The sequence below is a fragment of the Topomyia yanbarensis genome, chromosome 3 (assembly GCF_030247195.1).
Source record: "Topomyia yanbarensis strain Yona2022 chromosome 3, ASM3024719v1, whole genome shotgun sequence".
Classification (NCBI taxonomy): domain Eukaryota; kingdom Metazoa; phylum Arthropoda; class Insecta; order Diptera; family Culicidae; genus Topomyia; species Topomyia yanbarensis.
In genome coordinates, this window is record NC_080672.1 from 58861666 (window position 1) to 58933754 (window position 72089).

Here is a 72089-nt window from a genome sequence, read left to right on the forward strand (position 1 = left end):
TCACCGTAAAGTATTCAATTATTACGGAGTAAAATAAATAAACAAAATAACAAAGAATAGCATAGTGAATGGCATCGTGGCAGTATGCAAAAGTTTTTGAAAATAAAAAATCGTAAGACTGTGTAGTAAAGTGTTTGTACTAACGCCACAATCCTCTTGGAATCTCAAGAGTATTCCTAATACAGTGAAGACCCGATTTTATCTACACCCGATTTTATCAGTCCCCGATTTTATCAGTCCCCGATTTTATCTACCCCCGATTTTATCAGCTTTCTGACCCGATTTTATCAGCTTCATATGAAAATTGATAGTTGGTAGTTTGATGGGCTCTAGCAGACGAACCAAGTTGAATTAGAGTAAATCCTTTCTTGAGCAATTTTTTTATCTTTGAGGTCCGAAATATGCAAAAAAAATTAATTTTGCAATAATTTTGCACCTCTCAGACTGTCAGAAGTTTAAGCTAAACAATCAGGAATGGTTATGAGGCTATATCTATGGACTAAAGAAGAATATTTTAAGAGCTTCAGTTTCCTTAAAAGAAAGAAAAATATATATCGCGATTCTATCAATGTCCCCGTTTATCAGCCTAAAATTCACCAAGGGGCTGATAAAAACGGGTCTTCACTGTATCCCTAATAAACTAAAACGTTGCACAAATTATAACCCACGACGTTCGATTGATTTCCTGAACACGTCGCACAGTGGCGGGTCTTCAAACAAAAGTCGGACAAAACCTCAAATGTTACTTAATTTGGTTGAAAATCACAATTTAAGCTAATTTTGAGATGCTGAGTCCATTTTTGATGTCAAAAGTCGTAAAATATAAAATGCATTTTTCCATAAAGTGTCATTGAACCTTTCTTATAACTATGATCCCGTTTTCATGATAGATTTCCCGTTACTGTTCACCAATGTCAGCAATATCATAAAAAATGAAGAACACTACTTTAAATCCATTGTATAGCGTGTTGGTTTACTGTAGATTGTCTAACTATTTTACACAAAACACCATGCGCCTCCATATCAGCAACAAAGCTTCAAAATCTCCTTAAATCTTTTTGCGCACCTAGGCGCAGAACGAGACCATGGTATTCGAAAAGTAGAGGTTATTTACCATAGAATGTATATTATGTGACCGTTCCGAAATGATTCCGAAATTTGTACAGAATACATTAGTGAAAAAAGTATTTTTGATCTGACCACCTCAAACCTATTTAAACTAAAAAGTCATAGTTCCAAGCAAATTTACCAAATGTATTTTATTCACTAACCAAGCTCTTTCGTTCCTCTACACAATGAAACTAGTAGTGCTAAAATCGGACCAAAATCAAAAAAGCAACATGCATTTGAAGTGAACAGAGCAATGGTGGTTTCGGAGATGAAAATCAATGTTGCAAATATTCTTCGCCGAACTAGTTCATTCGTTCATCATCGATGCGATATTCGTCGTGTCATTCACCCATGCCTCGAATAACGCTGCGCCGTTCGTCACACGGAAGCACAGAATCAGCGAAAATGAATAATACAAACACACAAAAAATCCGAATGTGATGTTTGCTGTTCGCTGCTTGTTCGCATCGTTGTTTGTTGAGTTTAGCCATTCATGCAACGTTCATCTTCACGCATCGTTCGGATCGGCACACGAATGGCTTAGGTGATAATCGCCACTAGCCATTCTTCGCTAAGGATTCTTCGTTCTTCATTCCTCCTGCATTTCGACCAAGAAAAACAAATTTCTTGTTCATTGATGGAAGGGTCAGAGCTTCATGACTGAAGTGGTGCAGAAATGCTTGCTATGTTCGGAATAGGATGACTTTTGCTATAAACAACAATTAGTAGTACATAATGATTATTTGCTGATGTTTTTTATCAGATTTGAAACGGGAAGCTGCGTAAGCAAAGCAAAACAAATCAATTATATTTGTAAATCTGCGGGCGAAAACCGAATCAACACAATTACGAATCTACGTAGTAGACTATTGGTACTTCAAATAACTTTTTTTCTAATGATGAAATCAACACTGGGTGATAGTTTCCTTGAATCTACGTTTAATGATTTTCTTAGGACCATTTGGCACAAATAGCAACCGTAAGACGAAATACTCTTATATAATATAAATTCTATATCTATAGAAGTATAATCAAGTCAAGTTTTTGACAAATCGATGCATTCCGATTTCAACCAAACTTAGCAAATATTAAACTTTTTGCCAAAACTGAACCGGTTAGTCTTATACCCTAGTATCAATTGAGGTTTTATCGTACTTTTATAGCCACTCATAACATTTAAATTGCACTTGTAGCGTGCTATAAAACTTCAAATGTTGCTTGTAAACATAAGTTTTTGTACCATGAAAGACATTCTTTAGCTTAAATAGCAGCTAATATGGTTTTAATTTCAGCAAAATCTAGCATGTTTTCAATAAAGTTGTACAACAAAGCATTACAGAAAAAATCCTGAATATGTATATCTCATTAAAATTTGGATATATTCTATTAAGGGGCTACACCACTGTAGAGCACGCCAAACATGTCATGAAAATCGACACAAAATAATTAAAAAAGCTAAGCAATAAAAAAAATCCTACGTACTTCGCTGGAGAAATCAATTTTGAATATACTGTGAAAATTTCCAAACGTTCAAAAATCATTTGTTCGAGTTACATTTGCGGCCCGCTCAAAAAAGTGGCTTCGAGAAAAACGCGGTTAAAGTTTTCAGTACACACGATATATATATATATATATATATATATATATATATATATATATATATATATATATATATATATATATATATATATATATATATATATATATATATATATATATATATATATATATATATATATATATATATATATATATATATATATATATATATATATATATATATATATATATATATATATATATATATATATATATATATATATATATATATATATATATATATATATATATATATATATATATATATATATATATATATATATATATATATATATATATATATATATATATATATATAAGAAACATTGCGGTAGAATTGAAAATCTGAATATTTATGTATTGTTTTCGTCTTCCATGTTTTGGGATATGATTTTTAACATTCTAAAGCAATTTTTGACTAATAAATTGAAAATCGACTTTTTTTTTATTCTACAGTGCTGTGACACTTTAAAACCGTTTTTAGATAAATTTAGTACAGTAGGATACCGTTTTTGGCAACAATATATTTTTTTTTCAGTTGCCAAAACTGGAACCGTGCCAAAAATGGAACCATACCTTAAAAGCTTTTATTTTCAATTTGTGACTTCATAAATGTTACAAGAACAATAATTATATAAGAATATCAAATGGAATGAAATAATACAGAAAAATCAGCAATTTAATTTTATTCGCTATGCCCGCCTCCATAAAATATAGTAAATATGACTCCTATGTTTGGAAATAAAGTCAAAAGTGATATCCATTATCACAACAAAATGTGTATTGATAATGTTTTTAAAGATTTACTATGAACAAAAACAATGTTGCCAAAAATGGAACCCATTTGTTGCCAAAAACGGAACTTTTTTGTTGCCAAAAATGGAGCATGCCAAAAACGGAACGTGCCTAAAAACGGAATCTTACTGTAATTATTATTTAACATAAATGTAATCTCTGGACATATTAAAAATATTTTAGAGCGCATGAGATGTTTAAGGACACCAACCACTAAACTATTTTCATTTGAAAGTTATAAGAACTTCGTCATCTTCAAATAAAGTGCCTGAAAGTGAAAACTGTTTTTTCCATAAAGAATATATGACTTTTTAGGAAAAAATAGCCTGAAAATGCCAAAACAATTTTTTTACATGTTGCAATATTCATTCAAAATCAAAAAAGTGTTCATAATTTTTTCACGGAACAAACTAGAGTCTAGGGAATCAATATGTCAAGACATATCAATCCTCTAGGCCAGATTTTTAAAGGCGAAAGTTTTCATCGAAAACTTCAAAATTTCTTTTGTGAAGAAGCGCCTAAATAATATGAGAAATGGACGTTTAAAATATCAATATTTTCCAATATCGCTCAAGTGTTCTACAAGTCATGACATACTATGAAGTTGAACGGATTTAAGCTTTGCTTGCCATAATCAGTGCTACTGGAATATTAAACAGAAATATTTTTAATGAAAAAGTGTTCATAATAGTTTCATAAATAAATTCAAAATGTCTAGCGTGAAGATGCGTTCCGCGAAATGCTTTTTTTTTGTTTGAATCGACTAATTTTGATCAGAAATGTGTTGATTATCTTGAAGCTTGAGTTACTAAATTTGATCAAGTTGTTTACCACCACAAAATTATAAATTTTATCATTGACGTAATTGCAAACATGACACAATTTAACAAACCGTAATTCACGAAATGACTAAACATTAAACATCACCGTGTTCCATTTAATTTTACATGAAACATATTTTCCATGCGTAATGACATAAAATTACACTTACTGTCATTCAGAACAAACGCCATATGTGGAGTAAAATTATATGATTTACGAAATTCAATGTCATGTAAAATTAAAATCAAACGTAAAACTAAGTCATTTTTGATGCTCGTATATGTCAGGATCAGGAGACGTAAATTTGTACGATTTTTTCTAAGTGTGTGTATAATCATCTGAAGAAATATCATTTGCATCCTAATCCCGCCCAGTAGAAATTTCAGAATAAATTTTGGGAGATATTTAGAGACTCCGATTTGTTCCACATAATTTGCTTCGCTATATTCCACTTCCTTTAAATCTATTTCTTTGTGATGTAGAACTCAAAAGAATTTATAACCTCTTCTGGTGTGAATTTGTTTGGAGTTTCAACTATAACGCTTATCGTACGCATAGTTCCGACATGGCTATCTTCGAATTTTTTTGAAGTTAAATGCAGTTCACACACTGGAACTATACGGCCAACAAGTTCTTTGACAATCACATGACAGAAAATTTTCCATATACCTTGCGGGTTTGAAGCGAAAGTTTGAAAAGAAGAATGTTGGCCTAACAACACGAAGGGTCTCAACACTTCTTAACTTGTAAAGCAGATTGTGACTCCAGTTCCCGATCAGAATAATGTACCACCAAGAGTCAAGAAATTTCTGTAACTGCTCCAAAACCATCGACAATTAAGCCGCCCCTTACATTGGCAACAATAAATTCCATAACTAATTTAACAATCATATTCTGTCGCTGCAAAACACTTCAATTTGAGGTCTGTGTTTTCATGCATGTTTTATGATATTACTTAAGAAAGGACAAACCTTCCCTCCCCCAGGTGAGAATTTTTGAAACACCCACTCCCCCCATATGTCCTTACGTAATTAGTGTATGACCCCTAATTAATAAATTTGCGTTAAATGATGTATTTTTTATCAAACTGTGGTACCTACTGTTAATGTTAACCACGTCACAAAAAATCTCACCTTAAACATCAATCTATCTTTATAGCACTAGTTAACAAAGTTAGCAGTCATGGTTGAATTCGTGAGATGTGCACATGCAATGTAATCATTATAGCTAATCCCTAGACCATTTCAACCATTTTATATTTTTTGTTGGTATCTAAGGATCTCGACAATATGGAGTAAAATAATTACAGCACGTTTTTATGCCAAGTCTTTCCCGATGGGGGAACAAGAAGTAATATTTGTATTGTCCATATTACACCCACAACACACTGTTCCTTATACCGCTAATTTATTTTTAAACAACCGTGCTGATTAAGCGATTTCGTCGTGATACTAGCAAAACATGCGCAATAGGTTAAATTATTGTGATATAACACCATGTGCAGATTAAAATCAAAACTTCACCCAAATAATTTTGTTTTGCTTATGCCGAGTTTTATCACCAAACATGGGTTCAATCTCCTTTGAATACTTGACACACAAGGCTTCTATTAAGATTGTACTATATTTAACAAATATTGCCTTGATTCGGCTGTTAATTTAACCCATAGTTTTGTACTGAAGAACCAGTAGCGCATTGGCTTGTTCCGAACAGTACAACGCATCAGAATAAAAATATATTTCTTCGCGAGCCATCATTCTGCGAAGATAAAATTGAAGTCATCTTCGCCAATAGTTGTAAGCGATCATCGCTATGGTGAGGAATGGTTGCTGATTCGTTTATTCGTCATTCACTTCATAGCTTCCTCGTGCAGTTCATTCGGTCGTTCGATGAGTAGCAAGGCAAGAACGTATGGATAAGGCATTCGGATAAACACGGATTGGCAGTCGGCTTCATTCGTGGATGAATATCAACAGCAAGTTGAATATAACAGCGAAGAACAATGTGGGACGAATGCAGGTGATTCATATTCACCATGCTTCGTCGCGATGAAGATTCTGAAGCAACATTGATGAAAATCATTAAAAAGTCCGGACTTTGCTACGTTTAAACTCATGTTAAAAATCGTGTTCTTATCCAATGATCATAAAATTTTGAATATATATCATTCAATACATGAGAAATTTAGGAAAAATATAAAATATCAATATTTCAAAAATAAATTTTTGAGGTTTTGGCCAGCCTCCAGCCACTGTGCGTCGTTAAGCCCTTCAACATTTATTAGCGGTGTACATAGCGACCCGCAATATAAAGATATTCAAATACCCTTTCCTATAGAGTAATACCAATTTAATAAAGGATATTAATCACAACACCTATCTGTAAAGAAGTTTTATGTTAATTTCTATCGTTAAATCTTCTTTAGAATACGGGCAGAACATGTTATGAATCGAGCTCCTGAACCAACCATTCACGCAAAGAAATCAATTCTGGCGTGTTTATGGGAATGTGTTTTTCCACTGTTGACGTACTTGAGCTAGCACCTTGATCCAAGCTCACCCTCTCGTTCTTTCCCTCGACCATTCGGCGACCGCGACGGTTGCCGTTGGTTAAAGCCCGCAGTTCTGAACGCTGCCGCCCGGTACGGTCAAAACTCTCATGACTATGGATGCGCTGTTATTGGACCGTCTCACGTAAACCAACCAACCAAAGTCTTCCATATTTACTGATTCAAGTTTCATCAGAGTGAGGAAATTATGGCGTGTTAATCTTTACCACATGAGATAAGGAAATATATATATTATTTATTTTTCGCTCACATCAACATCAACACAAATTCCACTTCGTCATTCTTCTTACTGTGATAGGAATCCTATCAGGCTGGCAACCGCACTGGACTCCACCGTGCAATTTCCGCAGACCCACGTTTCTCTCCCGTCGGCTGGTTACAGTCTTCCTATTGTTAGTACTATGAGAATCTAGAAAAAAATATATAGAACATATTCAAATTAGACAGATATATTGCCTTATCGTTTATCATTTACTTTATTGAATTATGTAGGGGAGTGTTTCCGATTGTGGGTCGGGTTTTATTTCTTTGTCCATAAAATGCCTGAAAGAAGAAGTAAAGCCTAAGAAAGTATATTGATTCAGTGTGAACCCCAAAAACGTTACGATCAATTGTCTGAGCAGATTCTCACAAAAAAATAAAAATGGCAGTTGTCTCCCAACTGGGAACACTTTCGTAACATTTGAAAAACATTAACTCTCTTTTAGAGTGTATAGATTGACAGATCGAGTAATATCAAACAAGTACAGTTTAATGTGTTAATTTTTCATCGGTAAACAGAACTTGTGAACTTGCTGAAAGAGTGCTTTAGTTGTGAGCGGAAGTAGTGTTTAATTTTTGAATATATGAATACCAGATACTGATGAGACGAAGCGGAAATGCCTATTTCTTGACTTACTAAATATCCAAGCTTCCTGTATCGTACCGTGAACATTTTTCATTGTCTGATAAGTATAAGTTAATGTTTAACGCGTAAATTTATTTTCAATTTAAAAATGTATTAATGTTAGTCGTCAGAAATCATTCTCTACAAAATTCGCACCCCAATTTATTTGTGACTCGTTCTAAATAATACTACTCATCGTACTCTACTCTCCGAGAATACCCCCATACTCATTTCAGTTACGCATTCTTCTCTTCCAGTTCTTTTATCTGAGTCAATGTATACTTCAATCAACAGCGTTTTAACACCGTTTAGCTCAATTTAGGTTGATCAAATTTTACTGTTTATTTTCTTCTTTCTTTCTTCTTCGTATCGCAAAATATTTTCTTCTTTGTACTTGAGGCGATACTTGGTTCGCTTCAAATAGCTCAAAACGAATGATAAGAGAAGCAAATCTGTAACGCATATATTTCAAATTTTTCATCATTTTATTTTATTTTATTTTTTTTTTGGCAAACCACATTGACGGCTCTAACCGTGATGGGCAGGAAATTTTTACTTTTACTGAGATGTTTCCGAAGATTTTTCAAAACACAATTTCGTCATATATACTCCAAGATTTAATGTAACATTGCAAATCATAGCTTCTATAAAATGACAAAGAAATTGATTAAATCCATGCAGCATAATAAAAGATATAAACGCTCCAAAGCTTACGCGATTTTGGCAATTTTTCATCTTTCTGAAAATCCGTGATCTTGTTTTCAGTTCATGAAAAGGGAAATAAGTGAGACATCAATAACTATTATGGAATAACTTCATTGTGGGCTGTCTCGAGTTGGTGATTATATAACCACAACAGGTTCAATGCAAGCGACTAACCTGCCGTGTCTAACATTCTACCTAATAGGGAGTATGAAACGTTGTTCTTGAAACTAAGGAGAATTTATAGCTATCTTATACATTCACGGATGAAGTCACAATCCACAATATAATTTTCGTAAGATTAGGGGAGGGGGGGGGGGTCATTTAGTTTTTATGGCAGTATGGTTTGACGGAGATTATTGGATTAAAATTTTTAACTAAGGGGGACAGCCTATCTTAAAACTAGAAATAACTAGAGGGCGTGATTGTATTTTGTAAAGGTTCGGAGAGATTAATTACACGTTGCTACAAAATAAAAATAATCGAATGTACTTTTAAGTGATATAGTGAAGGTTGTAGACCTGGTCAAATACAACACAAAGCCACGTTTTATCAACTTAATATATCCTCAAAATCTTGATTTATAGCTAAAAAACGATTTTTCGGAACTTTCGGCGCTAAAAATATTATTACGTGGTCATTTTTCTATAGATTTTAAGTTTTTTGAGTGTTTTGAAAAGAAGAAGAAATGACCTTTCCAACGATATGCTATGTTATGAAAATTACCATAATTTTGCTATTTTTTCATAAAAATTGCTCAACATTTTTATTAAAAAGCGTCTTTGTTTTAATAAAAATTTAAAAATAACATTTAATTCGGTAACCAACGACCTATTTATGATCAAAATCGGTTGAAAATGGCAGAGTTATTAATTTTTTTTACAAATTAGAAACTTGCTCGCATGAACTTGAAGGGGACGGTATCATTTAAAATTTTCAAAAAAAACTATTTTTTTGCTCGATTACGTATACGTTCAAAAGTAGATGAACTTAACTTTGAACGTGAAATTGGATAAAATAGAGAAAGATATATTTATAGCTTCTGCGCGCAGGTTTCTAATTTAGAAAAAAAATTAATAACTCTGCCATTTTTCAACCGATTTTGATCAAAAATAGATCATTGGATACGGAATTAAATGTTATTTTTAAATTTTTATTGAAACAAAGACGCTTTTTAATAAAAATGTTGAGCAATTTTCATATTTTCAATTAAAAAATAGTAAAATAATGGCAATTTTCCTAGTGTTGTCCCAAAACCGTGCAGTAAGGGACGGTGGGGAATTGTGAACCATGAGGAGTTTTGAACATCGTCAATTTCCGCTGAGCTATAAATGAAAAAATGTGGTAAGTACTTTTAAATGTTTCCACTGTCGTAACGTCCCTTTCTCATTAGCAAGTGTTTCATTAACTCATGTTCTTTGTGTTCGGGTAGCTAGCGATTAAATACGCCAAACAAGAAGTTTTTTTACTCAATTGTATTTGTCCCGTTATGTAGCTGATTTCAAAATAAAGTAGTGCAAAACATTCCTTGGGCAGTTGGCTTTCATTTTATGCGAAGAACAGGATTCTAGCACAATTTTAATCTCCCCGTGCCGCGACCCCGACCACCTGATGCCTTGGCGCGAATCATTTTGTCACCTACGCATTGCGAATCAGATCACTTTTCCATCTCATCTTTAGTTTAGAAATATCTTGAAATTTATCTTCTATAGCTCTAATAAAAATAAACCACAAAAATATTCCATTTGTTCTACTTTTTGCGATGGTTCATAACTCCCCACCAAATTGAAAAATGCCGAATCCACGCATTTCACGCATTCTGTCATATCTCCAAAAAGATAACGATTATTTTAAATTTCTTCAGCCTGTGGATGTATTAAGGTGTCCTTTACAAATACCATGTCAAATTTCGAAAATCGACCAATGTTTATGGCAGTTACGCCCCGAAAACAAAACTATGTTCACAACTCCCCACCGTCCCCTACTATTAACAGAAGAACATAACATATCGTTGAAAAGGTAATTTCTTCTTTTTTCCCAAAACACTCAAAAAGTTTAAAATCGGTTAAAAATTAATAACACAAAAAAAATTTAGATCCGAAAGTTTAGAAAAATCGTTTTCTTTTTGGTTTAAATCAAAATTTTGAGGGTATACAACATTTTTCATACATTGTTTTGTGTTGTATTTGATGAGATCTACAACTTATACTAGGTCTCTTGAAAAGTCCAAAATTACTGTAGCACCGTGTTATAGAGTTATTTTTATGTGGTCAGTATGCGGATCGGAAAGACTTCGAGTTGCGCGTGTGATGTTTGGGATGTAAGTCCCGTATTTGTAAACTCATTCGATAGAGATGCTTGGTGTCGGCTTGGAGTTGCATCAAACCTTCGTGGGTGTATCGTACAGGCAGAAGAGAGCACTTCTGAGAATGACAAGAAAAATAAAACGGGCAGTTAAATCTCTATATTGATGGTTTTTAGGCAAGTGTATACGAGGAACATATAGGGGCTTGCCATAACATCACGAACCGGGACGATGAGTGGTCTTCCTTGGGCACGCAGGGTATCCATTAGCCGAGACTTAGCGGAACTGTACAAGGTGCACGCCCAGATAACGTGGTCAATGTCGTGGTAGCCTTCGCCACAAGCGCAGATACCACTATCTACGTGCTCAATACGCCGGAGATGTACATCCAGCGTGTAATGGTTTGCCATGAGTCGGGACATCACACGAATGAAGTCACGTCCCATATCCATCCCCTTGAACCAAGGTTTCGTCGATACCTTATGGACTTTCGAATTTATTTATTTATTTAATTATAAATATCAACAGACACAGTGTGGTCCTAATGATAATTTCATAATCTATCTTAACCTCAACAGCATGATAGCCATCATTGCCGGCCGCCCCCATCTTCATCGTTCACGGGGAAGGATAATGGATAAGGTAGACAGGAGGTGTTGATGCTCCACCTACTTAACGGAAGGACGACGATTCATCAGACTCTTCCATAGGTGTCGCGGAGTTGGTAGTTTGGAAGAGTATCAGGTCTAGGATTCGCTCCAAGCAAGCGATGCGACCTGTAAAGCATATTTCATTAGGTAGTTGTTGAGTTAGTCTTCGAGTGCACGATCACTCGAAAAAGAGAAGATCTTGCTTAGTTTTTGGTTTTTTTAAACTCTAGGCAGCCGGCTACCGAGAGTATACTATGTTCCCTAAACAAAAGCAATTTGAACTCCACACAGCCGACCGTGGGAGTATTGCCTACAAAAGCTAATCTTATCTGCGCAATGGGCCGGATCAATATTCATTGCAACAGTATTTGGACAGAATTCGCTACTTCTTCTCAACGATATATTTATTGGCTTGAAAACTACCGTGTGATAACACATTATACAGGCAAAAATAGTGCGAGATGTTATAAATCAAGGAAAGTATTTCTTATTTTCCATATCGGATTATTTGTGGAATACAAGAATAAGAGCGATAATAACGAACACTGAGGGGAAATATAAAGGACTGATAACTTGATGCACGGGTTTGTTAGCAATAACGGAGTTTTAAATTAGGTTCATAAAAACAGACGCGGCGAATTTTCAATACGTATTGACCCGTGATCATGGATACTAGTCAAATTAGTCGTATTGGGGCTAATTTCCGATCAACTATTCATTTTTACGGCAATGTTTTCTTGGCTAGATCTGTTCGCACCCTCTCATTTTGCTACTATCGGCAGAAGGCTGATAGCACCCAGTCGTCGCCGGTCAAAGGACCAAATGTCATCAATAGACTTAGACTCGCGTGGAGGCATAAGATAGGAAACTTGTGAGAATTTTATTATCCCACCGTTTGACAACCTGTAATCTGCTACGTGGAATGTGAAGATCAAGCTCGGATGATACTCTGTTGAAGGTCCGCTGCAAACCAATGGTGGCACCGTTAACTCCATAGTTAATCCGGCGAAGAGGTAATCGGAGGAATAAATTATTGCGAAGGGCGCGAGGGTGATCGTTCATATTTATTGCAGTGAGAAGCTCGGGGCAGTCAATTCGATCTTCCAAAATAACCGAAATCGTCATAGCGCGGAATAGATCCCGCTGCACTTTCGATGTATTGAGTCCAATAAGCAAACCCCGGCTTTCGTAACTTGGCAGCTGGTGAGGGTTGCTCCAAGGCAGTCGACGAAGGGCAAACCAAACTAATCTGCGCTGTACTGTCTTAATTCGATGGACACCGTTGAGATAATGAGGGTTCCACACAACTGAACAATATTCCAGTGTTGATCGAACGAGTGAGCAGTACAGAGATTTCAAGCAGTAAATATCTGAAAAGTGCTTAGATATTCTCATTATGAACCCCAAACAGCGTGATGCCTTTGCGACAATATAGCTGATATGCTGTTTAAACGTCAGTTGTTCATCGAGAAAAACTCCGAGATCTTTGACACAATTCGCTCTGTCAATCGTGGATTCAGCTAGACAGTATTCGAATCGAATTGGCGTTTTTTTCCTCGAGAACGAAATGACCGTACATTTCTTGGGGTTTAAGGACATTCGGTTGATCTCGCACCATTTCGCAAAGGTTACCAGTGGGCTTTGAAGGAAAGCTGCATCATCAGTATTCCGGATTCTATGGTATAACTTGAGGTCGTCGGCGAAAGATAACCGTGGTCCTTCTAAACAAAAGTTGACGTCGTTGAAATACAGAAGAAAAATCAATGGACCGAGATGGCTGCCTTGCGGAATACCAGATGAAGCGAAGAACTCTTCGGATACACAATCACCTATCTTGACTGCTAGACGACGATCACTGAGATACGATTGCATCCAACGGAGAATGTTAGTACCAAAGCCAAGTCTATCCAACTTTTCCACTGCAACAGCGTGATTAATCTTGTCAAAAGCAGCTGAAAGGTCCGTGTAGATTACGTCAGTTTGAAGGCCGTCCGACATGGCATCTGTCACATATGTTGTGAACGACAGAAGATTCGTAGATGTTGAACGTTTCGGCATAAATCCATGCTGTCTCGGAGATATACTGTTTGCAGTGGCTGGAGATGGGTTCCAACACAGCCATTTCAAACAGCTTAGGAACTGCGATTAGCGTTGTAATACCACGGTAGTTGTCGATTTCCTTTTTATCACCTTTTTTATGAACTGGAAACATGAAAGAGGATTTCCAGAGGTCGGAAAATACTCCTGTTGTTAGCGACAATTGAAACAGATGACGAAGATGTTCAATTAGACCGATAGAGCATTTTTTTAAGAATAATAGTTGGTATATCATCTGGGCCTGCCGAGGTTAAAGCTTTGATTTTACCAATCGCCAGTTGCACCATATTATTATCGATATCGATAAGGTTCAAAGACTGGTACGATTGAGGTACATTAAGTGCCGCCCATGAAACCTGGGTCGGTGACATTTTTCAGAGAATAGTTCGCTAGTGAACTAAAGCTCGTACGCCCTCCATAGCCCATCGTTGAAGGCAACCCGGATTCTTTTCTTAGCCCGTTTATATGCTTCCAGAATGTTTTCGGTTCGGACTTCAACTTACGTTGAACTTTTCGCAAGTAATCGGCATGGCAACACTTCGATGTCTTTTTATAGACTTGGTTAACATGCACGTAATGTTGTCGCAGCACGTAGCCCCCATATTTGGAATACTTCTTCAGAGTGGCTCTTTTAGTCGCTTTTAATCGTCTCAACTCGATAATTTGCCACGCTAGGTACTTTGATTGAAGGCCGTTTCTTTTGGGTATGTAGCGATCGGTTCTAGGTCATTTAGCCGAAAGCTGTTTGGCCGAACGCCGTTTGGCCGAAATACATTTGGCCAAAAGGGCCATCCGGCCGAAAGCTGTTTGGCCGAATGCTATTTGGCCGAAAGGGTCGTTTGGCCGAATGATATTTGGCCGAAACGGTCACTTGGCCATATTTGGCCGAAAGGGTCATTTGGCCGAATGGGTCATCTGGCCAAATGGGTCATCTGGCCGAATGGATCATCTGGCCGAATGGGTCATTTGGCCGAATACCATTTGGCCGAATGCTCTTTCGTCGAATGTCATTTAGCAATATAATTTTTGGCCCTATACCGTTGACTAACCGATCATTGGTTGTGTGGAATTGAGATAAGTAACTAAAGTTGTGATAGTGAAATTTCAGTCATATTTACGGTATTGAGTCGTAGAGAAAAAGTTTGAAATATTTAACGGAATTTTTCAAATACAAAGATTAATTTCAAATTCAATATAAATTCATTTTTATTAACTCATATTTAATACAATATAAATCAATCCTTAAGCAGATTTGAGGCGATGGCTTTTATATAGTCTTCGATAGTATACTTTCCATAATTATTTACTACCTTTAGAAGTCTGGCATCCCTGCGCTGATATTCCTTCTTTTTACTAGTTCCCCCTCCTGCCAAATATACATCTACTCGAGCTGCTGAATAGCTTTGCTCTAGTTGTATTTCTGCCATCATTCTGATAGGATTTACATGTTTTTCTCCTACTATCTTTGACCATCGGCTATGCCAACCTTCGATTTGGTTGGTTGTCCTGGGCAACCCAACTTTTACATTTTCGAAGATGGAGGATACAGCGGTTTGCAGCGTTCGGATTTATTGCTCGCTTTTACTCGGCCAAGTACGTAAACTTCTTGAAAATAATCAATCACCGGATGCATAGCCTCCGGAATGCGGCTAGATACTATCTCCAAACCTCGGGGTGTATCACGAGCAGGAAGGAAAGCTAGTGCTTGAATGGATTTATATGCTAGATAGAACTCGCTGTTAGGTGACCCAAATAGTGGTACCAATTTTTGTTCTTGTACACATTTCCATAAATTTTGTGATAAGTGAAAGAAGCATCCTGCTTGTTTGGCATCTGGGAATACATGGTGAAACGCATTAATGATCGCTTTTTCGAAATCGGTTAGAATGAGTACAGGAGCTAGATCCGTTTCAAGAGTGTTCGTTGTGCTCAACATTTCTTCGAGCACCCGTCGATATAAAATTTCCGTTTTTGTGGTCATTAAAGCGTAAAACATTGGAACCGTGTTGACATGATCCGGACCAATACTGGCGTGAACAGTGAACAGCTGCCGAAACAATCCAGGCACAGTATCAAATGTGCCATCTGCAACCCAGTAGCGTGCAAGACATAATCTCCGGATATCTTCATCTGACCCGAAAAGAAAAGCTTCAGTTTCAATTTTGCCTCTATCGAATTGTGCACCCGCTAGAGTAAGCTTATATTTGTCTGGAACAGTGAAATTGGTCAACGTGTCAGGTGCAAGCTCGCTAGCTACCGGCCGAGATCGCTTTATAATTTTCATTTGCGCGTTTTGCGAGAGTCGGTGCTGCACCTCCGGCGTAAAATTGTCTCCAATTTTCCTTGCAATCCTGGCAGGAGGCCCCCTATCTTCCGCTGCTACTCGTTTCATCGTGATTCGCAACCTCAGCTCTTCGATTAAAGTTGGGTCAGGCTCATGGGGATGACTAATTTGGCCTTGAGTTACAACAATGTGACCTTCACCTTGCTTGGTTATTATTCTTGCTGAGCAGTTTTTGGTGGGATTTGAAGTGTGATTTCTTCGCTTACATTCCCAATAGTGCAGATCTTCAACCTAGAGTTGTAAATTTTTTTTAGTGTTCGGAATTGCATGAGAAATTAAACAACTCAAACTTACACGTTTGTTCCGAACATACAAGTATCCATTAACCAACCAAACGTCTCCACCCCGGGAGCTCTTTAATAGTTCACAAGCACGATTTTCGTCCTCCATCGTCTAGAAATGATCTTCCGTTCGCTATTCATAGCGAACAAATAATTTTTACCTCTTTGCAAATATTGTTTCGTTACTCCATGGCAACCTTAAATGGTTGCTAATGAAAACGGTTGCGTTGATGAAACGCACGTTCCGTAGTGACATTAGGTAACGTGGTATTTTTTCACAAAACAAGCAATATATGAAGATTTAATCATAGCAATCTTTGACAATATATTTCAAGCACTTACAACACGTTTGTTTATTATTAGCACAGTAATGAAATTGTCTACTGTTGTTCTACGAAAACCTGTGTTAACATTCATTAAAGAATCATGAAAAACCAATTAGAAAAAAATGTCACGTATTTACAGAAACGCTGCAAACTCAAACGATATCCCTTTTACAGTTCAAGATGTGATTGGACCGGTATATTTATGGCCACCATACATACGACATTTTTTTGGGTTAATGGATTCAGGAATAGTAAAATCTGGATTGCCTTCTTTGTAAGAACTAAGGGTACATTTTCTACAAAAAAAATCACGGGAGATACATGAATTGGCAATGTACTATACAAATGACGATGTTCAGAAAAAAATATTTCTCGTACTGCGTGCTGCTGAAAAAATATGTATATTTAACCGGTCAGTTACGCTGTGTAAGACAATAAAATATAGGTTTGCATCTATCTGGTGTGTTTATTATCGACTAGAAAAGGAAAACATTGCAGTAAGTTCATGTAGCAAGAACAGCTCATGTTAAAAAGAAGGAAGATAACACGATTTTTTAGATGAACTTCACAAATAATACAAGACAAATAATTCAAGTACGATGTCAATTAGTGTGATTTTTCCCACTAGAATTATGAGGTCAAACAATCTCGTTGTCACTCGATCATGTTTTATTCAACTAAACACTCGTATGGGCTAAATGGCGTTCGGCCGAATTGTATTCGGACAAAAGGTACAATTGACCCGTTCGGCCAAATGGCATTCGGTCAATTAACCCGTTCGGCCATTTGGCATTCGGCCAAATGACCTCTTCGGCCAATTAACCTCTTCGGCCAAGTGGTCTTCGGCCAACCAGCATTCGGCCAAATGACCGGACACCGTAGCGATCGATAGCATAGGACAAAACATTAGAAAAGGTCTGAACTGAAGCGTTGGCATCAACATTGTCGAGAATTTCGTTCCAGTGGATATTTGACAGGAAGTCAATAATGCTATTATAGTCGGCTCTTCTTAAGTTATAGTTGACGGTGTCAGAAATATTGCAGTCATACTTCACACGAAACGCTTCAAGCGCAATAAGTAGGGGAGGGTGGTGTCTAACAGTCTTCACCAGGGGGAACGGTGCAGCGGTAATTTTTGGCGCGTAGTCCGATTTGCTCGAAAAGAGAGATCGAGGATTCTCGTTCACCACATTAATTGTTTGGCGCAGCAGATTTAGACTATAGCAGTCGAGCAAACTGGTGATACCAGTATGGAAAGATGACAGTTCGGGATCTGCGAACATAAATCCGTCAGAAGCAGAGTGCCTTTTTAATCCGGAGAAGTTATAATTACCAACAATAACGATCTCGTCAACCGGGTTTGCTTGAGCGGAGATCCGTTCCAATGACCCAGTGTGTGCATCAATCAAGGTCAAATCGCGAGTGCGGTCCGGTGGAAAATAAACAACACAGAGAAAAGGTGCGTACCCACCCAATTTGATTCGCACCCAGACCTGCTCGACACAGACACCCAAAAAATCCTAAATCATTAGCGCTTTCAATCGACGATGGACAGCCATAAGTACCCCGCCGCCGTCAGACGCATCCGTCAGACGAACGCCGTTGCGAAGTCCTGGGAAGAAGTTCCTCCAACACTATCCACCTCCAGGGCCGGCGGAAAGCGTGGGTAGTATGGGTAGCACTACCCACTCGAAAATAACCGAGTGGGTAATTACCCACTCGAAATTTTGAAACATTTCAAAAAATTTAGATGTGCAACGCATGTATCTCGCATTATACACATTTGAAAACATCGATGTACCACAATTCCATTTGCATAAACGAACGTAATTTAATGTGAATGTAATGTAAGCGTGTGCATTACGAAAAGGGAAGAAATCCTTAGTAATGGACCCCTCACCCTATGCTTACTACCCACTCGGGCGTAAAGTGTTTCGCCGCCCCTGTCCACCTCTCCGTATTTAGCTATGCGTTGTTTGATAGCGGCGGATCTAAAACGCGGTGCCAGGTCAACTTCCCTCGAAAAAGTATTAACAAGACCACCAGCAGATCACCTGATTCGCGTACAATATGCTTTCCCAAATTCTTTATCGCCGCCTATCACTATTATCAAATTAACAGGGCGATGAGAGATCAAAGCAGTTATGCAAAAGCTGACGCTAGGTCCAACGGACAACCCATCCGCCGGTATTCGCCTACAAACCCACACTGTACGAGAATAGACTGTACATGATGATCAGTTGCAGTCAGCGACTGATTATGACTTATACGATAGGAGTGCTTGTTTTCCTCTTTCTCACACCCTATACATATGTCAGATCACGCTGCCATAAAGATAGGCAGGCAAATATACCACTCTCCTACGGGGTCCGGCTAGTGGCCCGAACCGAAGTGCCGGATGAGAGTAGCTCGCCATATGCCAGCAACCGACTGCCGGCCAATCGGGAAAAAGGACTTGTTGGGAACTCTCGCTTTTTTGCGCCTTACACCCCGCTTGAACTGATTGTACGGAACGGCTTGTTTGCGGAAGGTTATCGGCCATGCGGTTCGATTCTAACCTTTAATATTTGAGAACGAACTCGAATCGTCGATGTTTGCGTTCATTCCGTATATAAGTAGTTTGTCCGGCGTCCCATTTTGGCCCGTGAACAAACAGAATCATTATCAGCAGTGTTATATCACTATCGCGCGAGAAAGACCGAGAAAATGTAAAGTCAAGAAAGGAATAAAGTGACTGCCGATAAGAAATGTCAACTCGAGCGCGTACTGCTATAATAATAATTAAACAGCGGTTGGTGAAAACGGAACGCGGCGGCAAGAGGCAGGGCAATATTCGCTTTTTCGCTTCCTTATCTTATAAAGGTTCAACATTTGACAAGCCTCTGCTTGACGGTTCCAATTGAGATGCGGACTTGAGTAAAAGTTTGAGGCGGATGGGCTTCAAACGTACCGTAGTGGGTCATAGTAGGCTGTTATTGGTTTGTTGTTTTAATATAGTGTACAACCGTAATAATTTTGGTGTATGTAAAACGTAGTTCATTTCGTACAAATTTTCCTAAGAGAATACGTTTTACCTTACCATACCACGGCTTTAGATTGGCTTTTCCCTTTCCTTTAGCGTTGATGCATTGTTATTAGTACGCAAGCCGTTAACCAAGTCGATTCCAATCAAATGTGAAGGCACTCCACTCCACTCCTCTTATTGGAGATACTGAATCGATCTCTTTATCTCCTGTTTTTTCTCCTCTGTAATAAGACCATTTGTTGTCTGATGCTTACAAGATAGCAATCGACGGTTGTTTGCTTTTGTGCCGATGTGTGTTCCTGCTTTACTCAAAGAAATAAAACAGAGTATAATTTATTTCCTTTCTTATCGGGATACCCCCTTCTTTTAAGTCCGATGATGATGGATGATTTATTGTAAGGCGTTATCTCGTGATAACGAGGCTTGGATTGGACGGAGTATGACAACGAAATTTGGCAGCCTGTGGGTACTCCCGATCACACTGTGAGTTACAGCTGTACACAAGATTATAGGAGAATCAATTAGCATAGCCAAATAGGCGCCATGAAGCATGGACGTCCAAACATGTAGTCCGTCGTGTATGACAAAGATCAGTCGGTTTGACGCACGAGTCACAAAAACAATACATACTGCAAAACAAAGTAGCCTGCGATTGGTTGAACATCTTACACGAATTTCGTGTTCTTGAGATCAGCCATTTATTTAAAATTGAAAGTCAAACTTTAAACATCGAAAACAATCGAAAGCAATAATGAGATTCTTGTGAACTGACTTCAAGCGGTGTCATAATTTTACACTACTCAAGCACGTACCTATAATAATTTCAAATAAACAACGACAGTGAACCGGAGAACTAATGAAGCTCAATTAGTCCCGGCACCATTACCAGTGGCAATTGATCGATCATATTATATGTAGATACAGTTCGCAGTCTTTTTCCTCTAATGGATCAGAGCCGACACGTCTCATTGGCCAATGTAGACTGGCTACCGATTGCTTCAGGACGAAAATCAATAGACAATCTTACCTTGATCGGGAGCACCTAATTGATCGTATTATTGGCCCATAATTGATCGAATATTATATAAAAATAGACTACTCTAGAATTTGTAACATTACTGCTGGCGTGCAGTCAGCAAATGTATATGTTATACTGACTGCACACTCGTAATCTACTAGGTATGCAACTCATTGCAGTGACGCTCGTTCGTGCCTTAGTGCGCGAAGGAAGCAAGTCTATCTAGAAACATTTTTTTCAGTTTCAGCGCACACCGAACAAACATTCATTAATCAAATGGGCAATCGTAATTCGATAGTGACGTTTGGAATTAACTCAACGCATACCGCAGTAGGCTACGTAGGGACATGTGAAATCGCAATGTTTTGATAGGTATTTGTACATCTCGGTAAAGTAATCTTTTAAACTACAGGAAAACGGAAGGTTTATGACAGTTGTTTACCGCGCTAAAATCTAACTGTACATGTGATAATCGGTGTCCAAAGTAAGTGTTCAGATAGGTCTTATCAACTGTTGAGTTGAACGGAGTAGGGATTTTAACCACGATGCAGATAGGAACAATTTGGGAAAACATTCACAAGGAGTTGTACTTTCAGATAAAGTAATAAAAAAAAATCGATTTCATGAAAAATGAAAAAGTAGTAGTTAATAAAAATATGCTTAGTTGCTAAATTAGACAATATCTTCTCACAAACTGAGTTTTATTGGATTCTGAGATCATTATGACTTCCATTGGTTTAGTTTTCGATAAAAATACACTGAAGATAAAACAAATTCAGTTTGGACAAGGAAATTTTTTTTTCGAATGACTTTTTTCCTTAAAAGTGCCCAACTTGAATTTTTGACGGTAGGTAGGAAACATAATTATCTATATTGAAACAAAATTTCACCCAGATCAAAAATGGTTTTTTTGTAAATCGACTTTAAATTTTTAAAATCGATTTTTTTCAGTGTAGGAGTCAATGCAATATGCAAAATACGCAAAGTGGCTTTTTGTGACAAAGTCTTCATGTACAGAAAGTTTCATTAGAATCTGAGAGGGTGCTGCCTACTCTGAATACGATTTGGCGCAAAATTCGTCATATAATAACTAATAAAGTTCGTCGCTGTTGTGCTATCTTATGACAAGCGCCATTTAGCACATTTCGAGAAAAACGATTTTTAAAGTTTGAGATTGAAGATTTTGAAACTTATAAATGGTATAAACAATCCAAAGAAGACAATTGATGCTTCTATCTATTCTGCATTAATCTCTCAAATATTACGAAGATCGGTTGACTATGTTGCGAGTTTTTACTATGAATGTAAATAAAAGTCGCACTCACACGTGTCATAGGCGTGTATTGATAACAAAATTTGTAGGACGTGTCATAATCGTGCATGGAAAATTTTCCATAGAAAAAAATCATCAATTTTTAACTTTTATTCATATCTTTGCGTTCATATGTTCTATAAACAATCGGTGAATTGCATTTTGTAGGAAATGGGTCAGGAAATCTAGAAAAAATTGTTATTTTTGATTACAGTGTTGCCAAATATGCTTTATTTCCAGTTTAAAACTAAAACTATGTTTTTCTCACAACTCGTGTAATTTTCTTTTGAAAATGTTTATGCCATTGTGTTCCTCGGACATTTTCACACATAAAAACGTCTAAAACTTCAATATAACTTGAGCAAATCCCTAGATACAGTGATTTGAAGCAAAACACTCACAATTTCTCATCATGTTTCTCGCTATATCTAACTAACCAAGTAGAATTTCAAAATTCTGAAAACGCCACTTTGTAGAGATTTTTCATACAAGTAATGTGGCATATCTAACTCAGTTTACCCCAAAATGGCGTTTGTCATAAGATAGCACAACAGCGACGAGTTATCATTGATGCCATATTGATAACAAATTGTGTTATGCATTTTATGTTATTGAATAATTTATCCAGTTATCATTTTCATAAAAGTGCTTATTGATGATAACTGGTTGTTTAACGTGTTTTCGTTAGATGTTGATAACTTGATATCCCGTATTCATACCTATCACTTATTTGTTTTGATAAATTAATTGAAAATGGGGAAACCCGAGGGTATTCGGACTTACCTAAGCAAATCTCTCTTTTAGGTGGATAGATGTGAAAGAATTTATCGGTTAAAGGTTATATAACATCACTGGAAAAATGTAGGGCGACATGGGCCAATTCAATCCCCAGCCTTGGTAATATTACGCAAAGCGTATGTCGTCGCTGTTGTGCTATCTTATGACAAGCGCCATTTACCATATTCCGAGAAAAACGATTTTTAAAGTTTGAGATTGAATAGCTTGAAACTTATAAATGGTATAAACAATTCAAAGAATACAATTGATGCCTCTATCTATTCTATATTAATCTCTCAAATATTACGAAGATCGGTTGACCATGTTGCGAGGTTTTACTATAAATGTAAACAAAAGTCGCACTCACACGTGTCATAGGTGTGCATTGATGACAAAATTTGCATGGCATGTCATAATCGTGCATGGAAAATTTTCCAAAGAAAAAATTCACCAATTATGAACTTTTATTCATATCTTTGGCTTCATTTGGTCTATAAACAATCTGTTAGATGCATCTTGAAGGAAATGAGTCAGGGAATCTAGAAAAAAATAGTTATTTTTGGTTACAGTGTTGCCAAACATACTATATTTCCAATTTAAAACTTAAACTGCTTTTTTCACACAATGCGTGTATTTTTATTTTGAAAATTATTATACCATTGTGTTTCTCGGACAGTTTTACACATACAAACATCTTATACATCAAGATATCTTGAGCCAATCCCCATACACAGTTATTTGAAGTAAACAATTGAAAATTTCTCAGCACGTTTCTCGCTATATCTTAGTAAGCAAGCAGAATGTCAAAATTCTGAAATTTTTTAGCCAAGTGATGGGGCATATCTAACACAGTTTACCCCAAAATGGCGTTTGTCATAAGATAGCACAACAGCGACGATGTATCATGGCATGTAACTTTGTAATCACGTACAATTTTGGCGTAACTCAATTTTCGTTTGTGTTCGCTAGGGGTAAGGTAAACAGGCCCCCCTCAAGGAAAAATAGCTATATTTCACCATTCGACGCTATGATAATCTCACTAATGACTCTAATTTGTTGTTATATTAGTAAGAAATTAGTACCCGTTTCATTTTTTATTAAAAACATCCTGATACAAGTACCATTAAACATTTTTCAAAGATGCTTAAATTGAAAAAGGGCAAAATGCCCCCGGTGAAAGTGTAATATGCCCCACAACAAGAGGACAGTATGCCCCACAGCAATCGGTGAGTATGCCCCATAACAATGGGTGGGGCGTTTTGGCCGGTGATGAGCTGTTGTGAATACATGCATAATTCTACACACACACATAGTTTTAAGCCAAGCTAAAAACTAAGATAGTAACTATAATATTCTAGTAAGCTACCGAATCTGCTACTATTATCTTTCTCCGGACAAAACCAGCCTAGAGGCCGTGTGGCATCCTGCGGGTTGAAGTATGTCAACCAAGAATTGATCCACTGGGTTCCTGTTCCCATGTCGTAGGAGGCGACTGAAAACAGGAGTCCTCAAGTCAAGGTGTTACTCCGTGCCGAGGACTGAATGGCTGACAGGACTAAAATATGCCAGTCGCGCACGGAGTGTCGTGGGTCTTACCCTTGCTGTGTTATGCGAATCTCTGACACAGTGGACGTTCGTTTCTTCGCAAATCGTGGGATTCAAATGATGTTCATGTCCCTAATACCCATTTCGGGGTTCGCTAAATGCGATTATTAGCCAACGTGTTTGGTATCTTCTAGTTGCTGTACAACAAGTGCTGATGATGAAATGTGTAGTGCTGTAATCGAATATGGTTAGAGTAGCACAAATTAATCTTCAGCATAAACGTACAGCAACTATGAATCTATCTCGCCTTGTGCAGGAAGGGAAAGCTTCCATAGCTTTGGTTCAAGAACCGTATTTCCATAAAGGAAACTTCTATGTTGGAAAGCTACTTAACCCCGTCTTCGTAGCTTTCAACAAAAATGGCATGACAAATCCACGTGAAATGCCTCGTGCATGTATACTTGCGAATAGTGCAATTGACGCTTGTCTTATATCGGACCTCACAACTCGTGATAATTGTACTGTCATGGTAAATATGACTGTTGACAACATAAACAAGAAATACGTCTATTGTTCGTCATATTTGCCGCATAATGAACCATCACCTTCTGATGATTTCAAAAGGGTTGTATCATACTGTGGCAGAAATGGGTTTCCTCTTATAATCGGCAGTGATGTAAATTCCCACCACATAATTTGGGGCAGCTCTGATATCAATTTGAGAGGCACCGAATTGATGGAATACTTAAGTAGTACAAATATGCACATTCTTAATGCAGGAAACCGCCCAACTTTTGCACGAGCTGGCAGAGAAGAGGTGTTAGATGTAACTCTCTGCTCTGATAGTATTACGCATGAGTTGACAAACTGGCTCGTACCAAACGAGCTCGAACCGTCGTTATCTGATCATAAGTACATCGTCTTTGATCATTTAAACGTCTCGCTAGATATCGTCACCTATCGTAATCCCAAATCTACGAACTGGGACCTCTACGAAGAGGGCTTGGCGACTAGGTTTCATGGGTATCTTCCGACGATTGAATCTCCAAGTGATTTGGATGAGGTCGTGGATAAAACAAGCTCACTCATAGTAGCAGCATACCAAGAGGCTTGTCCGCTTCGAGTTATGCGTGCTTCTACACGAACACCTTGGTGGAATACCGAACTTGTTCGACTCAAAAAGTTATGTAGGAGAGCTTGGTATCGCAGACGCAGGGACGGGTCGGAGGCATTTAAATTGGCTCGCAAAGCATACAGAAATGCCCTTCGATCCTCTGAGCGAAATGGTTGAAAAAGCATCTGCACAAATGTCTCAAGTCTCAACGAGACTAGTAGATTAAATAAGTTACTTTCGAAATCGAAAGACTTTCATGTCAGTTCCATTAGAACTGCTAATGGTGAATACTCGTCTGACGAAGATGTAGTACTCAACTGTCTTTTTGACACACACTTTCCAGGTTGTACGGAGCCATCACTGACGACTGCCCCTGAGTTCTTTTCAGGCAGTTCTGATTCTTGGGCATTTGCTGGGCGATTGAAAGTTTTGCTCCGTATAAGTCTCCGGGAAAGGACAGAATTATTCCAGTTCTACTACAAAAAGGATATGAACACTTCAAGCATATTTTGAAAAAGGTTCTTACTTGCAGTCTTGCAACAGGATACATTCCATTAGCGTGGCGGGAAATAACTGTCAAATTCATTCCCAAAGGTGGCCGCGTCGCTTATGAGGAGGCAAAGAGCTTTAGACCGATCAGTCTGACCTCCTTCCTTCTCAAATCAGTGGAACGTTTAATCGACCACTACATTCGGGATGGTAGCTTGGGCGAGCACCCGCTGCATGCAATGCAACATGCATATCAGCGGGGGAAGTCTACTACCACCCTGTTACACAATGTTGTCTACAACATTGAAAAAGCTTTTTCACAAAAGCAATCAAGTTTAGGAGTTTTTCTCGATATTGAAGGTGCTTTTGACAACGTGTCTTTCGAATCCATTTTGGAAGCAGCACGAGATCATGGAGTACCTTCATATATCACGAACTGGATACACGCAATGCTTAGCAACCGACATCTGTGCTCATCGTTAAGACAAGTAGAGATGAGGAAACTGAGTGTCTGCGGATGTCCTCAAGGTGGTGTGCTGTCACCATTTCTATGGAACCTTGTCGCCGATAGCTTGTTGAGAAAACTAAATGAGCTTGGGTTTCCGACGTATGGTTTCGCCGATGATTATCATATAATGATCACCGGTATTTGCATTAACACACTTTTTGATTTGATGCAACAAGCCTTATGTGTTGTTGAGCGGTGGTGTCTTCATGTTGGACTATCAGTTCATCCAAATAAAACCGCAATGGTGCTTTTCACGCTACGAAGGATTACAACCGGAGCTCGTCCATTGCAGTTTTTTGACTCTGAAATTATTGTCGAAGATCAAGTTAAGTACGTTGGGGTAATTCTCGACTCAAAACTTAATTGGACAGCTCACGTCGATTTCAGGATCAAGAAAGCTTGCATGGCCTTTGGCCAATGTAGACGGGCTTTCGGCAAATCTTGGGGACTCAAACCCAAGTACATTCAGTGGATCTACACAACAATTGTTATACCAATACTGGCATACGGGTGCCTTGTTTGGTGGCAGAAGGGAGAAGTAATGACAATCCAATCAAAGTTAAACCATCTTCAGAGGATGGTCTTGATGGCGATGAGTGGTGCGTTCTCGACAACACCTACTGCTGCTCTCGAGGCACTCTTGAACATAAAACCACTACATGTGTTTCTGAAACAAGAAGCACTTTCTTGTGCATACCGTCTTAAGGTTACTGGGCTCTGGAACAGTAACCCAATAGATCGTGTAACTAGCCACACAAGACTGTGGCCCCAAATGGTTACTTGGGATGAATATTCACTTGCTCCCAGTGACCTTACACTCACATGTTGTTTTCCTTCTAAAACTTTCAATGTGAGAATTCCTCTTCGTGAGGAATGGCTGTCTGGCTGGATGGAGCGACAACTTGAAGAATACGTAGTTTGTTATACGGACGGTTCTTTGTTGGAGGGCCGAGCCGGTGCTGGTGTCTATTGTCATGAGATGAGATTAAACCAATCTCATTCGCTTGGTAGATACTGCACCGTATTCCAAGCAGAAATCTTTGCGATTCAGTGTGGCGTACAATCCGCACTTCAACAGGGAATTTGCGGTAAAAGAATCTATTTTTGCTCTGACAGTCAGGCTGCCCTGAAAGCACTTAGTTCGGCAGATTCGAGATCGAAATTAGTAATCGCATGTCGAACTCAAATCGAAGAACTTAGCATTTCAAATGCTATCTACCTTCTATGGGTACCCGGTCATTCCGGTATTACTGGAAATGAATGGGCGGACGAATTGGCTAGAGCTGGCGCTGCGACTGTTTTCGTTGGTCCAGAACCAGTTCTACCACTGTCAATAAGTTGGATAAAGTACAAGATTCGCTCTTGGGCTGCATTCGAACATGCCAACCATTGGCGTAGCTTGCAAACTTGCGTTAAAACAAAGGCTTTTCTGCCGGATGTGAGTCCGAAAATGTCAAGAAATTTGTTGCATTTTTCCAAGCACAACTGCAGTATTCTGGTCAGGGCACTGACTGGACATTGCAAACTTAATTATCACATGGCTACTATTCAGCGCGCTGAGTATTATTCATGTTATCTTTGTGAATCCGATTACGGAACATCATATCATTTGATATGCAATTGCCCTGTATTAATGCAATTGCGCATCCGGATTTTTGGTTCTCCATACATAGATGAACCTATGTACAGAGAGCTGAAATTTAAGGATATGCTTTTGTTCCTAACCCAGTGTGGTAAAGAGCTATAGTTTTTTAGCCGTATTTGAATGACAATATCTATTCGGGGGTGTTGTCGTTCCGTTATCTCAATATCCCCTCGGGGGCGTTGATATATCCGCTCACTGTTTGAGTAGAGGTTCTAAATCCATCCGGGGGTTGGAAGTTTTATTCCTGCTGTTGTAGCACCTGCAGATCGTTCAGCATCACTCCGGGGGTGCAGAATGCTCTGTTTTAATTGTTCTGTGTCGTTGTTTTCCTTACCCCTAACCTTACCACTTCCCCAATCCTTCCCATCAGGAGAATGATGAAAAGACGATTCTTGGCAAGGAACAAATATCCGATCAACATGGGGAACGTGCCATTTGAGCCAGACGCTACTGATTCCTGATAATATTCTAGTAAGCTACTTAAAATAGTTCTATCGAATCCGACTGTTTGGAAAAAGTGGCAGCTTACATAAAAGTAGCTCTTTTGAAACTTTTGTGTATATTGTTGTTTTGCAACGTATTAAAAATACCAAACTAACTTAGTACGTTGATTTTATGAAACGATACTGTTATCAGTCATTTTAACTTTTTAGATAATTCAGGAATCCTGGGAATCGAAGAGGGGCATTTAACCCCGGTGGGGCGTATTATACCCTTTTACCTTACTGTACATATGTGACTCATTTCATTCATTCTTTTCAATGCGTTTTATTCAGCACTTTATTCGTCTTATTCATTTAACGCATTTAACTCATTTTATTCGATTAATTTGAATAATTTAGTTCACTTTTTTCATTTTATTGGATATAGTCAGTTTATTAACTTTACTCCATTTATTATTATATTAAGTAGTTTATTTAATTCCATTTAGTATTTTTATCATCTTATTAGTACTAATCGCATTGTAAAAAATTCATTTCAGTCGTTTCCTTTTGTTGTTTGTTATTTATAATTTTTCTTATACTGTTTATTCTACTCATTTTATGAATTTGTATTTTTTCTTTATTCAATTTGTTCGTTTTATTCGTTTTTTTATAATTTCATTATTTTTTGTGATATTGCATAATTTGTTCAATTCATTCGAGGATATATTCATGCATTCTACTGTTAGGTAGATTAAATCGTGTTTGTCTTGAATTTATTCGGAAAACGAAACGAAGTGCCAGCACACTTAAGTTGTGATTTTTGTCGCAGTATGGTATCTAACTTTAACCTTAAATAAACCTGAACCTATACGAATGCGGTAATAATCTATTTTACACCACTTCTTAAGATAAACTAATTCCCCAACGGAGCGATATAATCGCTCGAAACGAAAATGCACCATAAAATAGCGCATTTCCGTGCCAACGTGTCGCAATTTTCCATAACAGAAATATCGCGTACGTAGCGCGGTAGAGTCGAGCCCTCGCACCTACTTCACCAGCATTCAACTGGACTGGAAAAAAAAAGTTGAACACTTCCGCGTGAAAGAAGACTAGGCAGTATAGGTATATACGTACTGGGCATGACGTGATGCATAGTACGGCAGCTGCCATGCACTTGCACAAACCTTTCACTATGCGTGGCTTTACTGGCTGCAAACAACTATTAAAATTGAACTCCACGGGTAGCCGGGCCGACGATGGATTTCAATTATTTCCTAGTAAGTTACTATACAAAACGAAAAGTTGTTTGTGAGCATGGAGTAGAGAATAAAGTGCAGCTGCTGGAAGATTGGTCGCAAAACCGGGATTGGTGGTAGGTCCAAATTTCAAATACTTACCACTTGAATTGTGTATAAAAAACTCCAAGATGGCAATTTCGGGCTAGAGAACTTACAGGAAAAGAATGTATATATTATATTAGATCAAGGAAATGGCGATCAACTGTATTCAGTGTCATTTATTTCACTGTTGACACTTTTAAAATGATCATCAAATATTTCCAACAAGTTAACGCCAGAAACCAATTTCTTTAATTGAACAAATAAATATAGGAAATATTTTATTATCCCCCACTGAAACTCCGCTCTAAACGATTCAATGGAGACGCAAGGCAGTCGTAACTCATTTCAAATGATTTTCCGCTCGGCTCGTCCAGTAAGTAACAAATTACCCTAAAGCATTGATGTTCATCAATAATAATTAGACTTGTTCAGGGGCGACACAGTAATTATACTTCCTTACCGTAACCGTCGTCGTCACCGCAAATCACTTCGGACGGCACAATGTGTATCGCTGATGGATGAAATAAAAACAAAACTTTGTTCATGAATACCAACATATGAGAAGAAAAAAGCGGTTTACCGCAGCCTTTAGTGCGTCACTAAACGGCACTTAGCCACGCCGCGCCGGTGTAGGTTTGTTTAGTCTGAAATTTGACCCAACTGCATCGGATGCGCATGCGATAGAAACCGATAGGTCACCGCTGCATGCAACTAGCGGGGGAGATTGGGGCGATACTGGACCCGCAAGTTGCTTGCGGAGTGGTTCTCCAAGGATCAGATCTCCACTGATGGCGATGGCAATCAGAGCCACCCCAGGCATATAGGTCCAGCTGTCGTTCTCAGTGCACAGCAAAAGGCGCGAAATTGAACACGCTGTGCAATGAGCAGTAAAGTTCTCCGTCAAAATCTGCCAGAATTGCTACATACGGGCATAAAATGGATTGAGGGCATGTTTATTTGCAGCTGCGAATAACAGAAGAAAAACGGCGTACCCTGTATTGCTTACATTTTTCACTTTGTCTTGAACACATACCAACCTCTGGTAATGATTTGTTTCGGTTCTTTCTTAGTTTTGTTGATTTCTGCACGTACTACATTTGAGTCTTTGCTTCACCCTTTTGAAGTGCCCAACTTGGTTCTAATGCGGATTTCTAAAAATAAATAATAAACATATAAATTATGTTACATTTTCGATATATTTAAAGCCGTTATCTAAATCACGTTAATAAGACCACGATTAGAAAACTTTATTTCAATTTTTAGCTTTATTGCACGGAAAGATAATTCCTCAAAATTACAACCCAAAATTGGCCAGTTTAGTATGTTTAGTATGCTCCGCCCCAATATCTGGACCTGGGTGTCATTCTGATAGCTCTAAAGTTTCGGAAGTATACAAGACTTTGTCACTATTTGGTATTTCATGATATAAGCAGCCAACCACCAGAGTCAGAGTTTATAGTCAACCGATACTTGCAACCTACTGCATAAACAGCAAACCTCTCTTCCACTGCTCTACGATCGATGTTAATACAACTGCGAAGCGTAAAAACATATGAGATCTGTGTAGCGAAAAAGCACATCTCTTTGTAGCCCACCTTCGAAAGTTATGTTTAACAATATATCGCTTAAGAACCATGGCACTTGACTACCCAAGTAACAATTTTGGTTATATTTAAATTTTATAGCGTTTAATAAAACTAATATTTAAAACCTTCTATGCCTACCTAATGGTGTTATGTGCTTCTTACAGGGCTGACTAGTTGGCCCATACACCTAGCAAAAATCGTGTAAATTTACGTCTCCTGACCCTGACATATACGAGCATCGAAAATTACTTACTTTTACGTTTGATTTTAATTTTACATGACATTGAATTTCATAATTCACGTAATTTTACTCCACATAGAGTTTGTTCTGAATGGTAGTAAGTGTAATTTTATGTCATTGCGCATGTAAAGTATACGTTTCATGTAAAATAAAACGGAGCACGGTTATATTTCGTCATTTCGTGAATTACGGTTTGTAAAATTATGTCATGCTTGCAATAACGTCAAAGATTAAATTCATACTTTTTGGTGTGCAGTTTTATTGTCATCACTAGAACCTGCTATGCGAACTACTATAGGAGTAATAGTTTTATTATAGTTTTATTCTACTTTTTAAGTGTAATACTAAACCTACTGTATAAAACCTTCTTCTGACCTAGCAGTTTTGAGAACCATTATATGAGCGCTATGAAACCATCATAAAACTGTATAAACAATTCCTGAAAAAGTTTATAAAACCACTTATGCATTCCATGTTACGCCTTTCAGTTTTAACTTCGGTTTTCTCCACTGATTGGATGTGCTCAATAAAATCTTATCGAGGTTTTATTCCTCAATACCGCAGGATTCCAATCATCGAACGAAATGTTGGGTATATATTTTTTTCAGAATATCTATTTATCTATCTATAACTGTCTATATATAAAATTCAATGTTTGTATGTATATGATTTATGGACTCCCAAACGAGTTAACCGGTTGCCGTCAAAATTTATGCGTAGTAGATATTTGTTATGGAGCGTGTTTGTATGCTATTGGTTAGGGATTATCTGCCCGCCAGATGGCGCTTCGGAACAAATTGTGTTTTCCTACTATTTCATTGAAAGTCGCAGCAACGCGCGATGGGTATTAGCTAGTATATACATGAAAGTCAATATTTGTATGTATATGATTTATGGACTCACAAACGGCTTCACCGATTGTCGTCAAAATTTATACATAGTAGGCATTTGTTATGGAGCGTGTTTGTGTGCTATTGGTTGGGGATTATCTGCCCGCGAGATGGCGTTTTGGAAAAAAATTGTGTTTTCCTCCTATTTCGTTGAAAGTTGCAGCAACGCGCGACGGGTATTAGCTAGTTGAATGTAAAATAACTTTGTTAGTGTTTTAAACCCTTCCATACTTATTCAGATTCATGGTGAAATATAAACAAAAAAAAACGCAAAATGAATGTGCCCCTTTAAATCTGCTATAATTCAGTATCGTGTAATATTATTCTGCAAAAATTAATACATTGAAACATTTAGTTACACCACCCAAACAAACCAAAAAGCTCGCGATTTGGTATTTTTGCTTGAGGCCGACATTTTGATTCAACAAAACTTGATACACTTGAATAATTCTTCCATATGACACATACTCCTAAGCTGGTCATAACTGAGGAAATTGTACATCTAATGTGTTTATCATAGCACTTCTTTATCTATGTTAAGAGTGACAAGTTTTATGTTAGGATTAATCACTGCTTGCTGGTTTTGACTACTTTGACAGCCACTTTAAAGAAGATGGTAAATGTATGGTGGATGTTTTGACGTAGGACTACGTATTTGTTTTCGATATAGGGGTGCACGTTGCAAATTCTCCAATTTTAAACGCATATACTTCAGCCATCTCACGATAAATTTTCGAGTTTTGTGCGCATATCGCCCCGAAATACTTCTAAGAATAGATTCCAATAGATAAACCCAAAGATTTTTAATATCATGGCATTAAAAATTTAAATATTGAATATCCTAGTCAAAATATCGCGCATTTACACACAGAAGATAGCGCTTCCCTAGTCCAGCACGACAGATTTGTGTACCTAGCGCGCTACGCTGCTATTAATGACGTCATCATCGACTGTTAAAACGGATGGATTTCGCCGGACCAGCTCAGTTGCCTGTTGAACGGAAGGCGAAGATCACTGCGCTGTGTGTTTTCACAGCCAGTGTAGCTGAGTTAGAAGACCGTTACACTGCCTGTGGAGGTACGCTACCCAGTAAACGCGACTGAGCTTGTCCGTTCAAACACTATGCTATCTTCTGTGTTGTGCTCGTTTCCAGCACACTTTTATGTATAATTATTCGTACACAAAATAGTTTGTACATGCGAGCTCCATTTGCAAACACGGTTAACATAATGTCGTGGTATTAGTTGTCTCTTTTGCTCTACCCATCATCATTAGCGTTGATTCATTTTGCTTTGTGCGCTTAGGTTTAATGTTTGAGGCGATTGTGTAGGTAGGCAGATCTAATTTGTTACGAAATTGCACATCAATAGTTTATTATTTACGTTCGATCAATTCTTTGATTCATTTCCCCTTCACGTGATTCATTTCCACTCAGCCTATAGAATTTTGATTCTACTAATAGGTACATACTACAAACCCTATTTATCAATGAATACACTGAAAAACCGTTGCAAAAACGCATCTTGTCCATATATAAAATTGTTTTCGATTCTTGTATATTTATAGTTTCGATATATGATTAAGACCATTGCATTCGTTATATTTGTATGCCATTATTGTAACTTTCCTAAAAGTTACAATAATGGCAAAATATAACTAAAATGCTTGGTCTATACATTAAATGTGATTATATTGTCTAAAATTTGATTTTTCTTCACTGGTCCGGGTTTTTTTACCACACACAATCGAACAGTTTTTACAAGCTAATCTTATGCTATAAAGATTTAGTTCCAGATATTAGTTCGGTCACAGTTTTCTGTCTTTTTTCTTCAGATCTTCTTAAATAAGTTTAATCGGATTCGATCACCTACTACAAATGAAATGACCTGAAGGTTTAGTTCAATATGTAATATTCGATGTTGATTGGTTGTGAATAACCATACGTAAGAAATATATTTGATTTATTATTACTATAAATGCACTAAGAAAATAAATATTTTACATTAAGTAGTATAGTCCTACGTCTACAGCTCGTGCAACCCCATAGTGTCCCTTGTAGATTTTCTATGCAAAGGTGTTGTTGTCAAATTTGAGCAGTGAAATAAAAAACAAGACGGAAAACATCACATATATTTCGTTTTTCTAAAGGATAATATGTATAACTAGTACCAACCCATCGCGCGTTGCTGCGACTTTCAATGAAATAGGAGTAAAACACAATTTGTTCCGAAGCGCCATCTGGCGGGCAGATAATCTCCAACCAATACCACACAAACACGCTCCATAACAAATGTCTACTACGTATAAATTTTTATGGCAATCTTTTAATCCGTTTGGGAGTCCATAAATCATATACATACAAACATTAACTTTTATATATATAGATAGATAGATATGTGTGAAATATTATGGTTATCATACAATGGGTATATATACATTACCAGAACATTTGCACTTGCGATAAATGCGCAAAACAACCATTTGAAATTGCATGCTAAATAATGCGATGCACTACTGAAACATTATTAGTTGACTATTAGTTGGTTATAACAAAAATCAGTAAATGCTATGTAACTTTAGATTATGACAGAAGTTCTGCTTCCTTGCTGCTCTCGATATTAGCTCAGGCTTCCTTCTTACTGCTCTCGATATTAGCTCAATTTTTCTCTTTCAGAAATTAAACGCGCTAGGGCTGTTTACTAGCTCCTACCTAAAGCGAGAGAACACGCTGTTTTAAGAATCGAGAGATTTGTTTTTTAAGTTCACACATATCTCTTCACCACGCAGGTGGGGCGAAAGTATTAATTCTCACCCAATTCAAGGGGGAGTGTTCCTCATCAGATGCTCAGTTATAGAAAGAGCAAGTTTGAAAAAATGCCAACAAAATAATATGGTTTCGAAAACAACTGGATGGCGATATTTTATATCAAATGAGTGCTTTATTTAGGCGTTGCATAGTCAAACCACCCATTTATATGTACACACAAAGCTAAGCAAAAGTTGATCAATAATTTCATTTGACGATTTTCACTGTTAAAAGGTATTAAGTAATTTTCCCGCAGAAGAAGATTCAATTCAAAGTTTTCATTTTTGAGCGGCTTTTGGTTTTGCGAATAAATTGTTTTTAACTGAATTTATCATCACTTTTTTCGGTGCATTATCCAGTAAAATACTGACATATTGTTCGGCAAAAGTAAAACATCATCGAGCCTCATCATACTTACCTTACCGTTCAGGCTAGAGCCTTGTTGTCTTTTGCTGTATGCAGAAGCCGTCTCCACTCCACTTGGTCCATTGCTGCTTGTCGCCGGCCTCGCAGTCTTCGAAGGTTCCGCAGGTCGTCCTCTATCTGGTCGATCCACCGTGCTCGCTATGTGCCCCGTCTTCTAGTTCCTGTAGGGTCGCCCTCAAGAACCATCTTCACCGGGTCCGACATTCTTACGACGTGTCCTACCCACCGCAAACGTCCTATTTTTGCGGTATGCGCGATGAATGGTTCTTCCAGAAGCTGTTCTTCTGCTTTTCTGTTCAACTCCCCAGAAAAATTTATCGGTACCCAGTAATTCGACCTTAGTGTATGCACTAATCTATGCACGTTCGGTGGAGTAAATTAGGGATCATCCATAAATGACGTAGCATTATATGGGGGAGGGGGAGTTTTGTATTTTGTGATGATGTGTGACGGCAAGGGGGTAGGGAGTCATGTCATGCTACGTAGCTTTTTTAATGGGGAATAGAATAGAATTTTTAAAAAAATCCTTTCCATTTAACACCCCCCGTGTTAAAAATCACTCAAAAATGCTACGTCATTTATGGATGGTCCCTTAATGGACATATGAGCATGACACTAACATTGAGGCACTTTATATTAAACAATGCCTTTGAGAATGATTTGGCGACAACGTTCATTTCATTTTAGCAACGATTGAATCAAACCAAACGCTTCCAAATGACTAGCGTTATAATATGAATAGGAAGAAATTAGTCTCAATATCCTTTATCGGTCTAATAGGCATTTTATGTTATTTAGCGATTTTGAACTGGGAGCTGCTCAATTCAAACATGTTTATGGATTAATTTTATCATGAAAGTCAAGTGAAATATTTGAACGCTAATTTGAAGCGAACTAAATTAATCCCCTTTGGGGGTAAGAGAAAATCATTTTATTCTCATCTACCAACTGAGCAATTTATCTCCGTTGCTCTGCTAGGCTATGAGGTAACAATAGAGCATCTAGTAAAGCTTTGCTCTGTGCCAAGCAAGAGGATTCAGCAATGAGAGAATGTGGTTTCTCTCTGCTCTCTTAGTTACTAAGCAAGAAATGTGCACCAAAATATAGGGGGTAAAATATTTCTCTATCTCTTCATTGCAAAGTGAGTTGTCCAGCAGTTTTTCTATCAGTTTCAGAAGTGTTGATGTCAAACTAATAGGTCCAAAGGTATTTTACCTGTTTTTGGAATAAATATTACCCCGACTTCTCTCCAGCCTATAGATGTGTGCCCAAGCAGTAGACTTGGATCTCAGGATGTTTAGTAGATCTGGAAGAATTATATCTGCTTATTTTTGTTGAAATATTGGAAGAATGTTTCAGGACCGGGGGATTTGTTGGGTTCAAAGATGTTGATAGCCCATTTAATTAGAGATGATCTGAAAATCTGACAAGACAGTTTCTGTGACAATCCTGATCTGTCGAATTCTCGTCTTTCGCAATCGACCCAAGAAAGTGAGTGTTCATTAAAACATCCGATGTTTCACTATTACCATTTGTGAGAGAACCATCGCCTTTTTTCACTTACCTTAGGCCATTTGTGTGAACCTTTGATAAGGCTTTTTGAAGCCGAACTGCTTCTGGAAAGCTTCCGATGTTTTCACAAAACTGCCTTCAGTTGGACCAATCGAAAAATGACGTTCATATTCTGTGGACAACACGATCCATGGCGATGTGACCGGGAACTATAGTGATGTGGAAGAACTCAATCTCTTCTAGATTATGAACCGTACACTAAAAATTAAGTATCAGATTTATGGCCCACGCGGGATCCAAGAACACACGCGAATAAGCGAATGGACACACGTTTATAAAATTGATTTTAATCTGGCGAAGTTACATACTCGCTAGCACACGCGACATAGAAAGGCTCGCGCGATCGAACACGTTGACGCACAAATGCTCGAGCCCTTCACGATAATACACGCGATCGTGAAGTCGCTACGCCCGCACATATCTGAACAGTAGAATGAATATCACATTCAGATTCACAGCCCAGCCCAATTGGCTCCGCTTGGCGAATTGGCCTTAAGTGGTGTTTTAATTGGTGACATTTACCATCTCGTCTGCAATTGCAGTGAGTAATTCTGAAGGGGAAACCCTTCTGAGACCCTAGCCTTACAGCTCCAGTAGGACAACTCAGGACACGGACACGGTTGGGATAGTATGAAGAAGGATTGATATTTTGTGCCATGTAATCGAAGTACAAGGACATAAATCGGGTTTGAGAATTGAGCTCGACAAGCCTTTCGAAATTTGCAATTACTAACGGGTTCAAGATATCGCATCGGATGAGCAATCGATATGAGAGTTCCCAAAATCGATTTTTCAGCGGAAGGACGCCCGCCAGCACTTCTAAACTCATCGTATGTGTCGAGTGCATGCAACCCAAAGCAATACGCAGACAACAATATTGGATTCGCTCTAGTTTGATGAAGTGTATGTTCGCAGCGGAGCGGAAACAGAAACTCCCGTACTCCATCACCGACAATATTGTTGTTTGGTACAGCCTGATCAGGTCTCCTGGGTGGGCACCACACCATGTTCCGGTTATTGTACGGAGAAAGTTGATCCTTTGCTGGCACTTCTGTTTCAGATACCTAATGTGACATCCCCAGGTTCCTTTAGAGTCGAACCAGACCCCGAGATATTTGAAAGTTGAAACCTGAGCAATAGTTTGACCCATTAATTGAAGCTGTAGCTCAGTTTTCTCCGTGGAGAACTCGATACCTAGCTGGAGGGCCCAAGCAGACAAATTGTCCAAGGTATCTTGCAATGGTCCTTGCAGATCGACGGCTTTGGGACCTGTAATAGAGACCACACCGTCATCTGCAAGCTGCCTTAGCGTGCAGGAATTGACAAGACATTCGTCAATGCTCATCAGGTTGCGTTGCCACGAACCCGCATGGACCAAAATGACTGTTGCTGCTTTTGCCGAATTATCAAACGACAATGAATGGAAGCGCGGCAAGCAAGCGTGGCAAATTTCTTAAAATTATCTTTAAGAAACCATTATTGTATCCAACTATGCTACTCTATAGCAATAATTCACATAACATTTTGCCATTGCTTGGATTAACTGAATTTCAAACAGCAATGTATGTTTTTATTGCTCTGCATAACCCAATAGCGCATAATAATTTACACTTCACCACAGGCACTCGTGTGTATAGTACCAGGTAAGCCAATAACTTACAACAACAATTTCATTTATCGGGCGAACGGTCCATAATCACTGAACTACTGAATTAATACGTATCACAAATCGCATCCAATTCGAAACAAGATTGAAACGTTTTCTTGAAAATAAAATTAGAGAATTTTTAATATAGAATTAGTTGTTCACCAAAAAGTTTTTTTATGTGCATTATTCTAGTAATAATTATAATTAAATTTAAAAAAATTATTTACTTTCCGTATCTATCATAAATACTGCAGCGGCCCCTTAAAAGGAATATCGTTCCACTGGATGCTCGATGCACTTATTTTCTTTGTATTCTAACTCTATAATTTTCATTGTGCCGGTTACTTTCACGTTTATTATTTTGTCTTTTTTATTCTCAGCGTCTTTGCGAAAAGTTCTTCTTGTGTTGCCTTTTTTAACGCTGAGAACTGATGTGTCCACTGCCAGGGAGCTCTTTGTGTGAGCCTTCTAGTGTTCAAAAAAGCAATATTTCTTCAAACATGGTTTTATTTATGTAACTTTTGCAGTTTTTATTTTTCGTTAAGATGACTTTAGACATAGTTTCAGATATTTTGTAAGAGAACAGTTTGTTTCAATGTACTGAACCTCAAGCTTTTCGTTGGAAAGTAATATATCCTTTTCGCTAAAAATAAACTGTTTATAGTAAATATTGGTGATCTATACTACATACCATGATATTTCATATGGTAGCAGGGGTATTAATTGTTAAGTAAGTGCATTGTTAAGTACCCTAATCGAAGATAACGATACTTGAAAAGGTTTTATTTTTATTTAAATATTCTTATAGCTTTGAGAAGAAAAATGTTTAGTAGTTAGTGTATAGGAACAAATTATGCGCATATTCAAATTTCTATAAATAAAACCGACTTTTGAAGGAACACCCTAAAGCTTACATTTGGATTTATAGTGCAATGGAAAGTAGCTTGCAAGTCTTCAACAAATTTGTCCAAAAAAATGCTGTTCTACAACTTCATTGAAGACAGCCAAGCGCTATCTAGAACCGTTGAAAAGTTCAATTTTGGGTCTTGCTAACCCTAGCTTCTGTTCAAACCAAAAAACAGGGCCTTACACAGAACAAGTTTCCCAAAACATAAGGTTCAGTTATTTTAAAATTAAAATTAAAGTTAAAATTCCTGCCAAGTTTACATTCTGGACCACTGCGGAATGCTATCAGGATACACGATAATTACCTACTAATTGGTTCCAATCCTTGATATTTTTTTTTTGAGATTTGTTCAATAATTGCCTAATTTTATGTGGATTCGAATTAGCTACTGCTGAGCATGAGATTTTTTTTGTGAATTTTATGTCCAATTTACGTAGGTATCTAGAAGAGTGCACAATCTCAAAAGTGGGTGTGTTCACTCTTCTTAAATTTAGTACTTACGAACGAACCACAGCGTTTTGCTGTCCATGATTTTTTTTAGTTTAAAACAATTAGCGCATAAAAAAGTCCTATCTAATTCGAAAAGTATTCGCAATAAGCGATTGAACATCTACGAAGTGAAATTTAGAAACTGTTGTAACGATTGCATACCTAAAATCCCAGAGTCACGCGATCACTGATCGCTGATGATGAAAGACATCAGTACTCCACTCATCTCGTCATCATACACATTACGCCTATTTATGTGCGGGAGCTGTGAACCATAGTTACGACGATCAAACCTGTTGACTTTCGCCGATTGCTGCGTATAGCTCAACTAGGTAAATTGAGCAAGTCGCTGCTGATGCTGATGCTGCTGCCAACAACAGTGGTGACCCCAGTGACACACAAAAGAAGACACACGTAATCCGACTTGATGAACGGTATAATTTTCGCTTTCAAACGACTGTCCTACACGATGCCTCTATATGTGTATATTGAATCGGCTTCACCATCCGATCAAAGGTCACCATCGCTTTAGACTGCGTAAAGCTCGGCACAGACAAGACCGTATAGCGCAGTGGTTTTCGCAGTTTTAATATCACTGGTACAGCGCATGGAGCACTAGATCCCGGTCAAATCATTCGGAAATTGATTCGGAATCCTGCAGCGGTGCTGTACGGATTCCAGCTCAAACGGAACAACCGATTCCGAAATCAATTAAGTCGCAGTTGCGATTTTAACTGGATTCCCTATGGAATTCATTCAGGATTCCGAACCGGTTCCGGAATGGGTTTGACTAAGATGTGGCTTGAAATAGTGTGCAATGAGAACACCGTATCCATGCGTTTTCGTGTGAGTGGTTCTTTCAAACTTCAAAACAGTGTAAGACCACGTCTGTAGAGTGTTTGCGGCTCACCTAATGAAAATAGTGTTATTTCTACTATGAACTGAAGAAGATTGTGAAGATATAGGGTGAAGTGCCTATTTTCACCATACTAAGCAAGGTGCCTCACTAATTCATTAATTTCTCGGCCTACAATCACTTGAATGCCTAAAAACTGACATTAACAGCTTTGCTTCGTTATTAAGAACCAATATAATAACACAAATGCACTGAAAACAGTGAAATTCTCGTGTTTGAACGCAACGAAAACTCGAATCGAGTGCCCCTATTGTTGCGCTACCATTTGACTCAATGCGTTGAACAAAGATGGCAAACACTGCTCTAACCAACGGCTTCAAATGGGTAGGGTGATAATAGAAACATGGCGCAAATGGGCTCATCACTCTACTTGATTTGAGTAGTGAAAGTGCTATGTTCCTACACCTGTGCGTGTGAAGAACATATATCGTTGCATCGCGATATCTACTGAGAATAAATGGATTGGGGTACATGTTTTGCAAATTGCAATTGCAAGTAGTCAATACGAAAATGAAACATTTCTTTCCAAACTCATTTCATTAATCGACATTACTGATAAAGTCTGTCAATTGCTATTTCTGCATGTACCCGGACAAAAGTTTCATCTGACTAGAACACGTAGTAATTCAAGTTTATTTTCACAGAAAAAAATCTTTCAGCAACTGATGATCTGGCAAGGAATTTGCTGCTGCGAACTCAAACCAACACTCATCGGCTACAAAACGATGGAATCGGAGCTGTCTGAGCAAGAGTAGTTGGAGAAATATATACTAGCTTTCATTAAGACTCTCAAACATTTAATGAAGCTCTGACCAATTTTGGAAAGCTACATTGATACGGCAGTACCATGTTAATAAAGTTGGTTTCGTTCACAAGGGTATCAATCGGCCAAACTGGGCAGTTATCAAGCGGAAGGCTGTTTCGCTTAACTGAAAAAAACGGCTCAGGAACAATGGCGGCTGAGGTTGACCAGTCCAGCGTGCGGCAGCTGAATAGAGGATACAAAATTCATAATTTCAAGAGCATGGTCACGATTTTCGTAAATTGTTTAGAGTAGAATGGGGTCAAATAGGTATGGGGGTACAGTAGGTATAGGTCATTATCTTTGCTATGTTATTGCCAGTCTTCCCATGAACATCGACAAGTTTGCACCCGTGTACAAAATTTCGTGCACGCGTTCAACCTTTAAACATGCTTTGCCTTTGTGTACAGGTTTGCATCGAATATCGAACCCAAGCGAACGATGTGCAAACTTAGGTTTAAACACCGTGTACGCACACCGTGTGCGTACATAAGAAAGGCACACACAAAACAGAATGAGTCAATGCTAGTGTTGATGGATGAGAGAAAGAGCAAAAATAGTATCAAGAACCTGTGTGTGCAAACACCGGGTACGTACATGAGGTTCGGTTGTGCAGACGAACTTGTGCTCGTGTTTTGGTACACATTAGCGCATTCGAGTTTGAACACGAAATGATGGTGTAGGATGAGCACAAAACTAGAACAAACATGGTGTTCGATGTTCATTTGGGAAGACGGGTTATTGGAGAGGTCGCCCATGTTGCGTGAATTAGATACACGTTAGAGAACATCGTTGACGACTGTCATTTTGGCCGCAACTGTATTAATTACGACGTCGTTTATGCTTTCACGTGTTATTTTGCAAAAACGCATTGTCTCATCCTCAGTACAGTACATTTAATCAACGCAAAAAAAAGTCAAGTGAGTTTTTTCTAACGTAAAAATTAATGAGTATAATGTTGGTATTTCGATATATTTATTTTTGAAAAAAATACGGACATCCACATGAAAAATACGCTTGGGGGTACGATAGGTCAGCCGTTTGGGAGCACTGTAGGTCACCACTATAATGTAAATTTGAATTATTTTGACAGGAAAATATTATGTAATTTTGTGCGAAATACGCCAAAGCGAAGTGAAGAAGACGTAAGGAACGCAATTGCATCTGTCCAAGATGGCGCCATTACTCGATCAACCTCTAAGCAATTCAAGGTTGCGTTCGAAACATTACGTGCTCGTGTGAAAGGAAAGTGCTCGTCATCAATGAAAGCGCGTCAGATATGTCGCCTGAGTTAACAATACAATAATTTAAAGTGTTGTTGAAGTAGATAATTGAAAAAGAGAAGGAAAAGGGATTTAAAAAAATGCTCCAAAGCGAAACGTCGTACAGCTAAGCTACCACGTTAGCCGGGATGCAAAACTTCAATTCCACACTCTGGCGACGACGAGGACACCGAAGAAGTCATTTTCAAGTACAAAAGCAGACGCAGCCGCTGCAAAAACATGTTTTTTCACATTTCGTTTATTTGATAGGGACAAATGCGTTAGTTTAGCGGTGCCAAATTCTTTTGTTTTTACATTTTGAATATCTTAAATATCCTCTGTACCGCTTTATGTACCAAAAGGACAGGTAGAAATTTTTTTGGTATTTTCTTCATTCTGATACAATACACTGATGAAGGCTGCAAGTCGTAGCCGAAATACGTATCTGTAACAGTAAAGTGCATTTTTGCATTTTGTTCATCATAGTGGAATTAAAACGGAAGACAATGGTAAAAGTGTTTAATATAACATTCCACTAAGTCGCTCAAAAACAGTGCTTTTGTTAAAGATTCTATATAAAGGGAGGGGGCAAAAGATTTTTTTTATGAAAAATTATAAAACAAGGAATTCCGTTTGATATACAAGAAGGGGAGTAGTTTTTTACGAAATATTTTACAGTTATCTTAAAACTAACAATACAGTTTGGTACACAAAAGGGGGAACAAATATTTATGAGAAATTTCACAGATGTCTTAAAACTAGGGATACAATTCTATTTACAAGATGGAGGACAATAGTTTTAACAAAGAGTAAAAATTACAGCTATCTTAAACCTAGGAATGCGGAATACAAATTTGATTTTTTATCGGAGACTTATGCTTGGTCAAGATATTCAGAGGGGGGCTTATTTCCAAAATCAGTTGTATCAAAGACAGGGAATAGAGGGCGTAGATCGTGACCAGGAGAGAAGAGCAAAACTTGCAACTTTCGGGCAAACGGGAGATCAGCGAAACAAATTAGCGCTTCAGTCTACACGCTCATTTAAAACTACTCAAAATTTGAGTTGCTAATACTCAATTTCAAAAACTGGGGCGATCTGTCAAAATATGAGTTTCGATTTGAGTTGAACTAACTCCACTCTTGAGTAACAACTTAATTTTCAATCTGTTGGGCGAAAAAAAAACTTTGTTAAAGTTCATATGGTGGGACGCCAACTACGCAATGTTAAAAAAACCGATCTAGCAGTGCAAGAATCGGGGAGGACACAATCAGAATCTGAAAGGTAAGTTTCGACAAGTTTGTTGATGTTTTGAAATAACATTCCTTCAATTTTTTGGTTGCTCCTGCCCGTAGAAGCGGTTCCGGTTCACAGCGAGAAAATATCTCGAAATAGATTTTTGGGCATCGCCATAACACCATCAGATTCAGGTTAGTGAAGTTTTAAACAGTGATAAGTTTATTTGTTAATGTTATTAGATATACTAAATGGTTATTTTCCGTATTTGGCCTTTGAGTAAAAAGTACTCAAATTTGACATCTTTATCACGAACTCAAAACTTAGTAAAATAGAAGAACTCATCTTTTGACTACGTGCACTTTTTATGAAATTGAGTGGCTGGCTACTCACTTTTGAGTTATTTTTAATGAGCGTGTAGTAGTTCGGATTGGCGGATGATATTCTTCGGACCTTCGGGGAATCCTTCAGTAGTCAGCGGACCTCGAATCGCTCTCGCTTCAGTTTCCCTAGTGGTAAGGGCGACGGCGGTTACACAGTGGCACTCTGGAGCTGATCGGTTCCACAAGGCAGGAGGAAACTTCTAAAAACGAGAAATAAAAGAGAGGGGCTAAATTGGGATATTTGTCGTTTTTATGAAAGTATAAATAAGGGAATATAGGGGAGTTGCCAGAATATCACGAACTGGAACATTGGACAGCCTACCTCGGGCCCGAAGGGAATCCTTTAACTGAGACCTGGCGTCCAAATACCCGGCGCATACCCAGACAACGTGCTCGATGTCGTGATAGCCCTCATCACAAGCGCACAGACTACTCTCCGCAAGCCCAATACGCCGCAAATGCGCATCCAAGGTGTAGTGGTTGGACATAAGTCGGGACATTACACGAATAAAATCCCGACCCACATCCATCCCCCTGAACCAAGGCTTCGTTGATACCTTTGGGATAATCGAATGTAGCCATCGTCCAAGTTCCCCATTACCCCACGAGGTTTGCCAACTGTTGAGCGTCCTCTGACGACAAATACTAAAAAATTCGTTGAAACAGATTGGTCTTTCGTATATGTCACCAATTAATGCGCCCACCTTTGCTAATGAGTCGGCCTTTTAATTGCCCGGGATAGAGCAATGAGAGGGGATCCAAACAAAGGTAATCTGATAAGATTTTTCAGATAACGCACACAAGGACTCCCGTATCTTCTCCAGGAAATATAGGAATTGCTTTTTGGGCTTCATCGCACGAAGAGCTTCGATAGAGCTGAGGCTGTCCGAAATGATGAAGTAGTGATCTGTAGTCAGAGTGTCGATGATCCAAAGAGTGTACTGAATTGCAGCTAATTCTGCGACGTAAACTGAAGCAGGATCATTGAGCTTGAATGAAGCGGTGATAGTGTTATTGAAGATACCGAAGCCTGTGGACCCATCGAGATTTGATCCGTCAGTGTAAAACATTTTGTCGCAGTCGACTTCTCGGAATTTATTATAAAATATATTGGGGATCACTTGCGGGCGTATATGATCCGGGGTTCCACAAATCTCTTCCTTCATGGATGTGTCAAAGAATACAGTAGAATCAGAAGTATCTAGGAAACGAACACGGTTGGGAGTATACGAAGAAGAATTAATGCTCTGTGCCATGTAGTCGAAGTACAAGGACATAAATCGGGTTTGAGAATTAAGCTCGACGAGCCTCTCGAAGTTTTCAATCACCAACGGGTTCAGAATGCCGCATCGGATGAGCAATCGATATGAGAATTCCCAAAATCGATTTTTTTGCCTTTCTCATATAGAAAGGTTATGCAATCACTCTGAAAAACGTCAACCTAATCCCGGCCCGGAGGGCCGAGTGTCATATCCCATTCGACTCAGTCCGTCGAGATCGGAAAAAGTCTGTATGTGTGTGTGTATGTGTGTATGTATGTGTGTGTGTATGTGTGTGTATGTGTGTGTGTGTGTATGTATGTGCGTATGTGTCAAATAATGTCACTCATTTTTCTCAGAGATGGCTGGACCGATTTGCCCAAACTTAGTCTCAAATGAAAGGTGCAACCTTCCCATCGGCTGCTATTGAATTTTGGATCGATCGGAATTCTGGTTCCGGAATTACGGGTTTCAGAGTGCGGCCACACAGAAATTTCGCATAAAAACTATAGGAAAAATTAAAAATAGAATTTTTATTTTTGATGCTAAATGTATTCAAGGTGCATAAAACGTCGAGATTTGATGCAAACACGAAAAAAAATTGACGAAGATTCACGTTTTTTCTCATATAGAAAGGTTATGCAATCACTCTGAAAAACGTCAACCTAATCCCGGCCCGGAGGGCCGAGTGTCATATCCCATTCGACTCAGTTCGTCGAGATCGGAAAAAGTCTGTATGTGTGTGTATGTGTGTATGTATGTGTGTGTATGTGTGTGTATGTGTGTGTATGTGTGTGTGTATGTATGTGCGTATGTGTCAAATAATGTCACTCATTTTTCTCAGAGATGGCTGGACCGATTTGCCCAAACTTAGTCTCAAATGAAAGGTGCAACCTTCCCATCGGCTGCTATTGAATTTTGGATCGATCGGAATTCTGGTTCCGGAATTACGGGTTTCAGAGTGCGGCCACACAGAAATTTCGCATAAAAACTATAGGAAAAATTAAAAATAGAATTTTTATTTTTGATGCTAAATGTATTCAAGGTGCATAAAACGTCGAGATTTGATGCAAACACGAAAAAAATTTGACGAAGATTCACGTTTTTGGATTTTGCACATTTTTGCCTTTCTCATATAGAAAGGTTATGCAATCACTCTGAAAAACGTCAACCTAATCCCGGCCAAATTTTTTTTTCAACTAGCATAAGGTTTCTGGATTTTAACAGGGGCGTAGTTGATGGTTTACGGAGAGGGGTTACACCCCCCCTCTACTGTTCACTCCCCTCCTTTAAAAATCTCCTTAAATCACCGCTCAGACCACCACCTCATACCCCTCCCTTTCAACCCCATCATCTTTAAACCACCACTATATTACAAAGAATACCAATTTAAGCTGGGGAGTCGTTCATTCATGGGACTTTCGCCCTCCTCACATACCCATCCCCGCATGACAAAATGAGTTAGCAAGCAGATAACATTGATCTAATGCTGATTAGGCTAATGGAGTATGATATTTTTTTGTTTCAAGTGTTTCACCGTCGACACGTAGCTCATCAAGTTCGTGGCTGGCAAGCCATTGTGTATAAGTGCAAAGTGTACTAAGAATGTAATGGACATTTCCACGATTATGTTGAACATAAAAAGCCTCCGTGCCATAGTTTAGAGAAATGAGAAAGGCACAATTGCACCGCTAGGTGGATTAAAACAGGTTTTTATCGGAAGAACGCCCGCCAGCACTTCAAGACTCATCGTATGGGTCGAGTGCATGCAACCCAAGGCAATGCGCAAGCAACGATACTGGATTCTCTCCAGTTTGATGAAGTGTATGTTTGCAGCGGAGCGGAAACAGAAACACCCGTACTCTATCACCGACAATATCGTTGTTTGGTATAACCTGATCAGGTCTCCTGGGTGGGCACCCCACCATGTTGCAGTCATTGTTCAGAGAAAATTGATCCTTTGTTGGCATTTCTCTTTCAGATACCTGTGATATCCCAAGGTAACTTTAGAGTCGAACCAGACCCCGAGATATTTGAATGTGAAAACCTGATTGATCGTTACACCCATTAATAGAAGCTGGAGTTGTGCCGGCTCACGCTTCCTAGAAAAGACAACCAATTCAGTTCTTTCCGTGGAGAACTCGATACCCAGCTGGAGAGCTCAAGCAGACAAATTGTCCAAAGTATCTGGTCCTTGCAAATCGGCAGCTTTGGGCCCTGTAACAGAGACCACCCCTGCAAGTTGCCTTAGCGTGCATGAATTGACAAGACAATCGTCAATGTCATTCACGTAAAAATTGTAGAGCAGGGGACTTAGAAATAAGCCCTAGGGAAGACCCATGTAGCTAAATCGCAATGTTGTTAAATCGCCATGCGAAGCGTGCATGTGCTTTTCAGACAACAGGTTTAGCAAAAAGTTATTTAAATTCGGTGAGAGACCATGCTGGTGCAGCTTCTCGGACAGAATATTGATAGAAACTGAGTCAAAAGCCCCCTTAATATCCAAGAAGACTGATGCCATCTGCTCTTTGCTAGCATAGGCCATTTGGATTTCTGTAGAAAGCAACGCAAGGCAATCGTTCGTCCCTTTGCCTTTGCGGAATCCAAATTGTGTATCTGACAGTAAGCCATTTGCTTCAACCCAATTGTCGAGGCGAAACATGATCATTTTCTCGAACAACTTCCGAATACAGGACAGCATTGCAATCGGCCGATACGAGTTGTGGTCGGAGGCTGGTTTTCCTGGCTTTTGGATGGCGATGACCTTCACTTGCCTCCAGTAATGAGGGACAATATTACCCTCAAGAAACCTGTTAAATAAGTTCAACAAGCGCCTTTTTGCAGTGTCAGGCAGATTTTTCAACAAGTTGAATTTGATTCTGTCTAACCCTGGGGCGTTATTGTTGCATGACAAGAGAGCAAGTGAGAACTCCACCATCGAAACGGCGCGGTACGTTTTCTGTACCGGGACAGAGTCCGGACAGATCTTCTTAGCGAAAGCGAATATCCAACGGTTTGAATATTCCACGTTCTCGTTGGTACTGTTTCGGTTCCCAAAGAGTGCTCATCACTGTTTCTCTCGTTAACCCGTGGACGAACCGGCGCCAATAACTGCGTTTTTTGGCTTTCATTAGACTCTTCATTCGCCTTTCTAACGACACGTACTGTTGATAGCTAGCGGACAACCCGTCTTCCCGGAAGGCCTTATATGCAATGGACTTCTCCGCGTATAACTCTGAGCACTCCTTATCCCACCACAAGGTGGGAGACCGTCCATGGGTATTCGCGCTGGGTACTGGTTTAGTCTGAGCTTGATTCGCACTGTCGCGAATCAAGCCAGCCAAATACCTGATGTTCCGTGTGAGACATTGATAGTTTCTGATGGTCTTGAACCGTTAGCAAAAGAAATCACGATATGCAAATGAACGCTACCGCGGGGATCAGGGTGCAATCTAACTGTAGCGATGTCGAGCATAGCGATAAGTCCAACGCGCTTGCGCGTGCTGGTGGTGTAGGAATCCGCGTCATTTCTCCCGTGTTTAAGATGGTCATGTTGAAATTGTCGCAAAGATCTTGGATTAATGTTGATCTATTATCATCGTGAAGACAACCCCATACCGCACCGTGCGAGTTAAAGTCTCTTAGAACTAGCCGCGGTGCCGGTAAGAATTCCGTGATATTACAAAGCGTTCGGTGCCCTACCGAAACTCTAGAAGGAATGTAGATGGAAGCAATGCAAAGGTCTTTGCCTTTGATTAGAACTTGATAAGTGGCAATTTCAATGCCTCGTGTCGAAGGTAGGTTAATTCGATTGAAAGAATAGCACTTTTTAATCCCCAAAAGTACTCCTCCATAGGGGTTTTCTCGATCCAGACGAATTATATTAGAGTCGTGGATGTTGAGATTTATATCGGAAGTTAACCAAGTTTCACATAATGCGAAAGCATCACATTTTAAACTATTTAGTAAAAATTTGAAGTAATTGATTTTCGGGAGGATACTTCTGCTGTTCCACTGTAGAACAGTGATCGAATCGGTGACCTCGTTCGAGCCATCGAAGGATACGATCGCTGCAAGGAGGGGCCATTTAGTAGTCAACTGCTTCAAAAATGTTTGCACTATAGGGAGAAAACGTATCAGAAGGATTTTAAGAGGCTCAGTAACATTGAAAGCTGTGAAAATTAAGTCCACGATGTCAGAAAATTTCACTAGTCCATTACTGCACTGAGTGTCTGTTTGAAAAAGAGGGACACTTGGGGTTTCTGGTGTCCCTGGAAGTGGTGGGTACTCCTTGTTTGAATTAAAATTTCCAAATCCGGGAAAGTCACCCGAAGCGAACCTGATTGTCCTGTAGGTAGTCTTACCTCCCTCGGTGTTTGCGGTATACAATTGTTTGCATTCTAAGATATTAATCTGTTGGAATGATGGGTCCTTGAAGCAGCCAACCCCGTGCTCCAACAGTTCTTCGCATTTCAGGCCCGGTTCGGACACAACCCCATCGATTTCCACGGCCACACAAGGCACGTACGCTTTAAATTCCCGCGTAAAGCGCTCACATCAAGCAATCGCGTTTGCCGGGCCGAGGTCATTCACTAGAACACGTATCTTGTTTGCCCGAACATGTGTTATCTGAGCTACGGCCGGGTAGTTAACAGTCAGATCCCGAGAAAGTTTCAATACATTAACCGGTTTCTCCCCGGTCCGAAAGTACACTGCCCATGGCCCAGTGGAATCTAGAGGGTACTGTTTTATACCGGCGACAATGCGCGTGTTAGGGGAATCAGGGACTTCCATGGGAATATCAGATGGTATTTCGCCCTCGGCTATTTAAGCACGAGGGCAGAGCGTTGTATATATGGGAATGTGTCTTATTATTAGATTACAAGGTAAAATAAAAAAAGAGAAAAGGAAAGAAAGCAAACGAGAGGAAAAAACAGACAAAACTTATCTGCAGTAACGTCGATTCGATTGTTCCGCACCAGCGAAAACAATACGCTGGACTTGCCACCGGCACCAGCAGAACGGCAGCCAACAAACGAACAAAGGCTGACCTTCACTCACTGAAACTTACACACCCAACACCACTGTGAAGTATAACGATCTGCTCCGTTGAAAGGCTCGGAAACAACCTTTCCAACGAGTGCTTGGTCGTTAAAATCAGTACAAAAATACCATCGCACGAGCTCGCCAAAAAAACTTACCTACTTGATCCCACTCTATTCCACGTAATGAAATTTTATTTTATTTTCATGAATTTATGAACAGATTTTTTCTTTCATTATTCAAATCTCTAAAATATTTTTTAAGGGAGTGCATAGCTGCATCACGGAAAGATTCGTCAGTAAATTTAAGTGCGTGCGAGGTTTTGTGTGGCTATTATGGTAATAACCACACTACCTGTTTTGTTTTCCTCTATTAAACGAACATTACAGATGAGAACCTGTGATACCACAAAAAAATTGTAAAACACTACAAAATAAAGACAAAAAAGATTACCTTGAGGCGGACTTACCTGGGTTTGAGCATCAATGTTGCATATGTCCAAAAAAAGTAAATGACACCAAGATTAAAATAATCGAAACAAAAAAAAGTTTATCTTTTTGTGGAGTTTGCTTTATGAATATTTTCAAATTCGGATATTTTGATAAAATCATCTCAATTTCGTTAATTAAGTAGTAATATGCAGTCTGAACAAAACTTTCCCTGCAGAGTTACATTCAATTTGACAGATTTGACGGCAACATACGTACTGTGACCATGTAGAGAAGACCTCTGACCCACAACGTAACCCGTACGCAGTCCAAGTGCTTACGCAAACCCGACGCAATCAAGTAATAGTTGTTGTACAATTAAAAGGTTTGCGTCTCCGTGGTAACCGCTGGCGGCTGGAAACGGCTCACGATAACTATGATGTCACAAGGTTAGCGATGTGATGACATAACCTTTAAGTGGTCTTCTCCTTGACTTGATCGCAGTTTGCCGGAATAAACTAAATTACTCGAATCGTACTCAGGCGTTCTAAATGCTTTCAATTATCGGCAGGCTATGGAATAATTCTCTCTCAATTAGAATCTTTCTCCCTGTTTATACCTGTGATAATTATTTTTCACTTAAAAATGCAAAATTAAATTTAAATAAAATCTTACATCTAAATCAACTAACTGAAACATCACTTCATAATTAAATCCTGATTGAGTTTCGTTAAGTTTAATAACGTCTTAAAAATCCCACATCAAAAGTTTATGACGTGTTCGCATCACACACGAGTGATATTTCAAAATCTCCTGCCTGCCTTTGTTCGCGAGCCTTGCCATACCGCACAGAGGAGTAACTAGAACAAATTCTTGGCCAAAAACCAAAATATTTTTTTCGATTTTTTTGTTTCGTTATATTTTTATTTACATACCTAAGAACCTACTGTATAACGTGGCAAAATTTGGAGTAAAATTGTTAAAGAATTTTTGCATGTATGCCCAATGGTGATATTTTAAGGGATATTTTAATCATTTTCGTTATATATTCAGCAAAATCGCTTTCTAGTGATGATGACTGTATTAAATAAGATAATATTATTACAAACCTAGTTCAACACAACCGTTTGTTTAACTTCAGCTTAAAACTAACTAAAAAAAGTAAACTTGCTGTGTATTGCACCAACTTTACAAAATACCTTGTTTCAACATTTTATTCCAAATTTGAATTATAAAAAAGTTACATTATACGGCTAGATCCGGCAAAGTTGCTGAAGCAGTATTACAATGCAAGATTTCAGCTATACAAAAAATATTCGAACTCTTCCGATCTTGTCCGATCCACCAATCCCAAGCGATTTGAAAACATTGAAATTTTGACTAATTTGAGGTACACCGAAATGCTGTAGGGCCAAATATTATGTTTGCCAACATGTATCTCTATGAAAATATGCACAGGCGTCCCTTTTCTTCTCCCTTTCCCACTGATCAAATGTTTATGCAACTGGAAAAATAAATGTATTCACAAAGATCACCTAGAAATTACTAGTATTTGAAAGGATATAGAAAATTGGCCTCTGCACTGGTAAGTGGGTAGATGCTAAATTGTTCCAAAAACTAGTAATTGTCTATTTCTAGTGTTCATATTAAGGCATAATAACAACAATTGCAGCAGCAAATAATTTTGGCCAGGATTCGACCCCAATTACTCCTCTGTGTGCCGCCCCCGGGAAGCTCCACATTTCAGCGCCATCAGCACGAAGATGCACCTCCTGCCCGTCTGGCATGGATGGAAACCTCCATCAAAGTTGGCATGGCAATTTTTTTTTGCTTCGGCACACCTTTTGCTAAACCTATAATAAAATTAAAATGAACCGCGTGGGGTTGGCCCGAAATCTCCGGTTCGGATTATGCGGTACCCGGTGTCTCTTCGATATTTGATGCTTGGCGAAAAATGACGCAGGAATTGTTTGAACCAACAAAAAAACAGTCAGTCAGAATCCGTGCTTCAAGGTGCGGAGAAGACGAACACACGACACGTTGTCTGAGATGGTGGTGTGACAAACCCGTCGGACGGGTTGTTAGATTAGCATGAAAATCGGTTCATTTGCATGTGATTAAGAAAATAAAATATTTTGTTTCATGAATAAATTTGACTTCGTCATTGAGCAATAAGCCAACGGCCAAGAAAAGATACATTTGGGGAAGAAACGAACGAACGAAAATGCTTCATAAAAAAAATTTGGATTTTGTGAATTTCCTTGTTTCCAAACAGAGACACTTTTTTGCAATATACCGTAGCAGTACATAGCTCAAGAATACTCATGCTTACTTTGTTCTATACAAGATACATCTCAAAAACATCGAATTAAAACCTGTACCGATTTCCATATGAACACACAGAATGAAAATGACGATTGCGAGTTGTTAGATCATTAGTGAGCTGCGAAGATTTGTTTACATAATCGTAATCCAAACTCCGTCTTCCACTTTCAGCAGTTCACATAGCGGTGGTCGCACTGAAATGTGGGCCAGAGTAGAATAACCGAATGAATATATTACTCCGAAACGATCAATTTCAACGAGTTCCTGTCTTCGGTATTACAGTAGGATTCCGTTTTTGGCAACAATATATTTTTTTCAGATGCCAAAACTGGAACCGTGCTAAGAACGGAATCTTACTTTAAAAGGTTTTATTTTAAATTTGTTACATTTATTCATCAATTTTAAAAGAACAATAATCATATGAGAATATGTGATATGAAATGAAATGATAGAAGAAAATCAACAAATTTAATTTTAATTGCTTTACCCGCCCCCATAAAATATAATAAACTTGCTCATGCCCATCGCTGCGCCTGCCCTGGCGAATTCGTCAGTCCATTTATTTTCAGTAATACCTAAATCCGGGTACCCAGACAAGGAAGATAGTGTTGTCAATGCTTTGATTTGGGTACGACACGCGATCATTAGCTTGGACCATGGTTTGTCCGAGACTGCGGCCTGACTATCGGAGCAGAAGTTTATAACTTAGCCGGATAAGCTCGGTTGAAGAGTCGATTGTACCCCGCACATAATCGCGAAGATTTCTGCTTGGAATGTAGTACACTATCTACCTAACGAGTGAGACTGTTCCAAAACCATTTCACGACAGTAACCACCACCACGTCTCCCCATTTGAATTTGGGCAACTTTTGAAGTTTTGTCCAACTTTTGTATGGATGGTGATCACTGTGAAACCAGGTTCCGTAGCAAAGGTGACAGAACGCCACCCTGAGGATAACCGCAAACGCCCAACTTCCTTATATTTATCTGCCTGTCTCAGTGACGAGCAAAGCATGCGGTTACTAAGCATTGCGTTTATCCAGCTCGATATACATGCAGATACCCCAGGACCGCGCATCGCTTCCAGAATAGACTGGAAGCACACATTGTCAAAAGCATCTTCAATATCTAAAGAACTTAAGCTGATAGGCCTAAAACTCTTTGCTCCTTCATAACTTGCGCGTCTCACTTTGGGAATAAATCTAACAGTTATTCCTCGTCACGCTTTTGGGATATACCCGCTAGAAAGACTGGTAGGCATAATCTGTTTTCAAGACATGTTTGCGAATATCAAATCCCTTTCGCAGGAGCATGGGAAATTCCATCCTTTCCAAGAGATTTGTATGGAGCAAAGCTGTCCACTGCCCACTTGACCGATTCAGTGGAAACCAATGTGCGTGCTAACGCCCACGAGTCCGAATCACCAGAATGAGATCTGTGACCATTGTTCAACTCCGGATCGATACAACCTGGAAAGTGTGTGTGTCGATGAGACAATTAAGAACATCTTTTTCGTCCGTCACATAAACACCATCTCTGGTTTTCAAGGAGTTCATCTGAAAATCATTCGATTTGGAGAGAATTTTATTTAATCTGCTAGCCACGTTCAGACTAGAGACATTAGTGCATAGGCTTTGCCAGCCAGCCCGTTCTGCAGATCTAAGACATTTCTTATAGGCAGTACGAGCTGAAAGCCCTGAAGTCATTACGTTGGCGTCGGTTCCAAGCTCTTCCCAGATCCTTCTTCATTCTTTCAAGCACAGCCCTCAACCAGGGGGTTCTTCTAGTGGACAGGCTTCTTCGTAGAATATCACTCTGAACGAGTTTGTCGTAATCACGATGTCATCTACGTCGTCTAGTTGAATAATTGTTGAAAAATATCCATGAAATTTAGTCGCTAAGTTTTCCGAACAGAGTTACCAGTTTGTTGATTTAGGATTACAATATATTACCACATTGAAGGTGACACCAAAATGATCGAAAAATAAGTTAATAGGATCGGTTCAGTTTCATTTGGAGCCTGCCAATTTCCCAGCTCATGCGAAACTATTTCAGAGCAAAGCGTTATGTCTAACACCTGCTCTCTCCCACATCTCGCAAAAGTTTGTCGGTTTCCCACATTCAAAATGAGTAGATTTCTATTAATTATGTACTCCGTCAATTCAGAGCCTCTCAGATTGATGCCTGTGCAGCCCCAAATGATTTGATGAGCATTTGCATCACTGCCGATAATGAGCGGAAGCCCATTTCTACTACAATATGATACAAAAAAAATTTAAATCATCAAAAAGAGAGGATTCGTTAAGCGACAGATATGCTGAACAATATGTATACTTTTTGTCTATGTTACCGACAGTCAAAGCAACTGTCACTGCACAGATATCGTGAGTTGTGAACTCCGGCTGCAGCACGTGTCAATAGTCAATTCATTATTTGCAAGAATGCATGCACGAGGCATTTCACGTGGATTAGTCATGCCTTTCTTGTTGTAAGCAATGAAGGCCGTGTTAAGTAACCTTCCAATATGAAAGCTTCCTTTATGGAAGTACGGTTCTTGAACCAATGCCATGGAAGCCTTTCTGCATAAGTCGGAATGTATTCATAGTTGTTGTACGTTTATGCTGGAGATTGATTTGTACTATTCTAATCAGTGATGTGAATTTTCATTTTCAAATGCCATCTTTCAGTTCAATCTACCTCAACCTTGATGCAAATTCAAAGGCTCCTTCAATCATTCACTTTCAAGTTGGCGAGATTTTTGTGATAAAACTGTATTTCGAATTTATGCTTTTTCATTCAGAAACCAAAACTGTGATCTGCTCTGTAAACGCCATGCGGTTTTTAATTCTATTATTATTTTTTTGTTTCACGAAAAATTCCGCCTTTTTATTAGTAAACACCCCCTTAAACAAAAAATTATCTCAAAAACTCAACGTAGGGGATAGGTATTTTTTACATAGAATGTGTATGCAAAGTTTGAAATAAATCGGTTGAGTAGTTTTTGAATGGCAGGTAACACCGCAAATCATGCTTTTTTCCAGCGACGCTCTACAAAAAGCTTCGTCACCCAGTTGCTTGTCGATATTTCTGCCTTGAAAAATTACAGCATGTTATTAAAATAATACACTACAATCAGGGCCGGCGGAAAGCGTGGGTAGTATGGGTAGTACTACCAACTCGAAAATAACCGAGTGGGTAATTACCCACTCAAAATTATGAACCATTTCAAAAAATTTAGATGCGCAATCTCGCATGTATCTCGCACTACACACATTTGAAAATATCGATGTGCCACAATTCCATTTGCATAAACGAACGTGATTTGATGTGAATGTAATGTGCGTGTGCATTGCGAAAAGGGAAACAATCCTTACTAATGGACCCCTCACCCTATGCTTTCTACCCACTGGGGCGTAAAGTGTTTCGTCGCCCCTGACTACAATGTACACAAATTTTGATCAATTCGCTTCACACAAATTTCTAAAATTTCTAAAATTTCTAATTTCTAAAAAATTCGCAAAAGAAAGTGTTTTTTCACGCTGAAACCTTTAACGAATCATTTAAGATCTTTTCGTTCACAGTTCAAGAGTGCAAAAAAACAGATGCGTTTACGCTCCCAATGATTCGTATGGGGTGTTCTTTCTTATTTTCGAAAAATTAAAAAAATTGAAAGTACAATTCTTCTTTGGAAATATATTCCCAAATTTTCATAAAGATTTGGTTAAGAGATCAACAAGTACAGTGCTTTTAAGCGCGCCTTGTCTACCAAGAGAGGCAGTAAATTATCTCGAAATGTTGGTTTTACAATTATAGCTTTTCTGTGATCACGAATGCCGAAAAACTATTCAAGTGGTTTTCTTCATATTTGGCATTTATTCGCAATTAATTGGTCTTGTTCTTTAACGATTCCTTTTTTATGCGTAAATTTTTATTACGTTAAGGTACGAGGAATATTCCCAAAATAATAGAACTTTTCGAGTTTTAAGGTTTTAGTTGATTTAGGTGATTTTGGGGAAATAGCCATAACTCCACCAATTAGCAACACTTTTGTATAAACTAATGCTTGTTTTCTTCAATGAAAAATATAGATCGACTTTATTTCACATTTCCTTTGCCCAATGTGCTGCAGTAATTCGATAGTGCAAATTTAGTCGTCAATCAAACGACGAACCCGAAAAGTCGACTGTGCGCACCCGCGATTATAATGAAAGAACACAAAATTTTTATTCTCTTCAATATTTTTGTTTTCCAAACTTGCTGCGGGCGGATCGAATGACTTCACAAGCGCCAGATCAGCGAATCGCGTCAGCACAATAAACGAATCAAAAAAAAATAATGCACCGGGATTTACCGATACACTTTGGAACCAGAACAAATTACAGGCCGTTTCAGAGCAGCATTAGCATTTTCACATCCAAGCAACCATTGAACCAAGGAGCTTTTATTCTCAGGTGATACGATCCTCGAAATCGCCGATCAGCCATGTTGGTTCTAGAAACGACAGCTAACAACATTGTTTACTACATCCCCATGCATGTTTGCTTGGATTTCAGTATGTAAACAAAGTTGTTCGCTGTCATTATCCTTCCCCGCAGCTTGCTGCACGCTTACCTCACTCCTCACTTACTTACTGCCAAAGACGAATCACCTTAGAACTCTAAGCACCTTGCACTGAACGTCGTTGAATAATAGAGTCAGCAACTTTTTTGCATACCGCAATTTCCTGCCCATAAATTGTGGAATTTCTCGAGAAACGAGTTAGATTAACGGATCAAATTATCGCTGATAACCGCTCCATTAACGATTAATGCAGCTGAAATCGACAGCAAAAAACACAACAATAATATGTTGCAATTTGTCAGCGAATGCCGAGGATCGCTAGTCAAGAAAAAAACAACAGGTCACGTCATCACACCAGACAACGCAGCACAGGACTAGGGGGAAAACAAGATTTACATTTTCTCACATTTTGCTGGAAGCGACGGGAAACAATTCTCATCATCCACCAGCGCTATCAGCGACGCGTCGGGTGGTTTGCGAGCGGCATTCCTCACGATTCACGCAAAACAGCTTCACTCTCTGCACATTAGAAGCACGGCGGCGCGTCGCGTCGCGGCGAATATATCTCCTATGCCCAGCTCATGCAGCGCGTATCGGCAACTATTAATCAAAACATTTATATTATTAATGGGCTCGCGTGGTTGATACAATATGCACGTGTAACTATGACAACGCGGGAATTTTACTTGCCTGTTGCTCAACACAAACCCGTATATATCGAGTCGACTGATGTGTAAAAGGTCTGAGTGATCTCAGTAGGCGGTGGCGCTTGAAGATTTAGCAACTTCAGATAACCTTTTCAAGATGGTGCAGTTATGCCTTTCTGGTCGTTAAGGAAAAGGCGATTGTGGATCATAATTACACGTTTATTTTTGATTATAGATCAAAATCAACTATATGATATGCTTCTAGGGATAAATCTGAGTTTTAATGAAACCAAATGTCAGCTCATCCAGACGTTTTGAATCTGATCAGCATAAAAACAGATATCAAACCGTTAGGTCCTATTTGTTTGTCAATCGTCGTTGTTACCAACTTTTCAGAAAATCAAAATATCATTTTCGACCTTTCTGAATCTATGAAATCGATCATGAACCGACCAAAGGGCCGAAGACGCAATGATATCGAATCGAGAAAAATAGCTTCAGAAAATTTAATCGTATTTTAACAGTGTTTGCATACTGCGCTTTCAAATGTATTGAAACACTTCAAAACAATACTAGTTTTCGGAAGCATTACTAAAATATTTTATATAATAACGTTTTCGTTGATAACATTGAAAAAAATATATTTCGCCGAGTGTTGTTATGAAATGTTGGTTAGGCCATTTTTGAGTCGCCCTTTTATTTTGACCAATTCGCCCTGCAGTGTCGCCAGAAAACAAAAACCAAATGTGGGTTTCGCCGTGCTCGCCGGAGGGGAAAATTTGTTATTCCCCTCGGGCGTATCAAGCAGTTGGTTTTTGTTTAGGGCGACTCTGTTTACGGGCTTTGTAAGTAATGATGCTGTCAATTTCGCCCGTACACACTACCTTTGAAATGTAGAGGCGTAATCCGCCTGGCGGCTTGTTTAAAGCTGAAAGTCAGATTCGCCGTTTAGTTTTTTATTGATTTTCATGAAATGTGAAACATTTATAAATGAGTTTTTATATTTATTATGAATTATTTTTACTCCTCTTTAAGATATTACTCAAATCTCCGTTTGTGTACATTTGTTATATAGGCCCATTTGTCGGTTCAAGATCGAAATATTAATAGCTCGTCGCTGTTGTGCTATCTTATGACAAGCGCCATTTAGCACATTTCGAGAAAAACGATTTTTAAAGTTTGAGATTGAATATCTTGAAACTTATAAATGGTATAAACATTCCAAAGAAGACAATTAATGCTTCTATCTATTCTTCATCAATCTCTAAAATATTACGAAGATCGCTTGACTATGTTGCGAGTTTTTACTATGAATGTAAACAAAAGTCGCACTCACACGTGTCATAGGCGTGTATTGATGACAAAATTTGTATGACGTGTCATAATCGTGCATGAAAAATTTTCCATAGAAAAAAATCATCAATTTTTAACTTTTATTCATATCTTTCCGTTCATATGGGCTATAAACTATCGGTGAAATGCATTTTGAAGGAAATGAGTCAGGGCATCTATAAAAAATAGTTATTTTTAGTTACAGTGTTGCCAAATATCCTTTATTTCCAATTTAAAACTAAAACTGTGTTTTTCTCACAACTCGTGTAATTTTCTTTTGAAAATGTTTATGTCATTGTGTTCCTCAGACATTTTCACGCATAAAAACATCTAAAACTTCAATATAACTTGAGCAAATCCCTAGATACAGTGATTTTAAGCAAAAAACTCACAATTTCTCATGACGTTTCTCGCAATATCTAAGTAACCAAGTAGAATTTCAAAATTCTCAAAACGCCACTTTGTAGAGATTTTTCAAACAAGTAATGTGGCATATCTAACTCAGTTTACCCCCAAAATGGCGTTTGTCATAAGATAGCACAACAGCGACGAGCTTTGTACGATGGAACGAAAGCAAGCATTACAATAATATGAAACACCTTCCAGGAATCGTTTATAATTCATGCGAGGATGGCCAGCAGCAGGTCAAAAATAAATCAAAGAGCTTTGACTGCCGCTTTGAGTGCCGTTGGCGAATGGATGGATAGGAAAATCTCCTAAAAGGAGAAAGAGTCAAACCACCAAGGGTGCAGCTAATACATTGCGATTTCAGGTTTGTGTTGTTCTGGAACTACCATTTCTCAGAATGCTATTTTCGAATTGATCACAACAAAAATTTATTACCGTTATTAGCAAACAAAATCCGCGAACAAATAGAATGTAGCATAAATTTAAATCGGAATGAAGCAAAAGTTTTGAAGAAATAACGGAAGGAAGTCAAAAGACGCCAACGTGATCCCGCACACATGCACTGTGCAGGCCCGACGAGAGGGGGGGTCAGGGGGGGCAACTACCCTGGGGCCCGGGTCTGTTTTGGGGGCCCGCATTTTTAACTGAATTAAATTTATTTTAATTTAATTGATGAAGTTTATTGTTTCTGTCGACACTGCAAATATATTACAATCAACTACTTCAACTTTATCGGCATTAATTGGGTTCGTAATAATACATCGTTTCTGTACCCAGACTCATCACACTCATCAACTAACACGTGTATCACTCAGCTACTCGACGGTTACAGCACCGCGGGGCTAGTTCAACTATGTGACGTCACTAATGACAACAACTGTATTTTGGATCTTTGCTTTGGAAGCCAGGAGCTCTCCGATCACTTTGCCGTTTGTCGTGCTCCAGCTCCTCTCGTTAAACTATGCCAACACCACCCTGCTCTTCATTGTTTTCTCCGAAAATGTGTACCTTGTACATTCGAAGATACCACTGAGAAACTGACATATGCCTATCGCAAGACAGATTTTCGAGGAATGCACCGTTTCTTGTCTCGTATCAATTGGAATGAAATCTTGCCACAATCTGATGTAAGCGCAGCGGCTGAAATTGTTTCGAACGTACTGATTTATGCTATCGACCAGTTTACTCCTAAAAAACTCAATCATGGCTGTGAATATCCTTCATGGTCGAATCGTACACTAAAAAAGTTTAAATCGGCCAAAAGTTCAGCTCTAAAAAAGTTTTCGAAATACCGAACCGATATGTTAAAGAATCAGAATCTTCTTAAATCATTGTTACAAGAGACTTAATAAGTCTCTCTTCAATTCCTACCTTCATCGTATTCAGAGCCACCTTCGTAACAATCCAAAAAAGTTTTGGAATTACGTTAATGAACAGAGGCGTGAGTCAGGTTTACCCACTTCTATGTCGCTGGGTGATTTAGAAGCGACTTCATTGCCGGACATCTGTGAGTTATTTCGCCAACAATTCAGCAGTGTTTTTACCAATGATACTCTTAATAATCAACAAGTCTCCGCAGCAGCCGACAACATTCCCCGTAGGATTAGTATTGGACCTCATTTCACGATATCTTCCGATATTGGACAAAAAGCTTGCACAAAACTCAAGTGTTCTAACACTTCTGGACCTGACGGAATCCCATCATCTATCATTAAAAAATGCTCGTCGTCGCTTTGCCTACCTCTGTCCGTCGTTTTCAATATATCGTTAAGTTCTGGAGTGTTTCCTACCATCTGGAAATCATCTTACGTTTTTCCGGTTTATAAAAAAGGATCCAAAAGCGAAGTTCCCAATTACCGAGGAATCGCATCTTTATGTGCACTATCGAAATTATTGGAGCTCATCGTTCTCGAGTTTTTGACACAATGTTGTTCTAGCTACATCTCAGAAACTCAACACGGTTTCATTCCCAGGCGTTCTACTTGCACTAATTTAGTAGCCTACACCTCATTTATCGCTCGCTCGCTACAGAATCGATTGCAGGCTGATGCAATATACACCGATCTGTCGGCCGCCTTCAATAAAATCAACCAATGGCTTCGATCTTACTTGTCAGGCCGTAAAATGTCTGTTAAAATCGGGAATCATTTATCCTCATCCTTCGACGTAACGTCCGGCGTACCTCAAGGCAGCCATATCGGTCCTTATATTTTCCTTCTATACATAAACGATCTGGATTCATTGATTAAGTGCTTCAAGGTGTCTTATGCCGATGATTATAAGTTATTCCATATAGTTAAAAGTTACTCTGATGCTTTGTTTTTGCAATCTCAGTTAGACATTTTCGCTAATTGGTGCATGACTAACAGGATGGTTTTGAATGCCTCGAAGTGTTCTGTGATTACGTTTGCACGAAAACGCTCCATCGTAACATTCGACTACACTATCTTGCAAAACAAATTAAAAAGAGAAACTACAGTGAAAGATTTAGTGGTTCTTGTGGATTCAAAGCTTACATTTAAGGATCACATTGCTTTTATCTCGTCTAAGGCTTCGCGTAATCTAGGAGTTATTTTTAGGGTTACTAAGCATTTCACTAACGTACAGTGCTTTAAAACGTTGTACTGCTCGCTCGTTCGTTCCACACTGGAATACGCCAGCAACTACCCTACCCTGTTTGGGCTCCTTTCTACAAGAACAGCATTCAACGCATCGAGAGTATTGAGCGTAAATTTGTGCGTTTTGCGCTGCGCCACCTGCCTTGGAGCGATCCCTACAATCTGCCCAGATACGAAGATCGTTGCAACCTCATTTGTCTTGAAACATTGTCTTTGCGCCGCAATGTGACCAAAGCGTCTTTTGTCTCTGATCTGTTATTGTCTCGCATTGACTGCCCTGATTTACTCCGTCTTCTCAACATTGATATTCGCCTCCGAAACCTTCGTTCCTACTCTTTTGTTCGTCTTCCAGTGTCTCGTACTAATTATGGCAAAAATGAACCCGTCAGTAGCATGTGTAGAGTGTTCAATCAATGTTACAATGTCTTTGACTTCAATTTGTCTCGCACTTCTTTAAAAAAATTGTTTTCGCGCACCCTTTCCCAAACCTGATAGTGTTAGCCAATTTTTTATGTTAATGTTAATACTTTACCTATGTAAGATAGAGTTTAAGAAGTGTTTATTTTAAGCAGTGTTTAGTGTTAGTCATTGTATCATTTGGTTTGTTTGTTAAATGTTGATACCTAAAAGATAGAGGTTTTGTGCCTACGGGAGAAGGAGCTTTTGAAAATCCACTCCCGCGGGTTTTTCCCTCTCAATAATAATAACTACGTTCCAATCGTTCCAATGGTTTTCTGAAGTACGTGAACGTAACCCAATTAGATTCATTCAACAGTGCAATAGAACCATTCTGGTTTCATTTATCGCAAGTGTTTGTCAAAGTGTACAGTATGAAGTTGTTTACAATTTATCATATTCTTAGCTAAATGTTACTAATAAAAGTTGGATATTTTCGGAATGGGGTTGACGAGTAGATGACTAAAATCAATGAATGAAGCCACTTTGAAAACCAAGATGGCGAATTCCAGTTAAGACATCTCTATAACCTAAAATATTGACATTTTCGAAAAAAGATAATCATAGAATAGATATAGGTATATTGATTTGTGATGCGGATGATATGATTATAGAAAACTTCTCTGAACCAGAAGACGCTATATTGGCCTTCAAAAGGGCATCGCTCATCTACTCGGCAAACCCGATTAAAAATACCCTCATAGTTTATACAGATATTGTTTGAAATAGCTCCAAGGTACCATTTCTATCATCTACTCATTAAGCCTGTTTCAAAAATTCCCAAATTGTTATCGAGATTATTGTTCAATCGGAAGTCTCCATCCTGGATTTCAAAAAGGTGCCAAATATCCATTTTCATCATGTACTTGTCAACCCCGTTCCGGAAATACCCATATTGTTAGGGATATCGATAATGTTGCTCAACCAACGAATTTTGATAAGAATGTGAAGCGAATTTTTTACGATCTAAATCCCAAAAAACGAACTAATTCAATTTACGAACCCTTGGCTTGGTCCGTAAATAGAGGTTCCAGTGTACACATTTGATGCAGAAAAATGTGGGAATTGAACTAGATACTTATTCTACCTATTAGTATTCACCAAAAGTTGAAACTCTTTCTCTCACAACTCTCTGTCTCAGTCTTTCTAACAGCAGACTTCGCTGTTGGATCCCATTCATCGCATTCGGAATGTTTTCTCTCTGAATGTTAGCGCAAATGTAACAACTGATTCCAAAACCGATTTTACCAAACCAATAAAGAAAATTCGTTCAGGTCATAGTGACAACTGCAATAGCTGCATCCAGTGCCTCAAAATCATCAACATGTACCAACAATAAGAAACAAGGCAGCATCAGTGGTGCGAAATTTTACATTCAGTTGCCTATTTCTGATTAATTTGCTGAATTCAATATTCAGTTTCAATGCTTCCCTCATTCATTCACTTCCAAACTGACTGAAATTTTATGCAGAATCGAATGGTTGAGTGCAGAGGAAATATAAATTCATTCACAAACCAAAGCATTCATTTGTTATTATGTGGACAGTTTGAAGGCAGAAGTTCTTTTACATTTTCGAGCATAACTGAACTGCATAATCTATATCTGGTGCACTTTTGCTTAATGATCTCAGAGCGGACGGACGAGGAAAACAAACAAACCTTCGATTCATCGCGGCGGGCATAAATAGAATTTTATTTTTCTTTCAAGCTCACGAAGGGATGTCAATTTTTCTAAGCTCGGATTCTGAGCAGCATTAACGATGGTAGCATTAACGTGCGTCAAGGGAGCATGAACGATGGCGATATGGACTGTATGGCAATGTCGCAAAAAAGGTTTCCAATTGCAATGGCAAATCGGACGCAAGTCATTCTAATGGCCAGCCACAAACAAATATTCCTTTATTATTTTTATTTTTTCATCTATTACTTATTTAAAATACTGACGACTCTGGTAAGCTAACGCATTGAATCGTATCAAATAAACAATTTTCATAAAAAATAGTTTAATTGAAACGGTTGCATTTGTATAGTTCCTCTAATCGATGTTGAAATAAGAAGTCATATATGGTACGGCCCGTCAGTACTTCGAACCCCGGGGCCCGGCGCGGCTCTCGACGGCCCTGGCACTGTGGAACTAGTTGCAAGCAAATGAAGCTTGTATTTGCGATGCTGATGGCCGTCCTCCGTTGTTCCATATTGGCCAAACCGTCTTAATTATTATTGACGAGGGTTCACTGTCTCTGAGAAATCCGTAACCATAGGATTAAATTGAAGACTACATATCAAGAAAACTGATATCTCTTTCCTTCCTCCATACAAACGAGAAGCGACAGGAGTTACAGCGCTTCTATTGGAGGAAGGTGGGAAGCTTAATGTAAAAATGTATGTGTGTGTGCATCACTATGGGAAGTACCACCTTTACCCGCAAGTGGCGTTGCTGTTACTGTCTCCAGATACTAGACAGAGTTTTCAGTCTACTTGATATGCAGTCTTCGATTAAATCATAAAGCAAATAATAACTAGAGACCCCACTATAAAGGATTCATAATTACACTCAATTAGCGCCATCCTTTCGAAGCTGCGGTTGTTGGGTGTACTATATATAATATACCGTGCGCATTTCACATCGTATAATCAACAAGGCCTTGAGAATTTCAATATCTAACAATAAAAATAAAAAACGGATATTTTCGGTGATTTTTCTGAACATTTGTGTACAGCCAATGCGTTTTGCAAAATCGTGATAATGCTTCATCGGCAGAGTTCTGCTAGGAAAAAGGTGTGAAAATTGTTATCATTGTGATCCAGAATTATACGTTTTTTACTGTTCGGAACGTTTAATAATTCGGTATGGAAAACTATCCACATAACGCAGAAAAAACCATGTCCGCCTCCTGGAGAACGATTCCAAAAATATAGTTAGTGAAGGTTAAGTATCCGAACGCAAGGTTGGAATTACACAATTAGGAATTTACACTAAACTTTTTGCAGATCGAATGTATCAGCGGTTCCTCTTATTTGGATTGAAATTTCTCTCGTTTAGTAGACCAAATATTTCGCAAAATTCTTTGCAATAGAACACAACGCGTCAAAGATGCTTTATAAGTTTTTGTTACGGAGTCAATTTATGAAGAATAGACTGGCGATTGAATGATCTACTGCCTGTCCAATAGGACAAATTAATTGCTGTTAGGACTATTTAGGTATCAGTTTATTTTTAAAATTATCCAATTGTTTAACCCTTAGCATAGGACTTCATTTATATGTACTTTCAGTCGTCGAGGACGTAAAATAATATAATAATAAAGTGGAATAAGGAATTGTTGGTCTTATACACTGATTTTTTCCAGCAGAATTTTAAAAATGGCTATCAACATATGATGCAATTTTGCTTGGCCTTATTTTTAAGAAAATGAAAAATCCAATTAATCAGCGTGATGCTAAAACAAACTTCTGAATATGACGATTCAACAAATGTCGCAATCAACTCGTCTTAAGTTACCACACTTACCACCAGTTGCAGAAAATTTTTAGTTTTCTAGCGAACATTACAAGGCTGGTAAATCAAGCCACTTAACTGTAATATTGCTTAGCGCCTCAGTGTTCCTTTTATAAAGCATAAGCATTAGAGATTGCCCGTAGTTGCTACTCCGTTATTGACCAGAAATTAGGTTGCATTATGAGCCACATTGTGCAATCTATATCCCTGCGGAAGTTGCGCTTATGGGCCACTGAAAAGCAGGCGCTGGTGTCCTAAGACGATTTCGCTAGATTTTCAGAGCAGCGTGTTCTCAGTGCACTAGCGTGACTGCCGGAAGCATATTGATCCCTGCATGCTCTCAGTGTTCCTTTTATAGAACATACAAACTTAGCGTTGAATTATATTAACAATTTCTAGTGAACAATGGGTTTGGGTTTCTTGAAAAATACCGAAGATGCTGAAAACAATCAAGAAATGGATTCTCTGTTAAACACATTTAGTATATACTTTTATGTACTTCATTATCTCTGAGACTTTTTGATCAACAGCTTCTTTTGGTTTTGTGGAACAGAAGTAAGGCGTTAGTTCCATGTGTATCCGATCCCAAACAGAAACTAATTCTAGTTTCATTAGGACCATTCTACTAGTATTGTATTTGTCCTGTACACTGACAAACTGTAGTGATTATCGAACAAGGCCATGTGCATGCAATTTCTCCACACCAAACTATCTAAAATAATAATTTTGGAATAAAACACGGAACTTATGCCATTTATTACTCCATCAAATAAATATTACCGTTGACAATTCGAAAATAACAAACGAAAAAAGCCATGACAACAACTGTTTGAAAGAGACAATTGAAATGAGCAGGGAATGGGTTCAGTGTTCTCACTTATTAGAGGGCGCATTTCCATACCCATTCACCACCAGGTAGCGCTTCTGATGTCAAAGAGAGTTCTAATGAGAAATCAGAACAGTGATGAATCTAGTAGATATTTAATTTATGATTAAATGCTCCGTGTCCAACGGACGCCATAGCTCCCCACTGAACAGAAAATAAATAAATAAATAAATAAATAAATAAATAAATAAATAAATAAATAAATAAATAAATAAATAAATAAATAAATAAATAAATAAATAAATAAATAAATAAATAAATAAATAAATAAATAAATAAATAAATAAATAAATAAATAAATAAATAAATAAATAAATAAATGCTTCCGACCCGTCCCTGAGCCCTCGTTTCCTAGTTCTTATACATAACTTTATGAGTCGAACAAGTTCGGTATTCTAGAAGCACCCATAACTCGAAGTGGACAAACCTCTTGGTATGCTACTAGTATGAGTGGGTTTGTTTTATCCATTACATCACCCAAGTCATTTGGAGATTCAATTGTCGGAAGATGCTTATGAAACCTAGTCGCCAAGCCCACTTCGTAGAGATCCCAGTTCAAACTCGTTTGGTACGAGTCAGTCGCCAAGTCAGCCTAATACCGTCAGAGCAGAGAGTTACATTTAACACCTCTTCTCTGTCAGCTGGTGCAAATGTTGGGCGATTTCCTACATTAACTATGTGCATATTTGTACAACTTAAGTATTCCATCAATTCGGTGCCCCTGAAATTGATATCTGAGCTGCCTCAAATTAAGCTATGGACTGTGTCATAGATTAGCGTAACACAGCAACGATAAGACCCACGACACTTCGTGCGCGATTGCCATATTTTAGTCCTGCCAGCCATTCAGTCCTCGGCACGGAGCACACTTTGACTTGAGGAGTCCTGTTTTCAGTCGCCTCTAACGGTATGGTAACAGGAATCCAGCAGTTACATTCTTGGTTCAGATACTTCAACCCGTCGAATAGCACAGGGCCTCTAGGCTGGTTTTATCAGGAGAAAGTAATAGACTGTTATCAATCTCCTAGTGGACCACAGCCACACAGATTGATTCCTTTTTAAAATTAATAGTTTACTTTTCGTCGTCTTTTAAAATTAAAAGTTTACTACCGCTTGAAACTTCAAATTTCCTTACTGTCCAACCAAAATGATTGGGAGTTTGCTAGCGTCAATCCGGCCCTAATTTATTCCTATCACTAATGGCGATTTCGCTTGAACCTGAAACTGAGTCAGGTTCTACTCCAACCGCTGTCAGTTCATACATTTTGACAGCAGTTGGGGTTAGGAACTGACTCAGTTTCACCTCAAACGAAAACCACATAAGTTAGTATCGGATTCTAATGAGGCGAAATCGAAACGCAAATCCCAGAGCTAATTCAAGTTGTCAAATTAGTATATAGTTCGGATACTAGTTACTCCGTCATTGTCATCTAATCCGCTACACTATGGCTATTTCACCTCGCTCGAACAAAGAGCCTGCGCAGTCTGCCAACGCGTTAGCAACAATCGTCCCATAAATCATACATCTGCGTAGTCGTCGTCGTCGCCGTCCATTATTATGCACTGTGCAAAATGCGCCTAGAAGTGGCATAAAATGAACGAAATGCACGATACGGGTGTCAGTATTAATTTTCAGCGGCTCACCCGTCCGATTCCAGGAAGCTGAATCGCGCAGAATTCCAGCAAACTTCAGTGCAAGCTCCAAGTGCCAAGGGAGCAGCTAGCTACGAGGTCACGAGTTCCTTCGTATCAGCAGAATGGAAGAAATTGAGCTTCAAGCTGCTGATAACTTGATTCTGCTGGGGTTACATAGTTTGCACAACTCGGCTGCACGTTCTGATGCTAACGTATTCATAAACTGTACGAATGTGCGAAAAAATGACGCCTGCTTGGTCGTGATGTAAATACCTGAAGCTATTAGAGTAAACAGTTTGAAGTAATTTATTTCTCGGAAAATTCGAAGTGATCGAAGTGCGTAGCAACGCCCTCCGATGTTACAGATTCAATACAAACATTATCAAAAGTCTAATGCACATTTGTGCTAGATTTGTTCCAAAGAGTTAGTCCTAATTTCTTCAAAGTTTTGCGTATGGTTTAAGTTAAACTGTAGTTGCCACTTAAAACTAGTTGTAAAAAATAGAGATTGTCAGTGATATTTTATGACTATAAGTTGTTTCTTCGGAAATTCTGAACGGAATTCGCTTGTTTATCTATGCAGTTATAATTCATTCAATATTTTATACATATTTTGTGCTTGGCTGTTCCAATCAAATATACAGTTAGCTTTGACTAATCAGCACCTACCGGCGATGGTCAATTGCCTACGATAGCGATGTTTCATATGCGCCACAAGTTCGTCATAAAAGTTTAATAACATCGCCCATCAAATTGCTTAATGTGTCATTAAAATGCGTTTAGGTCTTCAATATTTGACTAGCCTGAGACTAAAAAAAAACAAATTGAACACTTCAAACCTACAAAAGCAGAAAAAAACAAACCTAGCCAAACTGAACGAGTCTCAGTCTCAAGGCGAGCCAAAATTTCGGCGTTCACTAGCCTGATTGCTGATGTTGTTGTGGTTCGACCGCTATAAACGTGGAATAACAATTATTATCGACGAAAACGACTGACTGCAGACGGCAATTTACGAAAAATAGACGACGACAATAACAATAACAACAGCGGGACAACAACAAAAAACTATCGATCACAGACATGCTGAATGTCAACCACTTTGAACCAAATAAAAATACAACAAAGTTACAGTTATGTTCCACGAGTGCAGCTGCAACCGCATGGTTTGACAGCTTTTGTTGTTGGAACTGAGCAAGTTTGTAAGTTTTAGAGAATAGGGGAATGAGGGTTATATTTTATGCCGCAATCCGATAATAATACGTGAAACAATGTATCAATTGCACATAGTGAGAGTATTAGTTTAGGCCCTAACTGGGTCATTTTGGCAGAAAGTCATTTGGCGTAATGGACATTTGGCATAATGGTTATTTGGCATAATAGTCATTTGGCATTATTTTGAGAATTGATCAGATTGAAGGTCATTTGGCATAACGGACATTCGGTATATTTTTTTATCTCCAGGATAACGGCCATTTGGTATAACAGTCATTTGGCATAATTTCTAATTTTGTGCGTAGTAAGTATAGGGTCATTTGGCAGAATCAATTTTGGGTTAGGAAAAATCCGTACCTTTCAAGTCGAAATTGGACCTTTTTTAAGTGTGCAGTTTTTTCATACTCCGCACCTGCTCAAACAAACGGTCTGTGTTGTTGGACATGGCTCGCAGTGGAGGTCATTGTGTGTCGATTTATCGGCCGACTTTGTGCTCATTTGAAAGTTTACATTAAAGTTTGTTATGAATATATACCATATTCGTTACTGATACTTTTTGCATGTATCAGGTAACTATCAGTTGAGAAATCGGATTCTGAAATGATTGTGACTTTTATTGGTTCAGTTTTCGATACAAATACACTGAACAAAAAATTCAGTTTGGATAAGGAAAAGTTTTTTTCAAATAACTTTTTTGTCCTTGAAGGTACCTAGGTTAATTTTTGACGGTAGGTAGGAAATATAATTACCTATCTTGGAATAAATTTTCATCCAAATCAAATATGGGTTTTTTTAGTAAATCGACTTTAAACCTTTAAAATAGATTTTTTTCAGTGTAGGAGTTGATGAAGAAATTTTTCAATAATTTTATTCAAAAATTTGACTAATTTTGTGAAAATCACTCTTACAACATTTTTTGTAGGATTTATCAT